This window comes from Syzygium oleosum, unplaced genomic scaffold, assembly GCF_021117445.2.
Source record: "Syzygium oleosum isolate NSW1041296 unplaced genomic scaffold, Sole_v2.1 Sole_v2.11, whole genome shotgun sequence".
NCBI lineage: Eukaryota > Viridiplantae > Streptophyta > Magnoliopsida > Myrtales > Myrtaceae > Syzygium > Syzygium oleosum.
In genome coordinates, this window is record NW_026607495.1 from 4,649,966 (window position 1) to 4,702,168 (window position 52,203).

The 52,203-nt window shown below is 42.5% G+C and overlaps 2 protein-coding genes and 1 pseudogene across 2 annotated transcripts in view; all 3 read left to right on the plus strand.

Annotated features, from left to right (window-relative positions):
- Nucleotides 1–23, plus strand: part of LOC115673791 ((3S,6E)-nerolidol synthase 1-like) — a 4,670-nt gene extending 4,647 nt beyond the window's left edge. Inside the window, exon 7 of the mRNA XM_030596034.2 lies at nt 1–23. This exon is cut by the window's left edge and continues 384 nt beyond it. The gene's annotated coding sequence lies outside the window, so the exon portion shown is untranslated.
- A 21,008-nt stretch (nt 24–21,031) lies between these two features.
- On the plus strand, nt 21,032–27,119 carry LOC130139359 ((3S,6E)-nerolidol synthase 1-like; annotated as a pseudogene).
- An 18,104-nt stretch (nt 27,120–45,223) lies between these two features.
- On the plus strand, nt 45,224–49,910 carry LOC115673797 ((3S,6E)-nerolidol synthase 1-like). The gene is made up of 7 exons (XM_030596037.2): nt 45,224–45,400; nt 46,244–46,508; nt 47,123–47,501; nt 47,895–48,113; nt 48,351–48,489; nt 49,104–49,361; nt 49,475–49,910. The coding sequence occupies exons 1-7, from the start codon at nt 45,344–45,346 to the stop codon at nt 49,763–49,765; spliced, it is 1,608 nt and encodes a 535-aa protein (XP_030451897.1). The 5' UTR covers nt 45,224–45,343; the 3' UTR covers nt 49,766–49,910.
- Nucleotides 49,911–52,203: the final 2,293 nt, after the last annotated feature.

The following is a 52,203-nucleotide window of genomic DNA, read 5'->3' on the forward strand; positions in this document are numbered from 1 at the left end:
TTTTTGTAAGTTGTTTTTTTATTTTATTTTAAATAAATATATTTGCAAGTGTTTTCCCATGATAAGTTGGAACGTGTAGAAAAGTTTAATATTATTTCAGACATATTACATCGGCAAATGATTTTACTTTTACACGTGCAGAACATCATAAATGTATGAAGATATTAAAATTTAAAGTGAAGTATAGCACGTGTTCATGTAAACTATATAAAGTAAGAACATAAAAAGCGTATATGTTACCTTGTGAACAGAACACTAGAAAAATTAACTTTTTTTAGCTAAACACTAAAAGATCAACTTGAAACTATCTTATGTACACCTATGAATTTTAAGAAGTTAAAATACTAAACTTTTTATGAAGTTTAAGTATCCAACTTTGTTGGGTCAAAATGTTGGAAGGCTTTAATATAGAAAATATAGCATGTACTATCGGTGTAAAGAAAATTTTCACGTTCACCCCATTCACCCTCGATTTGAGGATTACGACGATGCTCTATCTCTCTCTCTCAAATGATTGGTGTGTGAGACTATTTGCGTAAAACAGTTTTTTTACACTAACGGTGTATGCTATACTTATCATTTAAGTATTTATGAAATTTTCTATTGTTTTACGACAAATTGTTGCAAGTATTGTAAAAATTTGTTAGATATTACATTTATGTATATTTATGGTTTTTTGAACTTCAGAAGCCTTCGAAGAACATAATTTTTTTAGAAATTAGAATAATTAAATATCCACTACGTTTTTTCGTTGAGTTATGATGATTAACATTGTAAACCATAGAGATTTAAGATACTTAAATAATTACGACCTTTATGATAAACATTACGATGAAAACTAGTATGGCTATGTAAAACATCGTGAAATATTGAAATTAGAATATCTAAATACTTGCGACATTTTGAACGGCGTGCATCGCGAGGAAAGCCGTAACCTTATGGAAAACATGGTAAATTATTAGAATTTCGTACGTTATGATGTTTCCTTTGAGTTTGACAACCGTTTGGCTTGTAGTTAAATAATTCAACACAAATAGTAATGCAAAGCGTGTAAAATGCACTTAGGTCAAATCGATTGTCACATTTTGTACACGAGGAATCTTTGTTGTGCCCTTGATATAATTTGTTATATAGTGTTTTTTACCATGAGTGGACAAAATGAAGTTTCTATAGTATAATTCTACTGTGCAAAATACCTTCAAAGTGCATATTAACATTGTAAAATTCCTTTTAATCATCATAGACGTATTCTTTTTAAAAGTCAGGTTAAAAAATATTGAGCCCCACTCTTAAATTCGGCTGTCGAAAAGGTCAAATCTTTAAAACATAGAAGAAAATGCACTTCCAAGTATAGGAATATAGTAAAATTTGAAGTGCACAGCCTACCCATTCTATTTCTACACAATCTACATCCGAATCAATGGAGATTAAAGGGGGTTGTGAACGATAGAGAAAAATACCGTGTCCCATATCAAATAAATATCTCGATAAATTAGTGGCAAGTAAACGTTAACGTTCACAAGATATCTGCTTTGAATTTGGCAATATTTATTGTAATAACTTAGGGTCCCTTTCAAGAAATTAGAAGTTCAGTGTAATTCATATAATTGCCGCTCATAAGATGTTGTAAAGTAAAGTAAGGTATCGAATTACTTTCTCTTCTAATAATATGCACAAATATTTACATAGCTGGCCATATTTTCGTTCATATGTGATGCGAGGATAGTATTTTCAAGTAATATTTTGATTAGTTGATCACAACCATGGATGGACATTGCTCGTGCCACATCCTAAATCCACTTCCAGATTGGATATGATTAAACCCTGAAAATCACATTGGTCATGATTAAGCCTCGAAACGGAACTAATCCATGCACATGTATCTCGTGTCTCGTGAACATCATGGCCCAATCTTGCAGCAGGAGTGATGGAGAAAGACTTTGGCATAGCTGTTTTACTTTGTGCAACAAGACTGAATAGCACATATGAAACAAACACGTCAAAGGTCAAGCAGGGTCGCTTTCTGTTTATAGTACTTTCTCATGTTCGTTGACTCTGCTCTTCCTGTCATTTAATCAGCATTCACATCACGTGATGACAGTGTGAGTGGATCGGCCCAAGAAATTTGCGGCAGGACTTGAACGAGGTCCACATAATTTTCAGTTGGTACTAGAAATTTAGGGACGCCAAAAGGTGGGTCCAGCTTGGAATCATGTGAGGATAAAAGAGCCTCCTCTTGTTTAGACTCCTTAAAAGTTGAGGATATTATCATAAAAAATTCTAAACTAGTACACTTATAACAATTTAGTCAAAAATTAATTTTGTGATTATAAAAAACTTTCAACTGGTATACTTGTGATAAATTTACCATTCGTTAGTTTCCGTTAAATTTTACCGTCAAATTGCTAAGTTGGATGACACGTGACAGTTGACGGGTGTACCAGTATGGGGTTTTACCCCTCTGTTTGTCACAAGTTTACCTGTTTGTGGCTTTTCGTGGTATTAATCCAATATAGGTGGTAAATTTGTCATAAGTGTATCAGTTTGAGGTTTTTGATGGTTAAAAAATTAGTTTGGGGCAAATTGGTCCCATATGCACTGATTTGAGGTTTTTCGTGATATTAACCCTAAAAGTAGTTATAGCTTTTCACGACAGAGATTAAATAGTTTCATTTTCAAATCACGACTTCTTAGATTGTATTTATTTAGAGATACTTCAAGATCCATCAAATCTTTTATTGATTACGTTTATCTTTGATTTATTGTAATCGATACTATTTTCTATAATTAAAAGAGGTGGGAAGGAGCGACCAGTGTCGGCGACCCTTTGGTTAGAGGGTTACCATAAGAGTTTTACTTTCGCGATTGAAATATTTTGTTTGAACCATAACTATTGTTTAATTTTGAGCTAACCCATCAACAATGCATGATCCGATGCAAATTGGAATACAACTGGAATTATATTATATGCCCGGTGCACGTGCCAAACCTAGGCCACATACGAACCTGAATTTCCTTACAACGATGACTGATCAGGGGATACGAACTCGTGACCAAGGCACCTTCAAATCACGTGGGAGTTAATCTTATCCAATTGAGACAAATACCTCAATGATAATTGTGATTGGTACTGTAAATAAGGATAGGATAGAAGTAAGCTAGCTAGTTCAGTTTGAAGAAGAGTCTTTTCCTCCAAAGGAGTGGCAGCAATTGCAACCAAGTCGATGTCAAGTTACTATACCAAATCCATCGCCTTTTGGCAATGTATCACCACTTTCTATTGCTCGTTTTGAAAAGCCACCATTGATTTTCCGACATCTTTGGCCCATCAATCGGCACACTGATCGACGGAAAACACGGCCGGCCAAACATTTGCGTGATTATCATGCTTAAAGTTTAGCTCGAGAACAATGTTTAGCTCACGCCACTAGTTTAGGAAGATATTATGATCCACACAATCCGAATATTTTCTAGGTGATGTGGGTTTCATGAGGCTCTCCTACGTCGCTGTTCTAAGTGCATGCTGACACTCAATCAGCTGAATATGTTCCCCATTTGGAAGCTTCTAAGAAATTCTGGCACAAAGTGTGGTCCAGCTTATTTGACTCTCGTTAAGCTCGTAATAATATGTGGGCGGCGAAATAATATGAGAAGAGGTATTCTTACCTCATATCACTATGGATTGAATAATGCTAGGTGTCACGCCCCGAACCCCATCGAGCTCGCGACATCCCCTGCTCCGGTCGAAATGATGCGACGTCCCAGGAACGTCGCCGACCCAACCCAAACATCAGAGCCACATGCGGAAGCGAATAATAAAACCCCGGATAAATAATGACGACAACGGGGTAGAACAACAGAACAATCCAGCAACCACATATTCATACAACACCAAATATACATACATCATATTACAGGCATAATTAACAAACTAGCATCCGAAATCACCGTCAACAAAATATCAGGGTCTGGTTAACTTAACTTCCCTATGGGTCAACCCGATTTACACAACCCCCAAAAATCTTAAGGAAAAACCTAAGGTTCGCCCTCCTCCAGTCTGCTTTTGAATCTCTGGCTCGAATTTCTGGAACTCACCTGCGCAGCTCCACCGGGCACCAACAAAGTAGCTCCCGGACTTCCAAAAAGAAAAGGCGCACTTCCCGGGTTTAGGGCCGGGGTTCAAAGTGGCGGTTATACAACCGTGAGACGAATCTCAATAAGTGTACAACCCCAAACCCCACGTAGGCACTCACGTACCGCTGCACGAAAACACCCATAACACACAACGATCGGCCAAACTAACAATCACATGCGACCCTACCGGAATACATCACGCACGTTCCCGCACGTTAGGCAATAACACAGCCAACACATCACAAAGAAGGAATCACAGACGCGCGTGCCTCAATTATAAGACACAAACCACTTGGGCACGTCCCATACCGTGCCTAGCAGTTTCTACCCCGTAATTAAGCATCACATCACGCGATACAAACACACTCGCACGCTACTCACACCATGCGTCACTTTCCACAATCCTCTCGCTTGTCTTGCCAAATCCCACTCATTTTCAACCTTTCCACCACTACCGCGCCCGCGTAAAACGCATCAGGCCAACGGTCTTCTGACCTCGTCAGGCATCGTCACCCCATCGGGCCGGGCATCGTCACCTCGTCAAGGACGACATCGTCCCGCGTAAACGTACACGCCTCAGGACGGAATCCTACACACACTTTCCTTCTACCGCACCCGCGTAAAACGCATCAGGCCAACGGTCTTCTGACCACATCAGGCATCGACACCTCGTCAGGCCGGGCATCGTCACCTCGTCCCGCGTAAACGTACACGCCTCAGGACGGATCCTTTCCAACCAATCTCACATTTCCATATCCTCGTTCCACTCAAACCACACTTACACACAACCAGCACACGCACGGCCAAACATACACGCCTCACACATACATAGCCACGCACCAAATTCACATCTCATGTACACTTCACAAACACGCATTCTCATCACTCGAACACCACATGATCACCCACACTCGGCACACGAACTCAATGCACATTCACATGTCCACGCCACCACACCTCACGGCCACGCACACGGCATAGCACCACATCACATTCGGTCCAAGCACAAACTAGAACAAGCCAATGACAGCAAACTACACAATTAATCCGATAAACCCAATCAAGCCAATACATTTCCAATTAATCACCAATTTAATTCCCGATCGATCCTCGACATCACAGCCCTAACTCAGCATTCCTAAACCTCGAATTTCGTCGCCCAATCAGCCCACAACCTCCAAACATTCAACCCCTAACTTAGTCCCGAAGACAGCCACGAAACAGCCACGAAACAGCCACAAACAGTCCCTAAAATCACTTAAACCGAACTTCAAACGAGTCTAGAAATACCCGAGGTCCTAAATGACATTTGGGGAAAACACTTACCCAAAAAGGCGAGACAGAACGGGGCTGGAACGGGCCGGGACAGCAGCAGCAGCGGGAGCAGCGTCGCCGGCGATGTACGACGGCGTGAACAGTGATTCCGTACGGCGCGGTGACAGTACTTTCGTATGGACACCGTATGGACAGGGCTGGGACGGTGGCCGGTGACAGCCGCGGCGCCCGTACGGTCCGGCGTGAACAGTGATTCGTGCGGACGGTGAAACAAGACTGCACGGGACACCGTACGGACGGTGGCCGGGTGGCGACGCACGGCGAGGCTGGGGACGGGCCGGGTGTCGACGGACCAAGGACGGAGCTCCAAATAAGCTCCGGCTGCATCTGCTTTGCAGACCGGGAAAGAGAAAAAGAGAGAAACAAGGCTGTTTTGGACAAAAACCGGGGTTGTGGTGGCTGCACAGAGGTGGAAACGGTTGTTGGTGATGTTGGCTCGGCGGGGGCAGCACCGGCTGGTACTGTTCCGGCGTGAACAGTACCGGTTTGAGCAGAAACGTGCTCACGGCAGAAATGGAAACGGGAAAAGAGAGAAAATTTTGGGGGAAATGGCTGAATGGTCTTCACGAGAGAGAGATGGTCTGGTCAAATGGGTCAAAGATGGTGTGAGTGGAATCCATGTGTCTCAATCTAAGCCCATTGGACAATTTTGCCCTTGATCCAAGGGCCCACATTTGATCTAATCCAATAATTTAGGGGTGAAATGGTCTTTTGTCCCTAACCAAGGGCTGACCAGACCTGAATTAAGTTAACTCACCTTGGTTAGAACCCCAAAAATTTTCTAAATTCGGAATTGTCCAAAAATGGCCTAGGGGCATTTTCGTAATTTTCCGATCCAGAACCGAAATTCCAATTTTCGCACATACATGTTCCATATGCGCGTGGCCAACATGATATGGCGTCGGAATCGCGAAATTCATCGCGCAAGCCCTCGAAAATCCACGTCAAAGTTTCGGGAATAAAATAATATTATTTTTCCAATTTTTGTCGAAATTCCAATTTTTGGCCAAAACCACTCTGAATGTGCGTGGCCACCCCAAAATGACCTTGGCCGCGAAAAATAACCTCAAACGGCCTCAAAATCCAACATCGGTGTCCACAGGGGCAAAATCGTAATTTTCCCGGTCCCGAACCGAAATCCATTTTTTTGCAGAAATGGTTGGCCCCAAGGTTGGCCAAGACAAAAACGTCATCGGCCGCCCAAAATTGTCACTTTCAAAATTCTCGATTCCCGGGCCCTAATTCCAAGAAATGACTAAAATCGAGCAATCGCAACTTTAGCTTATCTCTGGCTAACGGGTGGCTCTCTGGAATTACGCGCTCTCGACCCGTGACCGATACTAAGTCAAATCACGTTTAAGTTTACTCCACCCAGGACGACCTCGGTTGTCATATAATTGCGAGGGTCTGTCACTAGTGCCCTTTGGACACGATCAATCAAATAGATCGGTCTCGGTTGGCTCAAAACATTCCCTCGTCAATCGATATGGTCGAAGATCGAACCCAGGTCGAGTTCTTTGGTCGTGCGAACTCAATCCCGTAACGGCCCTACCCCTAAGGTTAGCATCCCGTGAATGCGCATTTCCGGGTGAGACCTCACTATAGTGCATTGGTCAAATTCATTTCTTAAATCCCGGGAAAAGGATCGAAAATTCAGACTGTTACAATTCTTCCTCCCTAATAAAATTTCGTCCTCGAAATTTACAACTATACCTACTATCCAAACAGATGGGGGTGATGACGTCTCATTATTCCTTTCTCCCAAATGGTACCTTATGTCCCGTAACAATCTCAAACGTCTTTGATCAATGGGACCGTCTTATTCCTTAAAACTTGTTCCTTCCCATTTGCCCCAAAAATCCAATGTACATATTCCCAACATATCCTCTACAATCCGTATAGTCCTTCCAAACTGGTCATCCAATAAGATCTCTTACTTAAGTCCTGTCAACAGCGCAACTATCGAGGTTCCTTCTCGACTCCTTACAATCTCAAATCTAAGGTGTCCAGCCAAACTAAACTGAATCACCCTATTGCTGCATTCCATTACAGCATTCTGTTTGACTAACCAATTCAAGCCCACGATCAAACCGAAATCACACATAACTAACTAAGCCAAATCTATCCCGCTTTCTACACCACCAAACACCATTTCACAGCCTGAACATCCCAACAGCATGCACATCTTATTCATCAATGGCATAATTACACACGCTTGTACTTCTAGAAACAATTTCAATCCAGCCATATAACAAATCAAACAGACGCAAACGAGTGCAACGCCCCGAATCTATAAAACAAATGCCACCTAATTATACCAAGAACCATACCTGGGGTTACGCCTGGCGCATCCTCAACTCCCTCTCGCGTCAAGGCGTACACAAGTCCTTGTGCCGGCGGTCTGCTCGAATTAGCCGGCGGGGCTGCACTAGTCGGATTCCCAATCCGAGGTGCCTGCACTGACGGGGGTGGTCGAACTTGAAGATTCGGGCAATCCCTTATGTGATGTCCCATTCCACCGCACCCAAAACATGCCCCAGTCACACTTGGGCAGGGACCATTCCCATGGTATCTCCCACACCGTCTACAGGCGGAACTATACGAATATGCCGACTTTCCAATATTCCTTCTTGCCGGAGGGACAAAACGTCGGTTTTCCATCATCGGCCTTTTCCCCAGCTGACGATCGTCCCCGGCTGAGATATGTGGTGATCCAGACGCGACGGTTCTTTCCATCATATCCTGCTCAATAATTTGAGCCCGCCTATACATTTCTCCATAATCCTTAATGTCATGCGATAATATCAGACTCCGGAGATCCGGCTTCAGTCCATCCCGGAATCTCCGCGCTCTATCTCTCGGGTTCTCCACCATGGTCGGTGCGAACTTAGCCAATCTCGCGAACTCGGCCTCATACTGATCCACAGTCATTTGTCCCTGGCGCAAGCGCATAAATTCCATCAACTTCTTCTCTTGCGCATTTTCCGAGAAATATTTTTCATAAAAATTCTTTACAAACACAGCCCAAGTCGAGGCCGTTCCTACAGGAAACACTCTACCTTCCACAGCATTCCACCAATCATTTGCACCCTCTTGTAACTGATAAACCGCCAATGTCACTTTCTCCTCCTCGGTGCACCCCAAAACCTTAAAAGTTTTCTCCAGTTCTTCTACCCACCTTGGCGCAGCCTCGGGGTCACCACGACCATGAAATTTAGGCGGCTTCAATTTCATAAATTGCTCTACTAACCGGGGCATTTGCCTAACCCCACTGGTTGAACCCGCCCTTGCCGGGCTTGATTCCTCCAATACCAAAGCATTTTCATTAACTCGGCAAATGTGCGCAGCTCTCTAGTTTGGGCGGTCGCATTATCTCGCTCTTGGGCTTGCCGATCCAACATATTTCCAATCCTTTCTAATACCCTGAGAACTCCTTCCATTCGCGGATCTTCCGCAGGCCTAGCATCAGCTCTGGGGTCCCTTGCAGCTCTAACACCCACTCCAGGATTTCCTACTACCCTAGCATCCATACCCAGATCCTCTACGGCTCTAGCTCTAGCACGACCTCGACCCCGTACTCCTCTTCCTGCACCTCTTCTTGTACCTCTTCCTACTCCTCTTCCTTCGCTGCTCATTATATCAGCTTCCTACTACTCTCTTACCTGCTATAAATCCACACGGGTATCAAAGGTCTAGGCCAACTACACTAGTCCAAACCCTAGGCACCAATATTGACAACCAGCATTCGACAACCAACAACCCACCATCAAACCGATCACCCAACATCAAATCAACACTACCAAGCACTCAACAGGGTTCTCGTACTCACCTCAAGTCCTGCCGCACCTTCGTCTCAACCATCAATATAACTACAACAAACCACTCAGCAATCACAGGCGCGTACTCACAAAACACGCACAATTAACGTAAACACGCATCTACAAAGGGCTCCCCTAACTGGCTACCCTGAAGTCGTCGCTCTTTATCACTCCAGGTCTCGACCTTACTGATATTGAGCTAACCTTGCTCTGATACCAATTCAAACGGGGATGTCACGCCCCGAACCCCATCGAGCTCGCGACATCCCCTGCTCCGGTCGAAATGATGCGACGTCCCAGGAACGTCGCCGACCCAACCCAAACATCAGAGCCACATGCGGAAGCGAATAATAAAACCCCGGATAAATAATGACGACAACGGGGTAGAACAACAGAACAATCCAGCAACCACATATTCATACAACATCAAATATACATACATCATATTACAGGCATAATTAACAAACTAGCATCCGAAATCACCGTCAACAAAATATCAGGGTCTGGTTAACTTAACTTCCCTATGGGTCAACCCGATTTACACAACCCCCAAAAATCTTAAGGAAAAACCTAAGGTTCGCCCTCCTCCAACCGCTTCAATCTCGGCTCGAATTTCGGAACTCACCTGCAGCCTCCACCTGGGCACCAACAAGTAGCTCCCCGGACTTCCAAAAAGAAAAGGCGCACTTCCGGGTTTAGGGCCGGGTCTCGAAAGTGGCGGTTATACAACCATGAGACGAATCTCAATAAGTGTACAACCCCAAACCCCACGTAGGCACTCACGTACCGCCAGACGAAAACACCCATAACACACAACGATCGGCCAAACTAACAATCACATGCGACCCTACCGGAATACATCACGCACGTTCTCGCACGTTAGGCAATAACACAGCCCAACACATCACAAAGAAGGAATCACAGACGCGCGCGTGCCTCAATTATAAGACGAAACCACTTGGGCACGTCCCATACCGTGCCTAGCGCTTTCTACCCCATAATTAAGCATCACATCACGCGATACAAACACACTCGCACGCTACTCACACCATGCGTCACTTTCCACAATCCTCTCGCTTGTCTTGCCAAATCCCACTCATTTTCAACCTTTACACCACTACCGCGCCCGCGTAAAACGCATCAGGCCAACGGTCTTCTGACCTCGTCAGGCATCGTCACCCCCGTCGGGCCGGGCATCGTCACCTCGTCGTGGACGGCATCGTCCCGCGTAAACGTACACGCCTCGGGACGGAATCCTACACACACTTTCCTTCTACCGCGCCCGCGTAAACGCATCGCCAACGGTCTTCGACCACGTCAGGCATCGACACCTCGTCGGCCGGCATCGTCACTCGTCGGGACGGCATCGTCCCCGCGTAAACGTACACGCCTCAGACGGATCCTTTCCAACCAATCTCACATTTCCATATCCTCGTTCCACTCAAACCACACTTACACACAACCAGCACACGCACGGCCAAACATACACGCCTCACACATACATAGCCACGCACCAAATTCACATCTCATGTACACTTCACAAACACGCATTCTCATCACACGAACACCACATGATCACCCACACTCGGCACACGAACTCAATGCACATTCACATGTCCACGCCACCACACCTCACGGCCACACACACGGCATAGCACCACATCACATTCGGTCCAAGCACAAACTAGAACAAGCCAATGACAGCAAACTACACAATTAATCCGATAAACCCAATCAAGCCAATACATTTCCAATTAATCACCCATTTAATTCCCGATCGATCGTCGACATCACAGCCCTAACTCAGCATTCCTAAACCTCGAATTTCGTCGCCCATTCAGCCCACAACCTCCAAACATTCAACCCCTAACTTAGTCTCGAAGACAGCCACGAAACAGCCACAAACAGTCCCTAAAATCACTTAAACCGAACTTCAAACGAGTCTAGAAATACCCGAGGTCCTAAAAGACATTTGGGGAAAACACTTACCCAAAAAGGCGAGACAGAACAGGGCTGGAACGGGCCGGGACAGCAGCAGCAGCGGTAGCAGCGTCGCCGGCGATGTACGACGGCGTGAACAGTGATTTTGTACGGCGCGGTGAACAGTACTTTCGTACGGACGCCGTACGGGGACAGGTCTGGGGACGGTGGCCGGTGACAGCCGCGGCGCCCGTACGGTCCGGCGTGAACAGTGATCCGTACGGACGGTGAAACAGTACCGTACGGGGACACTGTACGGACGGTGTGGGCGGCGACGCACGGCGAGGCCGGACGGCCGGGTGTCGATTGACCAGTGATCGGAGTCCTACAAGCTCCGCTGCACTGCTTTTGCAGACCGGAAAGAGAAAAAGAGAGAAACAAGGCTGTTTTGGACAAAAACCGGGCCGTGGTGGCCGCACGCAGGTGGAAACGCTGTCGGTGATGTTGGCTCTACGGGGCAAGACTGGCCGGTACTGTTCCGGCAAGTGAATGCACGGCTTTGGAGCGTTAAACGTGCTCACGGCAGAAATGGAAACGGGAAAAGAGAGAAAATTTTGGGGGAAATGGCTGAATGGTCTTCACGAGAGAGAGATGGTCTGGTCAAATGGGTCAAAGATGGTGTGAGTGGAATCCATGTGTCTCAATCTAAGCCCATTGGACAATTTTGCCCTTGATCCAAGGGCCCACATTTGATCTAATCCAATAATTTAGGGGTGAAATGGTCTTTTGTCCCTAACCAAGGGCTGACCAGACCTGAATTAAGTTAACTCACCCTGGTTAGAACCCCAAAAATTTTATAAATTCGGAATTGTCCAAAAATGGCCTAGGGGCATTTTCGTAATTTTTCGATCCAGAACCGAAATTCCAATTTTCGCACATACGTGTTCCATATGCGCGTGGCCAACATAATATGGCGTCAGAATCGCGAAATTCATCGCGCAAGCCCTCGAAAATCCACGTCAAAGTTTCGGGAATAAAATAATATTATTTTTCCAATTTTTGTCGAAATTCCAATTTTTGGCCAAAACCACTCTGAATGTGCGTGGCCACCCCAAAATGACCTTGGCCGCGAAAAATAACCTCAAACGGCCTCAAAATCCAACATCGGTGTCCACAGGGGCAAAATCGTAATTTTCCCGGTCCCGAACCGAAATCCATTTTTTTGCAGAAATGGTTGGCCCCAAGGTTGACCAAGCCAAAAACGTCATCGGCCGCCCAAAATTGTCACTTTCAAAATTCTCGATTCCCGGGCCCGAATTCCAAGAAATGACTAAAATCGAGCAATCGCAACTTTAGCTTATCTCTGGCTAACGGGTGGCTCTCTGGAATTACGCGCTCTCGACCCGTGACCGACACTAAGTCAAATCACGTTTAAGTTTACTCCACCCGGGACGACCTCGGTTGTCATATAATTGCGAGGGTCTGTCACTAGTGCCCTTTGGACACGATCAATCAAATAGATCGGTCTCGGTTGGCTCAAAACATTCCCTCGTCAATCGATATGGTCGAAGATCGAACCCAGGTCGAGTTCTTTGGTCGTGCGAACTCAATCCCGTAACGGCCCTACCCCTAAGGTTAGCATCCCGTGAATGCGCATTTCCGGGTGAGACCTCACTATAGTGCATTGGTCAAATTTATTTCTTAAATCCCGGGAAAAGGATCGAAAATTCAGACTGTTACACTAGGTGTTTGTGAAGAATCTATGTATACTACACAATAATGAGATCATGAATTCCTCTAAATTTCTAATATAATCATCAGCTATCCCTTTTGGGAAAATTACCAATTAGTCATAAACTTAATGTACAAATACCAATTCAGCCTGAAACTTCCCAATTTTGCAAATTTGGTCCTAAATCTTTGTGCAAAATTTGTGCAAATATTTTAATCTATTATTATTATTATTTTAATTTTTTATTTTTTCTTCCTTTCTCTTTTCCTTTTTTCTTTCCAACCCTGGGCCCGTAAGGTCACCGGTCGACCCTTGCTTGGTCTTGGCGAGGGTTGCAACCCTTGATAGATCTAGGTGAGAGCCGCCTAGCCTAGGCCCTCGCCAACCACGGGATGGCCTCGCTAGCCTAGGCTTAGTCCTTTATGATTTGTCTTGAGGCAATTGCCGAGGCTCGGCAACTAGTGGAGGAAAAAGGGAAAAATATATAAAAGAAAATAAAAATATTAAAAAATGTAAAAAATTTGTTAAAAAGTTGTAAAAATTGTCCAATTCAGCGCTAGCTGTGCCATGTAGGACGGCTAGTGTTCATGTCGACAATTTCAGATTAAAATTGACCGGAAGGACTAAATTGAAAAATTGTCAATAGGTTTAGGAATAAATTGATGAAATCGAAAGGTTTATGACTGAATTGATACAAATACAATAGATTTAAGAATTTTTTGGTAATTTTTTTAATTAAAAATGTACTTATTTAGAAATCACCAATGCACCGTTACTGTAGTTTTTCTTTACATAAGTAGTTTTTTTAATCCCGGTAGATTACTATTTCTTATGTTTAGTAACTACTCCTTTTTAATCTACAGGCTACTTTGTAAAACAGAAAAATAATTATTACTTTTCTAGAAGGAAAAATAAATTCTATTGCCCACTTAGGGTATAAGGATATAATTCGTTTTCGGGCATTAGATTGCCAGGCACTAGATTATTTTGGTACTAATATATTTTTGAGTTGGATATCTCTTTATTCCAAATATACAAACAATGTAAATTGTTTTAAAAGAATAGCATGTGATGAATCGATTTCATAAATTGCAGGTCATGTAATCATTTTTTTTAAAAGAATAGTTGGATTACAATGATGCTCTTTCTCTCTCGCAAATGAATGGCGTATGGGACTATTTGCGTAAACATTTTTTTTTACACTAACGGTGTATGCTATAATTATCTTTAAATATTTATGACATTTTCCATTGGTTTATGACAAATTGTTGTAAGAATTGTAAGAATTTGTTTTACATTATAAATATTTATGGTGTTTTGAACTTCGTAAGCCTTTGAAGAACATAATTTTTTTAGAAATTAGAATAATTAAATATCTACTGCGTTTTTTCATTTGTTAAGCAGTGTTTTTTAACTTGAGTGGAGAAAATGAAGTTTCTATTGTATAATTCTACTGTGCAAAATACCTTCAAAGCGCACATTCACATTGCAAAATTCCTTTAAATCGTCATATGCTTATTCTTTCTAAAAGTCAGGTTAAATTAAATGTTGAGCCCTAAGCTTAAATCCGACTGTCGAAATGGCCAAAGCCTATAAACATAGAAGCAAATGCACTTCCAAGTATAGGAATATAGAAAAATTTGATGTACACAGCTTGCCCTTTTTTTTTCTACACAATCTACATCCGAATCAATGGAGATGAAAGGGGGTTGTGAACGACAAAATTAAAAACTGTGTCCCATATGGAATTCAAATAAATATCTCGATAAATTAGTGGCAAGAAAACGTTAACGTTCACGAGATATCTCCTTTAAATTTGGCAATGTTTTTGGCTTGTAGTTGTTGTGGGATCAACGCAAAATAATTGCTTGAATTGATTTTCCGTTGCGCATGAACTTAGTGGATCCTTTCCAATGGGGTGAAGTCCATAGCATTACGTTCAAAAAGCTCTTATTGTAATAACTTAGGATCGCTTTGAAGAAAATATAAGTTCAGTGTAGTTCCAATATTTCTGTCCATCAGACGTTGTAAATCAAAGTAAGGTATCGAATTATTTTCTCTTCTAATGATATGCACAAATATTTACATAGCTGGCCAAACTTTCGCTCATATGATAGTTTTTTTGAGTAATATCCTAATTAGTGGATCACAACCATGGATGGACATCGCTTGTGTCACATCCTAAATCCGCATCTAGAATTTAGGGAATGATCGGTCATCTCTTATAACATAAAGGATGAAACCTTTAGCCAAAACCATTTTACTAAAACATATTGACTAAATAAAACCTTCCATTGAATCAAATTATAAAAAAATAATGTGTATCATGAATTAACCAAAACTATACCATCGTAAACCCTGATCTAATAAACTTGTTCAATTAGTCTAAAATAAAGTCCCATACCACCCACTAATCACTCTTCACGTCCATTCGATAAATCTTGTCACGCCCCGAACCCCGCGGGCGCGCCAACATCCCTCCGAGGTCGTCAAGTATGCGACATCCCAAGATTTGTCGCCGACCCAAACTGAACGCTAACAAATAGCGTAAGCGGAAGCAAAACGAACTCTCCATACAACATGTAATCCAACGGGATAATAGAGAAACAATCGAAACATATCAACAAATACGTTTTATAAACATAGCGTTAAACACAAATAAGCAATTACAAGCCTTACTAGAGGCCACCATCTAGACACCACTCATAATAAAAAAGGATTGGGTGGTGGATAAGCTTAACTCCTCTACAAAAGGGGTACTCCAAAAAGAGATGAGGAGAATAATTTCATCCTTAGATCATCACGGTACCCTGGTGGCATCTCCGAATCAGTCATGGCCGTGGGTCTGAAATGTTTATAATTCAACAATGAGAATAAATCTCAATAAACAACTACCTAAGCCTCGCTTAGGCTAACAAGTACCTCCGGACAATCCTAAACGTGCAATTCTAACAAACAACGTGCCATAGACAATCACAAGCGTCCTTACCTCGCCTTGGCACATGCACACACCCTGCATGTAATACAGCCATAACATGGCAATTCGCTCCTCGAGCACATAATACAACCACATGACGTAAACGTGCATAAAACGGTTATTAATCCAGACATGCTCAACAGCAACACAAGCACATTGCATTCCCCAATGCATAACACACGATTATAAATGTCCAAATTATTAACGGTCCCTTGGGCCACCGAACCCCCGCCGGTCTTCTGGCGTAACCAGGCATCGTCCCGCTACTTCGGCGACGGCAACGTCCGGAACCCCCGCCCAGACGGCATTCCATAAAGGAGCATCGATCCGGCTTCCACCGCGATCGGCAACGTCTAGAACCCCCGCCTAGACGGCATCCGAACCCCCGTCGGACATCGTCTAGAACCCCCGCCTAGACGGAACGTGTCGTGACCATGCACACACTCAACAACCATTACCGATTCTTATCTTTATGAATTAACCAAATGCCAACTAAGTCTGTACTCATCAATTAAAAAGCCTCGCCTTTCTTTTATAACAAAATCTCCGAAAAGTCCCTGAGAGAGAGAAAAACCGAGTATGCACAGAATCGAGGCCAAATTGGGCAGTTGTACAGTGACCGAAATCCATTTGAAATAAATAGTAAATCAACTCCAAAAATTCTGAAATTTGGATATGTTGTATAAAATATCTTGATAAACATTTTTCATGAAGTTCAAAAAATTCAGTTCTAATTGTAAACGCCTCGTTTTGACACTCAAATCCGGACAGAATCCGGTTCGCTCGGACAGCCCCTCAGACCATCAAAATACAACTCATTCAGTACCCAAATCACTTTGGAAAGCTCTGAAATTTTTATATGCCATAGAAACAAGTGGTTTTAACAATTTTTGTGAAGGAAGTTTGTTGAAATAGTGTCTGGAAAATTTTATAAAAATTCGGAAAGACAAGAAGGTCGGGTGAACAGTAACTCCGGCAGCCCTGAGACGGTCCGAAAACCGACTTCCGAATGACCCCAAAATACTTCTAAAAATTCTGAATTTAAAGTATGTTATACTTAAAGATTGTGGAAACAAATTCCATGAAGAACACTTCCTCAGATTCGGCCCACAATGATCACTAAAAAAATAACAAAGCGCAGAGGTACAGTAACAACCAGAAATCCGAGAATCATTACACTTGTACCATTAAGCAAATCAAGCTTATACAACCACTAAACCAACTATTCACAGTCTCTAATCCATCCCTAGACATGCCATTAGTAACCCACTAGCCTAACCAAGGATTAGGAAGTCACTTACCCAGGGTTTAAGTACGAAAACCGGTGAACAGGCAAACTGAGCTCCGGCGGTTAACAGGGCTGGACGAGAAGTTCCGGTGACTTTCCGGCGACCAGGCTGGGATGGTTGGAACGAGCACAAGATGGTAGTGGTCAGGGTACTAGGAATGAGGCCTAAAGAGAGAGAGAGAGAAAGAGGGAAAAATGGGTGTTTTCCAGTTGGTTTCTGGGCTAGTTCAGGCTTTTGTGAACAGTCGGCACTCAGGCGGCCGGACGGGTGGGTGGACGGCGATTCAGGCGACGAGTCCGGTGGCGTCTGAACCGGAGAAGCAAGGTGGAGGTTATGGTGCTTGGAGCTTCGGCCGATTCCAAGGAGGGGTAGAGAGAGAGAGAGAGAGTGACAAGAGTGAGGGTGAGAGTGATAGACAATGGTGATGTGAGATGACTTCTAAAAGCCTATCAATGGCCAAGATTGAACTACAATCAAATCAAGACATCCAAGGGCCACAATTGAGTCTTCTAATGCAAGATAGGGAAAATATCCTAGGGCAATTAAGGAATAAGCAAAAAGGAGAGAGGGCATTCTTGTTCAAATTTTCGCTTATGGAGGGAAATGCAATTGTCCGAATTGCCCTTCAATATTTCAAAAGTGCTCAATTAACCCAGGGGCAAAATGGTCTTTTTCCACTCCCGGTCCAAATTTCGATTTTTCGAAAATTCTAATCTATCTGATAGTTGGCCACGCTAAATGAGACGATGTCCGATAAATTAGTCGTTGAAATCTTGAAAATTCGACATCCCAATTCGGATTCTAATTAATGGCCAAAATCCAACAATCGCGACTTTAGTGTATCTCAAACTAACGGGCGGCTTTTAGGAGTTACGCGTATCGACACGTGGCCGATGACATCAAGCCACATCCAAGTTTACTTGAGCCATGGCGACCTCGGTTGTCATGTAATCGCGAGGGTCAATCACTAGTTCCGAAGGACACGATCTTTCGGATTAGGTTTAGGATCGTTCGAAACTCATACAATGGTTAAGCGGAATCACCTGCGTTCCGATCGTATAAGATTTGCGAATCGTTCCATCCATATAAATTCATGCATATTCACATGCTCAAATATCACCTCAACATGCCCAAATCCCACACAATTCGATTCAGCTCAATCCTTCCACACACCAATTTCGAATTTCACAAATTAATCCACAAACGGACACGTGCATTAGAACACCACAAGCCAATAATCACAGCCCACAACATACACATCCCACTATCATAATCATGCATAAATTCGGTCCCAAGGACCCTCAAAACTCAGCCACGGCATCACACAACAATCCAGCACTTATAGTCCATAAATTCATCAATTCCACTTGCACAAGCTCAATTTAACACAATTTTCATAATCTAGGCCAATTTTCACCAATCAAGGGCATCGCACTCATGCCACAAATCCCGATTCACCACATATAGTAATTCAAACATAATCATGCCATAATTCAGCCACGATATGCCCATTAACTCAGCCACCACAGAAAAATCTCTAAAACGCCACATTTAAGCCCGCTTTTCATGCAATAATTCCCGATAATAACCCGTAATCATCCCGATCACCAAGTTAATCAATTCTAACCTCAATTCCACCTCTAAAATTATCACAAATCCATCCAAACAACTCAGCCAACTCAGTCCACCAATTTCTCCACGAATAATCCCTAAAACTCGCTAAAACGGCCCCGAACTAATCTGAAATTACTCGTTATCCTAGACGAGGTTTAGGATATCTCTTACTTGAGGTCCTACGCGAGTTCAAGCACTCAAAGGTGGCTGAACAGCGGAGGAACAGCAGCAACGACGGTGTCAAGCGGTGAGGACCAAAGGCGGCTCACAGTGACCACGGGCAGACGACGGCGGACGGCGACGAGCTGCTGGTCTTCCTCGGCTGGGCTGAACCGAAATGAAGGCTGGTGATGGTGTTTCGGTGAAGGGAAAAACATGAGAGAGAGAGAGAGGGACGGTGGTGGCGGTGGTGTGGCGAGACGGAGGGGCGAACGGTGGCTCGACGGAACGGTGGCGACGGCGGCCAAGGGCGTGGCCGGCTGGCCACTTCACGTGAGGGAGAGAGGGAAAAAGGGATTCGGCCGAGAGAGAGGGGAGAGAGAGAGAGACACGTGAGAATGAGGGGGAGAGAGAGAAGAAAATAAATACCAAGAGACCAATAATCGGTGCCTACCCCCCCAAAGGAAATTACCATCTTGCCCTCCTCTCTACTTTCCATCCGACGGCCACGATTCGTTCTTATCCAAAAATCGACAGCCAATATCAATTCTTTCCAAAATATCCAAGGGTAAAATTGGAATTTCACAAAAAGTGCAGGGGCAAAATCGTCCAAAAATTTGTATCTCTAAAGTGGGGGTGAAATGACCAAAATGCCCTCCCACTTTTATACTTAGCCTTAACAAAGTCCTAGGGGCAAAACGGTCATTTTCCACTTCCTGTCAAAATTTTAGTTTTCTAACGAATCCGGACAAATCTGAGGCTAACCACGACAATAACGACGTCGTCCAATTACTTTGTCATGACTTTCAAAATTTTCGACACCCAAACTCAGTCTCCATTTAATGACCAAAATCAAATAAACGCGACTTGAGCTTATCTCAAACTAACGGGCGGCTTTCGGGAAAATTCGTATATTTGACCCGTGGTCGATACTAAATCGAGCCACATTTAGGTTCACTCGAGCCATGGTGACCTCGATTATTATATAATTGCGAGGATCAATCAATAGTTCTAGAGAACGCGATCGTTTGGAATAGGTTTGAGATCGTTTGCAAATTTCGTATTCTGGCGAGGCGGAATCACCCGCGATCCAATTATCCGGCGTTCGCAAATCGATCCATGACCATCCTTAGATCCATCTATATTAGTCCAAAATATCACATCGACAATCCTTATGATCGAAAGTCAGTCCATGGTCAGGTTCTATGGTCGAACGAATCTAGATCCCTAATTAGCATTTCCCTACTGGTTAGTATCCCAAGAATGATCAAGTCTGGGCGAGATTTACTACAAGTGCGTTATTGAAATTATGCATTTCATAAATACCAAGTGGGTCAAAATTTAGAATGTCACACCTTTTCCGTCGAACTTGGACGGCTTAAGCCTCAAAAACTGCTCTACTAGTTGATACATAAGGCGATTTCCATTTCCATTTTCATTATGAACATTATTCCCATTATTTCCATTAGCCCCGTTATCAGCGGCAACAGTGGCCTCAGCAGCAGCGGCAACAGTAGCAGCTTGTCCTTGAGTCTGCCTACCCATCAAGATTCCAACCTTCGTAAGTGCCCTCAATATCCCATCCACTCTGGGATCCTCCATAGCTCTAGCTCGTGAACCCCCTTGGCCTCTTGTCCCCTTGGTTCCTTTGCCTCGACTACTCATCCTTACCGGGTTCTCTCAACAACACCTAAACCTCCTATAATTCCGCCTAGGAATTAGAGACCTAAGCCATCTACTCAAGTCTAGCAGTTCTAGGCAGTAAATCACGACAGCATTCATAAGACAAGCAACCACAAAGCAAGCATGAGAGACACATAATTAACAGAGTTTCGGTCTCACCTTAATCCTCGCAGCGCCTGCAACCAAGAATATCACCAAGCAAGTATCTAGCAATCACAAGCACATAATCGCGAAGCATGTTTTAAGCATTCTAAACTTGTGATCAAACAGATCTTCCTAACTGAGTACCCCAAAGTCATCGTCCTTATCACTCCAGGTCTCGACAAAACTTGGATCGAGCTGACCTTGCTCTGATACCAATTAAACGGGGATGTCACGCCCCGAATCCCGCAAGCGTGCCAACATCCCTCCGAGGTCGTCAAGTATGCGACATCCCAGGATTTGTCGCCGACCCAAACCGAACGCTAACGAATAGCGTAAGCGGAAGCAAAACGAACTCTCCATACAACATGTAATCCAACGAGATAATAGAGAGACAATCGAAACACATCAACAAATACATTTTATAAACATATCGTCAAACACAAATAAGCAATTACAAGCCTTACTAGAGGCCACCATCTAGACACCACTCATAACAAAAAAAGGATTGGGTGGTAGATAAGCTTAACTTCTCTACAAAAGGGGTACTCCAAAAAGAGATGAGGAGAATAATCCCATCCTTAGATCATCACGGTACCCTGGTGGCATCTCCGGATCAGTCAGGATCGTGGGTCTAAAATATTTATAATTCAACAATGAGAATAAATCTCAATAAACAACTACCTAAGTCTCGCTTAGGCTAACACGTACCTCCGGACAATCCTAAACGTGCAATTCTAACAAACAACGTGCCATAGACAATCACATGCGTCCTTACCTCGCCTTGGCACATGCACATGCCCTGCACGTTAGAATACCGCCATAACATGGCAATTCGCTCCTCGAGCACATAATACAACCATATGACGTAAACGTGCATAAAACGGTTATTAATCCAGACATGCTCAACAGCAACACAAGCACATTGCATTCCCCAATGCATAACACACGATTATAAATGTCCAGATTATTTAACGGCCCCTCGGGCCACCGAACCCCTGCCGGTCTTCTTGCTTAACCAGGCATCGTCCCGCTACTTCGGCGACGGCAACGTCCGGAACCCCCGCCCAGACGGCATTCCATAAAGGACCATCGATCCGGCCTCCGCTGCGATCGGCAACGTCTAGAACCCCCGCCTAGACGGCATCCGAACCCCCGTCGGGCATCGTCTAGAACCCCTGCCTAGACGGAACGTGTCGTGACCATGCATACACTCAACAACCATTACCGATTCTTATCTTTATGAATTAACCAAATGCCAACTAAGTCTGTACTCATTAATTAAAAAGCCTCGCCTTTCTTTTATAACAAAATCTCCGAAAAGTCCCCGAGAGAGAGAAAAACCGAGTATGCACAAAATCGGGGCCAAATTGGGCAGTTGTGCAGTGATCGAAATCCGTTTGAAATAAATAGTAAATCAACTCCAAAAATTCTGAAATTTGAATATGTTGTATAAAACATCTTGGTAAACATTTTTCATGGAGGACACAAAATCCAGTTCTAATTGTAAACGCCTCGTTTTGACACTCAAATCCGGACAGAATCCGGTTCGCTCGGACAACCCCTCATACCATCAAAATACAACTCATTCAGTACCCAAATCATTTTGGAAAGCTCTGAAAGTTTTATATGTCATAGACACAAGTGTTTTTAACAATGGTTAAATGGAATCACCCGCATTCCGATCATATAAGATTTGCGAATAGTTCCATAGCCATCCTTAGATCGGTCTATAATGGCACAAAATATTTCCTCGTCAATCCTTATGGTCGAAGTGCCAATCCATGATCAAGTTTTTAGGTCCACGTACTTAATTTCTAGCTAGCCTTTTTCTAACGGTTTGTATCTCGAGAGTGATCAATTTCCTAGTAAGATTTTACTGAAAGTGCATCGAAGAAATATTCATTTCATAAATCTCGAAATGGGTCGAATTTCAGAATGTCTCAAATCTCCTCGTGTTTGGAATCTCAAATGGTAAATAAATGAGTGAGCAAAACCATGGCTCAGTAAGTAACAATCACCACTCCTGTTGAATTAAGCCATGAACAAAGGAACCAATATAAATTGTTATGCACAAGCTTTCAAATCCATGAGTCATACAACATGCATCATCACATCAATCATGCATCTTAGCCAGCCATATATTAAATTCAACCGCTCTTGTCGAATACTCTACAATCACACTTCGCCAGGTGACATGACCCAAAAATCATATTGGCTACGATTAACCATGAAAATAACATTGGCCGTGATTAAGCCTCGAAACAGTAATAATCAATGCAAATGTATCTTGTGTCTCATCAACATCACGGCCGAATCATGCAGCAGGAGTGATAGAGAAGGCTAACAATTTGGTACTTCGGTCCTTTCGAAAATTCCAAGAATCACTCGGCAGTTTTTGTTGAGTAATCTCAACATCGTAAGTGCATTGGGACCATGCCAGCTTGCAGGTTGCACAGCAGATTTTATACACACAGCAGAATGTCTGAAGTAGACTGGTACTCTATAACAGTAAAAAATATGCCTTTTGAGTCTTTTGTGGAAGAAAGACTTTGGCACAGCAGATTCCATACACACAGCTCGATTAGCATCCCTCAATTTTACTTTATGCAACGAGACTGAATAGCACGTATCAAACAAACATGTGAAAGGTCTAGCTGGGTCGCTTTCTGTTTTATAGAACTTTCATATTCATTGGGTCTGCTCTTCATGTCATTTGGTGAGCCTTCACATCACGTGATGACAGTGGGAGAGGATCGGCCCATATAATTTGCAGCAGAACTTGAACGGCAGCAGAACTTGAACGATGTCCCCATGCCGCAAGAACTTAACGACAAACAAAACGTTATTCACATTTGGCAAAAGTAAAAATTTTCAGTTAGTACTAGAAATTTAGGGACGCCAAAAGGTGGGTCCAGCTTGGAATCATGTGAACATAAAAAGTGCCTCCTCTTGTTTAGACTCTTTAAAAGTAGTTATGGCTTGTCATGGCTTCTTAAATTGTATTTATTTAGAAACACTTTGAGATCCATCAAATCTTTTATTGATTACTTTTACCGTTGATTTATTGTAATCGATTCGATTTTTTATAATTAAAAATGGTGGGAATGAGCGACCGGTGTCGGCAACCCTTTGGTGAGAAAGTTGCCATAAGAGTTTTATTTTTGCGATTGAAATATTCTGTTTGAACCATAACTATTGTTTAATTTTGAGCTAACCAATCAACTGTTGTGGAGCCATGCGATCAAACAATAAAATAGACAGAACAAGAAAATAAATCGAACATCAGATTTACATGGTTCGGTCATAGTGATTTACGTCCACGGGGAGAGCAGCAACGAATTTCATTATAGATCAAGCGATATAATGGATATTACAATCACACTTGAGTCACTCAAACACTCTCAGTATTTTTCAAGCCCCAATTACATTCAATAACACAAGCACTGTTTAGCCCCATAATTCCTCACGAAATAATCTCTCAATCTTATAAATGAATTATATACAAATTCTTACCACAAAAATTAAATTGGCTTCAAAAACAAAAAGCTCTCAAAGTGTAATTTACAAGCAGAAACTCCTCTTTAATGATCTTCACAAATAACATCCCCTTATTATTTATAGGCAATAAATGGATCCAAATTAGGAAACCCCCTTTTAGGAAACCTTCTTTAATTAGGAAACCTTTTCCAACTAAAAAATCATTTAATTAGAAAACCTATTAAAAATATGAAATATATTTGAATTAGGAAACTTTCCTTAGATAAAATTTTCCTTTTCGGGCTCAAAATCTAGACATAATTTAACAATCTCCACCTTAGCTCGATGTTTGAGACAAGTCATAATCGCTTTGCAAAAATTTGAACTTCACTGCTTCTCTCCCTCAGCCTTTAATGGGCTCAATCACCACAGACGTCTTTCAAGTCCAAGCCTTGCTTGAACTTCACTAGAGCGTGGACCTCATCATAACATCAGCTTCACATGCACCTTTAACTACTCTACATAGATTTTCCAACACAATCTTCTTAATCGTAAATAAAGCAAAACTATTGTTGAATCAATATCTGTCAGGAGATCGAATATGCACCTTATCAATATTAACAGTTACAACAACTGTTGGCTCAATAGACTCCACCTCGCTACAAGCACTATCTGTGTCGATTACTTCGCTAGTACCCACTACCTCATGAGTTTCTGGTTGCAACTTCATCTCAAGCTAAACACCGTTCAGATCCTTATAAACACTGCCAATAACACTCCTAACCAGATCTGTGCTGGAAGTGGCAAACTGAGAGCGAAGAATTGTTCAATCTGTGCACCAGAAGGAGATTCACCAAATTAATAAGTGAGTAACTAATTAATTACTTACCCACAAGTATGCTCAATTGAAGGACAATAGATGACCAACATCCAATAAAGGATGGACTTTTAGCCGTTGTCCCTAATTCAAGTCAATCAATGCAAAAATCACAGATTGAGTTATGACTTAAACAAGTTTCACAAAAAAATTTAGAAAAATGGACTCTAGATTTCCATTTTCTCTAACTGAATAATTTGTTTCATATATATGAGTATATTATCATGTACTCATGATATAGATTTTCCTCATGCGTTTCCTATATTTCAGGTGGTGGAAAGAGTTGGGATTGGGAGAGGAGATGAAGTTTATTAGAGACCAGCCACTAAAATGGTACATGTGGTCCATGGCAATTCTCACGGATCCAAGCTTGCCTGAACTTAGGGTTGAGTTCATTATGCCCATCTCTCTCATGTACATTATCGATAACATATTTGATGTCCATGGCACGGTCCATGAGCTGATTCTCTTAACTGAATTCATTAGAAGGTATACAGTTGTAGACACCCCATCTTATCTATTATGTTGCAACTATTACATTAACAAAAAAAATCTGCATTAGACATTTATGTTATGCTGCCAATTTAAATCTTGTAATTTTTGTTTCTTCAGACGGGACAATGCGTGTGCTGAGCAGCTCTCACAGTACATGAAAATATGTTTCAAGGTTCTCAGTGATATTACAAATGATTTTGGCAACATCATCTTTAAGAAGCATGGATGGAACCCCATGAGACATATTGTATTGATATAAAATTATTATTGATAAGAAGCTCTGTCTGCAACCATCTTGCTGACTCCTATCTCAACTCTAAATGAGTGTCACTTAATTTGAGATTCACAACACTTAACCAAAAGCCAACCTTGAACATATCCTCATCCCTTTGTCCACTCTTTGGCTCACCACCCTCCAACACTGTGGTCATCATTTTGAAGTTCGTGTTCACTTCTTCAAATTAAAGCCACAAAAACCAATTGACGTCTTCATCATCGTTGAGCTTCAGTCGATCTTTTCTAGAATTCCTTATAATGCCATGCACGGAGATCTTACCACCCACAGGGTTAAGCTGCAAACACGCGCCCCCAACCTCCCGTACACACACACACACACACACACACACACAAATCTTGGCGAGATCTAGGTGCTTCTGTCAAGATTCCCCAGTGATTCAATAAGCACACGATTTTGATTTATGATTACATTTTAGATATATCCTTGATCAGTCGCACAACATTTGATGTTGCAGTGGGCGAATTTTTGCAATGCATTCCTGGTGGAACGCTTCTGGGAAATTGCCAAACGCAGATGATTACTTGAAGAATGGGGCTATCACTTCAGGTGTGCCCTTGGTGCTAGCTCACTTGTTCTTTCTAATGCGCCAAAACATTGCCAACTAAAGTACAGAGTCAAAGAAAGAAGAGGTCCACTGCCAAATACAAACTTCTTAGTCGCTAAAATTCTTCGCCTTTGGGATGACCTCGGATGTGCCCAGGTAAACTAGTTAATGGTTTTGAGCCTGGCAATATTCGGGTTTTCTTCTTTTTATATTCGTGTTTTGTCGTTATTTTATTAATTTAATTGTTTTATTTGGGGGATTCAATTTCCTTGAAGGATGAGAATCAAAATGGCTATGGCGGGTCATACGTGGAGTGCTATTTGAGGGAAATTCAGGGCTCTTCGAATCAAAATGCGAGAGAGCATGTGATGGAATTGATATCGAAATTGTGGAAGCTGCTCAACAAAGAATGCCTCTCTCCATGTCCGTTCTCTGCGCCTTTTAGCGAAGCTTGCGTGAATGCTGCTAAAATGGTTTCATTGATGTACAACTACGAAGACGATCATGGTCTTGGACTCCTACAAGACCATATGAAGTCGTTGACCTGTGATCACGGGACACTTCAGCATCATTTTTCATGCTTGTTGGATTACTTCGGTATAATGTACTACAGGTCACCTTAACTTGGAATAAAGTTGCCTTCTTTTTCTAAGTAGTTTTGTTTTCTAGATATATATTGTTTTAAGTGTTTTTCCATGATAAGTGGCAACGATATTTGTTTTCATATCCAATTGAAAAAAATTGTGGATTTAACATGCGTAGAAAAAATAAATACTATTTCAGACATACTGCATCGGCAAATGGTTGTTTTATGCGTGCAAGACATCATAAATGTAAGAAGATACTTAAAATTAGATTCAAGTATAGCATGTGTTCATGTATACTATTTAAAGTAAGAACATCAGTAAATTTTTTTTTTATGATGCCTTGTGAACAGAACACTAAAAAATCAATTTTTTTTTAACTAAACAGTAAAAGATCAACTTAAAACTATCTTATGTGCATCTATGAATTTTAAGAAGCTAGAATACTAAACTATTTATGAAGTTTAAGTTTCCAACTACTTTGGGTCAAAATGTTGGAAGGCTTTAATATAGGAAAGCTTTAATAGAGAAAAAATAGAGCATATACCGCCGGTATAAAGGAAATTTTCCACAAGCGCCCCGTTCACCCTCGGTTTGAGGATTACAACTATGCTCTCTCTCAAATGAATGGTGTATAAGACTACTTGCGTAAAAACTTATTTTATACTAACGCTTGTATGCTATAATTATTCTTTAAGTGTTTATGACATTTTCCAGTGGTTTATGACAAATTTCCGTAAGCATTGTAAAAATTGGTTGGATATTACATTATATATATTTATGATGTTTTGAACTGGGAAAATTGTCCAAAAAGTTCTAAACCTATTATATTTTTGCTAATTCAGTCCTAAATCTTTCAATTTTGTCAATTCAATTATAAGCCTTTTGTATTTGTGCCAATTCAATCAATCCGACAAATTTTAGCCAGTTAACACTGATGTGGATGCCAGTCGGCACCAGCCATCCGGTCAACGCTATTGCAATTTTTTAAATTTTTAATATTTTTTCCTTTTTTTTTGTCCTTCATCCCTTTGACCAAGTGAGGGCAGAGGTCGACCTCGCCAGCCTCTGGCAAAACTTGACCCCGCCAGCCACCGGTGAGGGCAATCCTCGCCTAGCCAATGCGAGGCCAACCTTGTCGTCTCTGGGTCTCCCTCGCCCAGTGATGGCGGGCTCGACCTTGCCATGGTTGGGCGCCCAGTGATGGTGGGGTCGACGTTGCCTTGGCTGGATATGGCAAGGTCGAGTCTTGCCCAGCCATGGCGAGGCAGAGCTCGCTGCCGTTGGGTAAGGCTCGTCCTCGCTAGTGGCTAGCAGGGGTGAGCTTCGCCAGAGGTCGCCGAGGTCAATCTCGCCGGCCCTCACCTCTGGCCGGTTGCCGGACCAGCCAAAGAAAAAAAAAGAAATAAAAAATGGGAAAAAATTAATAAAAAATTAGAAAAAATTAAAATATTAAAAAAATTGCCACGTCAGCGTTTGCCGGACGGTTGGCGCTAGATGGTGTTCACATCAGCGCCAGCTAGCCAAAATTGACTAGATGGATTGAATTAGCATAAATGCAAAATGTTCAGGTTTTAATTGGCAAAATTGAAAGGTTTAGGACTGAATTTGCAAAAATGCCATAGGTTTAGGGTTTTTTGGAAAATTTTCCTATTTTGAACTTTGTAAGTATTTGAAGAACATAATTTTTTTAGAAATTAGAATAATTAAATGTCTACTACGTTTTTTCATTGAGTTATGATGATAAACATTGTAAACCATAGAGATTTAAGATACTTAAATATTTACGACGTCTATGAAATACATTACGACGAAAACTAGCGAGGCTTTGTAAAAAATTGATAAATATTGGAATTAAATATCAAAACATTTGCGACATTTTGTAACGCATGCGTCGCTTTATGAAAAACATTGCTTGAGTTGATGTTAAACGTGTCGTGCGTGCGGACTTAAAGCAAGCTCTTAATTTCAGATGTACAATACTTGCCGCCCATAAGATGATGTTCATGATAGCGAGGTAGTAAACTTTGATTTCTCTTTTAATAAGCACAACATCTATGTACAGAAATAATTCAACACAAATAGTAAATACAAAGCGTGCAAAATGCACTTAGGTCTAATCAATTGTCACATTCTGTATACAAGAAATCTTTGTTGCACACTTGATATCATTTGTTAAACAGTGTTTTCACTGGGAGTGGACAAATTGAAGTTTCTTTTGTTTAAATCTACAGTGCAAAATACCTTCAAAGCGCACATTCACATTGCAAAATTCCTTTAAATCATCATAGAAGTAATCTTTCTAAAAGTCATGGCTCCTACGGAACTAAGCCATGAATAAAGCAACTAATAAAAAAAATGTATGCGATAGCATGCACCATGGAAGTGACTCCAACACATATTCTCAAATCCACGAGTCATGCAACATGCATCATCATGTAAATCACGTATTATAGCCAGCCATATATCAGATTCAACCGCTCATGTTGAATACTCTACGGCGACACTTCGCCAGGCGACATGACCTGAAAACCATATTTGCTATGATTAAACCCTGAAAATCACATCAGCCGTGATTAATCCCCAAATTAGAACTAATTTATGCACATGTATCATGTGTTTGTGTCTCATGAACATCACGGCCGAATCATGCAGCAGGAGTGATAGAGAAGGCAAACACTTTGGTACTTCGGCCCTGCGACAATTCCAACAATCACTCAGCAGTTTTTGTGGAATAACCTCAACGTCGCAAGTGCAATGGGACTATTCCAGCTTGCAGTTGGACGTGCAAACTAGGTTGCCTAAAGGGAATCTTTCACTTTTTCAAGCCTTCTACGTCCTTCATGGAAGAAAAACTTTGGCACAGCGGATTCCGTACACGCAGTTTTACTTTACGCGACAAGACTGAAGAGCACGTATCAATCAAACATGTGAAATGTCTGGCAGGGCCGCTTTTTGTTCTTAGAACTTCGCTTATTCATTGAGTATGCTCTTCATGTCATTTAGTCAGCATACACATCACGTGATGACAGCGGGAGAGGATCGGCCCAAGAAATTTGCGGCAAAACTTATGGACAAACAAAACGTACATCACATTTAGCAAAAGAACAAATAGTGAGTTAGTACTAGAAATTTAGGGCCACCAAAAGGTGGGTCCAGCTTGGAATCATGTGAACATAAAAGAGCCTCCTCTTGTTATGAGTCGTTAAATGTAGAACCTGCTCAATTCTAGTTTGGCATAGTTCATCTCGGTAGCAAAGCCAGTTTTGTTTGAAGAAGTCTTTTCCTCCACAGTAGTGGCAGCAATGTCAACCAAGTCGATAAGTTTACCAAATCCACCGCCATTTGGTGATGCATCACCACGCTTTCGATTGCTCATTTTGAAAAGCGGCCATCGATTTTCCTACATCTTTGGCCGGTCGAAACTTATTCCAATCATGCATGTCATTGGTGAGTCATATGTCAGAGACATCACCTTTCGTGCAAGCTTAATTAAATATCAATGTAGATCATGTCTACATCTTTAAACCGCTAGTCAACATACTGATTGACGGAAAACATGGCCGGTCGAAACAATGTTTAGCTCACACCACAACTTTAGGAAGATATTATGATCCACACAATCTGAATATTTTCTAAGTGATGTGGGTTTCATGGGACTCTCCTAGGTCGCTGTTCCGAGTGCCCGTCAACATTCAATCGCACGAATATGTTCGCCGTTTGGAAGCTTGTAAGAGACTCCGCCAAAAAGTGTAGTCCAGCTAATTTGGCTGTCATTACGACTTGGGGACCGTCCGATTTGTTGATTTTTGTTTCCTTTTTTTCCCATATTAAACTTCGTAATAAGGGTTAATACCATAAAAACAATTTCAAATTGTACACCTATGATAAATTTACCATAAACTAATTGAGGAATAAGAACAACAGGAGTGTCATAACTTTTATACGAAACTGTGCCATAACTTTTTTTTTTCACTCACTTAAGTACCACATTTGAGTAAAATCGATCATTTGAGTATCATTTTTGGCAAATCGTCCTACATTGATTTTTTTTATTTTTTATTAATTGTCCACGTCAGCACTGACAATACCACATAAGACAACCGGTGTCCACATCTAATTTTCTGGCGAGCAAATTGCAATGGCACTTAAGTGACAGATTTTTCAAATTTGTGGCACTCAAGTAAGTGTTGTGACATCCCGAATTTCGGCCCATTTTTGGGATTTATAAAACGCGTAATTTGTCAGTGTGCTTATAGTAAAATCTCGCCCGGGAACTAATCACTCCCGGTTATCATTTTAAATTAGAGATTTCGCTAGAATCGCACTCGATCGAATTTGGCCGTTATTTAGACCCTGAACTTGGCAGTCGATTTTCGGGAGTTTCGGGACGAAATAAATTGGACGGTGTCGATATTATTGTGGCAGCATCAGTATTGCCAGGAATATGTGAAAATTGGAATTTTGACCGGGTGCGAATTTGGACTAGTAGACCTCCCTCGTAGTGTATTTTGAGTTATTTTATTTTGGCCAATTGTCCTATAATATTAATTAGGATTTTTGAGAGCCGTTAGATCGTTTTTGGGTTTGAAATCGGACCGTTGGATCGCGCTCGAGTGCGCGTTGACTTTTCTTTCCCCTCTCTCTCTCTCTCTCTCTCTCTCTCTCTCTCTCTCTCTCTCTTCTGCCGCGCCTGTCCTCTCTGCGCACGTCCACTCCTCCCCTTCCCCATGCAAACTTTCTCTCTCCCCTCTTCTCTCTCCTCCTTTTTCCTTCTCTTCTCTTCCTTCTCTTCTCTTTCTTCTTCTCTTCCTTCCCTTCCCCGACGCTGCTGCTTCTGCTCCTTCCTCCGCTCGATCGCCCTCCGCCTCCGCCCGACGCCGCTCCACCAGCCACCGCCGCTAGCAAGCTCGGCCGCCGTCGCGCCGTCCGCCAGCCGCCGCCCCAACCGTCCTTTTCTCCTCCTCGCGCGCAGCTAGCAGGAACTCCGCCGCCGCTGCCCAGGCCCGGCGCCCGGCCAGCGCTGGGTTGCCGTCGCTGTCCCCGCCGCACCTGACGCCGTCGCCGTCGCCGCCGCGAGCGAGCGACCCAGCCCTTGCTCGAGCTCGCCACGTCCGGCCGTCGCGGTTCGCCGATTCGCTGCCACGGTTCGGCCCGGCGTGCCCGTCTGCGCCGTGAGGACGCCGCGCCGCCCGTCGCCGACGGTTCGCACCCTCTCCCTCGGCCCCGATCTCTCTCTCTCTCTCTCTCTCTCTCTCTCTCTCTCTCTCTCTCCGCCTCTCTCTCTCTCCCTCACCCTCACCCCTTGACCTCTCCTTCGCTCGCCGCCGCCGCTGCCCATCACGCGCGTCGCTGCCGATCACCGCTGTCAGCTGCCGCCGTCGGACGCCGTCTCGGCTAGCCAACCAGCCCGGCCGGCCGCCCAGCCTGGCCGTGCCGGGCTTGCCCAAGCCGTGGCCGGCTCATCGCCCACGCGACCAAGCCGAGCGCCCGTCGCCGTGCCCGCGCCAGTGCCCGCTGCCCGCGCCCGTGCCCGTCGCCTGTGCCCGTTGTCTGCTCAGGCCGCCCGCCGCCGGCGCTGTCGCCCATCCGCTCGCTCGTGCGCCCGGCACGCGCACGTCCGCCCGCCGCCGCGCCAGGCACGCCGATTGGCCATTGTGCCGCGTTGGCCGGCCACCGCGCTGTTGGCCCCGCTCCCGCGCCTGGGCCCCAGCATCGTTCACCCGGGCTATTTTGGGCCTGAGCCGACTTTTCCCGGGCCAAACTTAGGTAAGTGACTTCCTAAACCCTACCTAGTACTTTGGGTATTTTTAGACTTGTTTAGGATATGATTAATATCGGGTTAGGAATTTATTTAGGCGTGGGCTAATTAGAATGAGTGTGCCCAATTTTTGAATTATTGTGGTGATAATTGTGTGGCTAATTTAGTGATTGACTGAGGTAAATAGCATGACTGAATTGTCGTGGCGCTCGTGGGTGAATTGGAATCAATTGAATGTGTTGACTTGAATGTCGGGTCGGTGGGCCGATGTGGGGAGCATGAATTGAGTTGACTGATGTGGCGTGCTAGATTGACATTGGTGAAAGGGTGGTGATTAAAATTGATTTATATGACTAAGAGCATGGTGAATTTTGTATTGTGGTTGTCTGGAAACACTTGGGTGATATTTGAACGTGTGAATGCCATGAAATTGATTGAATTATGTGGCGTGTATGCTTGACAAGCCCTGTTTGATCGGAGGGCTGACCTGTGGGGTGTTGACCCGGGTCGTGTGAAAGTTTGTTTTTGAAGGGTCCTGTGGGGTGTTGACCCGGGACAGAGCCCGGATTGATCGGAGGGCGACTGCGTGGGGTGTTGACTCGGGTCGTGTGAAAGTTTGTTTTTGAAAGGTCTGGTGTTGACCGGGACAGAGCCGGATTGATCGGAGGGCGGACTGTGGGGTGTTGACCGGGTCGTGTGAAAGTTTGTTTTTGAAAGGTCTGTGGGGTGTTGACCCGGGACAGAGCTCGGATTGATCGGAGGGCTGACCTGTGGGTTGTTGACCCGGGTCGTGTGAAAGTTTGTTTTTGAAAGGTCCTGTGGGTGTTGACCGGGACGAGCCGGATTGATCGGAGGGGCCGACAGTGGGTGTTGACCGGGTCGTGTGAAAGTTTATTTTTGAAAGGTCCTCGTGGTGTGTTGACCGGGACGAGCCCGGATTGATCGGAGGGCTGACCTGTGGGGTGTTGACCCGGGTCGTGTGAAAGTTTATTTTTGAAAGGTCCTGTGGGGTGTTGACCCGGGACAGAGCCCGAATTGATCGGAGGGCTGACCTGTGGGGTGTTGACCCGGGTCGTGTGAAAGTAAGAAAGGTCCTGTGGGGTGTTGACCCGGGACAGAGCCCGGATTGATCAGAGGGCTGACCTGTGGGGTGTTGACCCGGGTCGTGTGAAAGTTGGATGGATGCGCACGTGAAATGTGTTGGGTTGAATTGGATGAACGTACGTGTCTATGGCGCTCGAATGATTTTGATGTGTTCATTGACTATTATTGCATTATTATGATTTGACTAATGTGCAGTGTGGGCATGTGATTGGATGACGAGGTAAGTCCATTGATGTGAATTATATATAAGTTATCGGTTAGATTGCATGTTACAACTTGTCTGGGTACGCATTGGTCTATGTGGGGTATAGGGGGTTGCTTATTGAGACTCGTTCTCATGGTTATTATATAACCATTTTCAGATTTGCGATCGTGATTGATTGGAGACGCCACCATGGTATCTCGGGGATGGAGGACGGGTCAAGTTACCCCATATTTTGTGTGCCCTTCTTTTGTATAGCGAAGTAGGATACCCCACCACTATTCCCTTTTGATGTTGTGTATTTGGAATTATTATTTTGTGCTATCCCTTTGTCATATTTTATTGTTTGGGTTGTTTTAAATTTGCTTCCGCTTGCCTTTATCGTTGGGTGTTTCGTTTGGATCGGCGACGCGTCCTGGGACATCGCGTTCAATACGACCGTTGAAGGGGTGTCGCGAGCCCGTTGGGGTCCGAGGCGTGACATCCCTGTTGATTTGGTATCAAAGCAAGGTCAGCTCGATCCAAGTTGGTCGAAGCCTGGAGTGATAAGGAGCGATGACTTTGGGGTAGTCAGTTAAGGAGTCTTGTGTGCCATGCGTACCCCAGACCGTGTGATTGTGATTGCTGAGTGATTATATGCAATGACATGTTAAATGCAGGTTCGTCGGGACTTGAGGTAAGTGCGTGAAACCTGTTGGTTGTGATTGAGTGATGTTGGTGATTTGCTGCCTGCTTTGTGAATTGTGGTTGTGGTTTGGTGTCATGGATGATTGGCTGCCTGCTAAGTGAATTATTGTTGTGATTCATTGCCTAGGGCTTTAGACTGGTATAGTTGGCCTAGGTCTTTAATTCCCGAGGGGAATTATAGCAGGTAAGTGAGTGGTGTGACCCTGTGAGTTTGAGCAGTCGAGGTCGAGGTCGAGGTCGAGGTTGAGGTCAAGGTCAAGGTCGAGGTCAAGGTCAAGGTCATGTAGGTCCGCAAGCTAGAGTTGCAGAGGATCCCAGAGTGGATGGAATTCTGAGGGTACTCAAATAAGTTGGAATTTTAAGGGGAATGATGGGAATCAAGGTCAAGGGCAAGTTAATGCAGTCGGACAGATGCAATAACTGGTTGAGCAATTTTTGAAATTGAAACCTCCGAAGTTTGATGGGAAAAGTGACCTCGAGGCTACATCACTTTGGATATAAAAGTTGGAAAAAGGCTTTGAAGTATTGGGGTGCTTTGGTCGAGGCTTTCAATGGGAAGTACTTTTCGGAGAATGCGCGAGAACAGAAAAAGACAGAGTTTCCTCGGCTTCGCTAAAATCGGATGTCAGTCGATCAGGTCGAGTTTGTAAGGTTGTTTAAGTACGCACCAAGGACGGTCAAGGACCATGTGAATGGGACAAGGAGGTTTCGGGATGGATTGGAACAGGAATTCCGCATTCAGTTAGTACTTTTGGGTCTTAAGGAATTACAATGAGTTGTAAGAGAGAGCTCGATGGTTGACGCGGATATGAGTGAAAGGACTGCCGCTTCTGGATCGTGGTATGCGCCGGTTAGGGACAATTGGAACTTGGGAAGAAGTCTATGACAGAGAATTGGAGATTTGTCCCTCTAGTAAGAAAGAACTTTGGGGAGCCGAATTACTACTCCAACGCCGCATGTCGGTCTTATGGAAAGAGGCATAGGAATGACCATTGCCAAGGTAGAAGTGGAGCATGTTGTGGATGTGGACCAATAAGGTCACCAAGTGAGAAATTATTGAACCGACAGGTTAGGTCACTAATGCAATCGCAGCGACCGCAGGTAGGACATTAAGCGAGAGCTGCCTCGCAGATTAATCAGAATCGGCTAAGGACGTAAGGAAAAGTGTATGTTGTGGCTAAGAAAGAAGTGAATGATGTGCCTTGAAAGTCTAGATGAGTTATGAGATGATATTGGGTGCAATAGGAGATGATTTTGAAGTTATCGCTTGAGTAGTCATGAAAGACTTATAATCAATTTTATGGTGAATAGGCGCAATCGATTTAAGGAATTATGGATTATTGATGATATTCTTGGACGGGTTGGGAATGATAAGTGTGGTTTGGAAATTTCGGATTTTGTAAAGAACCGGGGTGATTTAATTTGGGAGACTGTTGGATTGAAATTGGAGGGATTAAGCCTCGTCTTTGAGGTGTGGAAAGATAACTATCTTGTGATTAACTCGTTGGTTAAGGAGTCAAGGCTAGAGGACATAGCCGAAGTGTGTAATCTTCCTGATGTCTTTCATCAGGAATTGCCGGAATTGCCACCTGATAGAGAAGTGGAGTTTGTGGGTGAATTAGCCCCAGGGATAGAACCGATCTTGAAAGTGCCCTATAGGATGTCACTGTCGGAATCGAAGGAATTGAAGGTCCAAACGCAGGAGTTATTGGATAAAGGTTTTATTCGCCGAGTGCGTCTCCATGGGGAGCGCCAGTGTTGTTCGTGAGGAAAAAGGATGGATCCTTGAGGTTATGCATTGACTACAGACAATTGAACAAGGTGACCATTAAGAATAAGTATCCGTTGCCAAGGATAGATGAACTGTTTGATCAGTTGCAAGGTGCATCGATATTTTCAAAGATCGACTTGAGGACGGATTACCACCAATTGAGGATTAAGAAGGAGGATATACGGAAAACAGCATTTAGGACGAGATATGGGTACTATGAGTTTACAGTAATGCCATTTGGACTAACTAATGCCCCCGCTGCTTTCATGGATTTAATGAATCGGGTATTCAAGGAATTTTTAGATCAGTTTGTGATCGTGTTCATAGATGATATTCTGGTGTATTCAAAGAGTTCCGAGGAACATGAGGTACATTTGGAAAGAGTTCTACGGACGTTAAGGGAGCATGCACTGTATGCTAAGTTTAGCAAGTGCGAGTTTTGGCTGAACCGTGTAGCGTTTCTTGGGCACATAATTTCCGGAGAAGGAATCTCCGTGGATCCGGCAAAGATTGAGGCAGTGATGGATTGGCCGAGACCGACGACAGTTACTGAGGTTCGAAGCTTCTTAGGACTGGCAGGTTACTATAGACGATTTGTGGAAAGATTCTCGGCAATAGCCACTTCATTGACAAGGTTGCTTAAGAAGGAGACTAAGTTTGAATGGACGGAAAAGCGCAAAGAGAGTTTTCAGGAATTGAATATGAGCCAAAGGCGTTGGATGGAATTGCTAAAGGACTATGATTGTGATATATTGTATCATTCCGGTAAAGCCAACCGGGTAGCGGATGCCTTGAGTCGGAAATCGAGCATCGCGCATTTGTTGGTCAAAGAGTGAATTTTATTGGAGGGAGCGCGGAACTCAGAATTCAAGTTCGAGATAGGACACCTCTCCAGTCTGATGGCGACATTAAGGATTGAGCCGGAAGTGCAAGCCAAGATCAAGACGTTGCAGTCTACGGACCTTGAGATTCAGAAAATCGTGAGTATGGATAACACTAAGAGGAAACCGGACTTTCGAGTGTCTGAAGATGGAATTCTTAAATTTCGAGGACGTTTGTGTGTGCCCGATGATTGGGGACTTAAGGAAGAGATTTTGTCGAAGGCTCATAGGAGCAATTACAGTATCTACCCGGGCAGCACTAAGATGTACCAGAACCTCCGACAACACTATTGGTGGAATGGAATGAAAGTAGACGTAGCCAAGTATGTGGCCAAGTGTTTGACGTGCCAACAAGTGAAGGCACAACATTGTAAGCCTGATGGAATGTTGCAACCGTTGGAAATCCCAGAATGGAAATGGGAACATATCACAATGGATTTTGTAACGGGACTGCCGAGAAGCCAGAGGGGACATGATTCTATTTGGGTGATAGTAGATAGATTGACCAAGTCAGTGCACTTCCTGGCAGTGCGAAAGGACTTCGAGCTAGAAAGGCTGGCATAGTTATATGTGCGACAGGGTGTTCGTCTTCATGGAGTACCGGTATCAATCACTTCGGATCGTGATCCCCGGTTTACTGCGAATTTTTGGAAAAGTCTTCATATGGCGTTAGGAACGAGATTACAGTTTAGCACGGCCTATCATTCGCAGTCGGATGGCAAGTCTGAGAAGACGAATCAGACTTTGGAAGATATGGTGCGAGCATGTGTATTGGATTTTAGGGAAAGTTGGAAAGAATAATTGCCCTTGATTGAGCTTGCCTATAACAATAGCTATCAGCAGAATATTAGAATGGCACCGTTTGGGGCATTGTATGGTAGGGTTTGCAAAACACCGGTTTGTTGGGATGAAGTGGGCGAGAGGAGCATCACGGGTCCCGAGTTGGTTCAGCAGTCAATCGAAACAGTTAAGGTGATTCAGGACAGGCTTAAGATTGCTCAGAGCCGTCAAAAGAATTATGCGGACCGGAGACGTAGGCCCTTGGAGTTTCGAGTAGGGGACAACGTATTCCTTAAGGTGTCGCCGATGAGAGGAATGTCACGGTTTGGTAAGAAAGGAAAATTGAGCCCGAGGTACGTGGGCCCATTCGAGGTCTTAGAGAGAATAGGCACCTTGGCTTATCGTCTCGCGCTACTGCCAAATTTATCTCATGTTCATAACGTCTTCCACGTGTCGATGTTGAGGAAGTACGAACCGGATCCGACCCACGTGCTAAATCATGTGGTAATAGACGTGGACGACAGGGTGTCGTACGTGGAGAAGCCAGTTCGGATCGAGGACAGGAAGGAACAGGTTTTGAGGAGCAAGACGATTCCGTTGTTTAAAGTTATCTGGGAACATCACGGGACGGAAGGTGCCACATGGGAAAGCGAGGAGGCGATGCGACAACAGTACCCCCAATTGTTTGAGTAGTCGGGTTTGGATTGTAAATTTCGAGGACGAAATTTTTGTAAGGGGGGAAGAGTTGTGACATCCCGAATTTCGGCCCATTTTTGGGATTTATAAAATGCCTAATTTATCAGTGTGCTTATAGTAAAATCTCGCCCGGGAACAGATCACTCCCGGTTATCATTTTAAATTAGAGATTTCGCTAGAATCGCACTCGATCGAATTTGACCGTTATTTAGACCCTGAACTTGGCAGTCGATTTTCGGGAGTTTCGGGACGAAATAAATTGGACGGTGTCGATATTATTGTGGCCAGCATCAGTATTGCCAGGAATATGTGAAAATTGGAATTTTGACCGGGTGCGAATTTGGACTAGTAGACCTCCCTCGTAGTGTATTTTGAGTTATTTTATTTTGGCCAATTGTCCTATAATATTAATTAGGATTTTTGAGAGCCGTTAGATCGTTTTTGGGTTTGAAATCGGACCGTTGGATCGCGCTCGAGTGCGCGTTGACTTTTCTTTCCCCTCTCTCTCTCTCTCTCCTCTGCCGCGCCTGTCCTCTCTGCGCACGTCCACTCCTCCCCTTCCCCATGCAAACTTTCTCTCTCCCTCTCTTCTCTCTCCTCCTTTTTCCTTCTCTTCTCTTCCTTCTCTTCTCTTTCTTCTTCTCTTCCTTCCCTTCCCCGACGCTGCTGCTTCTACTCCTTCCTCCGCTCGATCACCCTCCGCCTCCGCCCGACGCCGTTCCACCAGCCACCGCCGCTAGCAAGCTCGGCCGCCGTCGCGCCGTCCGCCAGCCGCCGCCCCAACCGTCCTTTTCTCCTCCCTCGCGCGCGCAGCAGGCACTGCCGCCGCCGCCGCCGCGCATGCGCGGCTGCCCGGCCAGCGCTGGCTGTCGCCGCCGTCGTCCACTGCCGCACCGACCCGTCGCTGTCGCCGCCGCGCAGCGACCCGCCCTTGCTCGAGCTCGCCACGTCCGGCCGTCGCGGTTCGCCATTCGCTACTGCCGCCCGGTTTGGCCAGCGTGCCCGTCGCTGCCGCGAGGCCGCCGCGCCGCCCGTCGCCGACGGTTCGCACCCTCTCCCTCGGCCCGATCTCTCTCTCTCTCTCTCTCTCTCTCTCTCGCCTCTCTCTCTCTCCCTCATCCTCACCCCCGGTTGACCTCTCCCCCTCGGCTCGCCGCCGCCGCAGCAGCTCGTCACCGCCGCGTCGCTGCCGCCGCCGCGGGACGCCGTCTCGGCTAGCCAACCAGCCCCGGCCGGGCCAGCCCAGCCCGGCCGTGCCGGGCTTGCCCAAGCCGTGGCCGGCTCATCGCCCACGCGACCAAGCCGCGCGCCCGTCGCCGTGCCCGCGCCCGTGCACATTGCCGCGCCGTGCCCGTCGCCCAGGCGCGTTGCTCGTTCAGCCGGCCCGTCGCCGGGCACGTCGCCCATCCGCTCGCTCGTGCGCCTAGGGCACGCCGCACGTCCGCCGCGCCCGCGTGCCAGGCACGCCGATTGGCCATTGTGCCCGCGTTGGCCGGCCACCGCGCCTGTTGGCCCGCTCCCGTGCCCAGTCCGGTACTGTTCACCCGGGCTATTTTGGGCCCGAGCCGACTTTTCCCGGGCCAAACTTAGGTAAGTGACTTCCTAAATCCTACCTAGTACTTTGGGTATTTTTAGACTTGTTTAGGATATGATTAATATCGGGTTAAGAATTTATTTAGGCGTGGGCTAATTAGATTGAGTGTGCCCAATTTTTGAATTATTGTGGTGATAATTGTGTGGCTAATTTAGTGATTGACTGAGGTAAATAGCATGACTGAATTGTAGTGGCGCTCGTGGGTGAATTGGAATCAATTGAATGTGTTGACTTGAATGTCGGGTCGGTGGGCCGATGTGGGGAGCATGAATTGAGTTGACTGATGTGGCGTGCTAGATTGACATTGGTGAAAGGGTGGTGATTGAAATTGATTTATATGACTAAGAGCATGGTGAATTTTGTATTGTGGTTGTCTGGACACACTTGGGTGATATTTGAACGTGTGAATGCCATGAAATTGATTGAATTATGTGGCGTGTATGCTTGACAAGCCCGGATTGATCGGAGGGCTGACCTGTGGGGTGTTGACCCGGGTCGTGTGAAAGTTTGTTTTTGAAGGGTCCTGTGGGGTGTTGACCCGGGACAGAGTCCGGATTGATCGGAGGGCTGACCTGTGGGGTGTTGACCCGGGTCGTGTGAAAGTTTGTTTTTGAAAGGTCCTGTGGGGTGTTGACCCGGGACAGAGCTCGGATTGATCGGAGGGCTGACCTGTGGGGTGTTGACCCAGGTCGTGTGAAAGTTTGTTTTTGAAAGGTCATGTAGGGTGTTGACCCGGGACAGAGCCCGGATTGATCGGAGGGCTGACCTGTGGGGTGTTGACCCGGGTCGTGTGAAAGTTTATTTTTGAAAGGTCCTGTGGGGTGTTGACCCGGGACAGAGCCCGAATTGATCGGAGGGCTGACCTGTGGGGTGTTGACCCGGGTCGTGTGAAAGTAAGAAAGGTCCTGTGGGGTGTTGACCCGGGACAGAGCCCGGATTGATCAGAGGGCTGACCTGTGGGGTGTTGACCCGGGTCGTGTGAAAGTTGGATGGATGCGCATGTGAAATGTGTTGGGTTGAATTGGATGAACGTACGTGTGTATGGCGCTCGAATGATTTTGACGTGTTCATTGACTATTATTGCATTATTATGATTTGACTAATGTGCAGTGTGGGCATGTGATTGGATAACGAGGTAAGTCCATTGATGTGAATTATATATAAGTTATCGGTTAGATTGCATGTTACAACTTGTCTGGGTACGCATTGGCCTATGTGGGGTATAGGGGGTTGCTTATTGAGACTCGTTCTCACGGTTATTATATAACCATTTTCAGATTTGCGATCGTGATTGATTGGAGACGCCACCAGGGTATCTCGGGGATGGAGGACGGGTCAAGTTACCCCATATTTTGTGTGCCCTTCTTTTGTATAGCGAAGTAGGATACCCCACCACTATTCCCTTTTGATGTTGTGTATTTGGAATTATTGTTTTGTGCTATCCCTTTGTCATATTTTATTGTCTGGGTTGTTTTAAATTCGCTTCCACTTGCCTTTATCGTTAGGTGTTTCGTTTGGGTCGGCGACGCGTCCTGGGACGTCGCGTTCAATACGACCGTTGAAGGGGTGTCGCGAGCCCGTTGGGGTCCGAGGCGTGACAAGCGTCGTACGAAAGTTATGACATTCTTAAAATATTTATCTAAAAAATGCTTATACATATGTCTGTTGAAGGAGTGATAATTTAAATATTTAGAAAAATTATTAATTTAGTTATAAACCTATTATAAGGATGTCAATTTAGTTTTCATTTTTCAATTTTGTTAATATAGTCCTACACATTTGCTTGATATTTAAATGTAGTCTTTCCTGCCAATTGCCGTCGTAAATTGCGACATTGAAATCAACAAATTGCCTATGTCAGCATGCCACTTAGGGCGGCTGGCGATGACTAGACGCCACGTGAGTGATTTTTTGTGACAATTGGTGAGAAAGACTACATTGAAATATCGCCCAAAAGTATATGAGTACATTGACAAAACTGAAAAGTAAGGTTGATTAAGTGGAATAATTAGTTATTGACAAGAAAATTATGGCAATTGTAATTGCATTATAAGACAATCCAATCAAACCATTGGCAAATATATATTTTTTGCCAATTCTAAATGCATCAGAATTTCCAAAGAAAAAAAAGAAAAAAAAAAGGTAATAAATAATCTTAAATACGGGACCCGTAAGAGATATTGAGGTCAATTTAAGGTAATAGGGGTATCGAAAGTCAAAAAATGGATGAAAAAAGCACGAGCTTTTATGCATTTATCCTTTTCACATAATTTCTCTTTTAAATATTAAACCTAACCTACTTATTTATATTTGAGTTGATGTGAGTAAATAAGGAGATAGTATGATAGGTTTCTAGAGTCAAGGGTCGTGTGGTGGTTGGGGAAAAGGAGAGGCGAAGGAGCTAATTTATAATTAATATGTATAAGTACATAATAATTGTTTTGATGCTATTAAAATTTCAATCTTTGTTGAAAATTAAATTTAAAATATTTTGGATTTTATATGCAATGGGCCTTATTCATGAGAAGTACCTAGTTTTATATATATGGTACTCGCTTCTATTAATATGTCTTATAAAGAATTAATTTATGCAAGGCATTTGTCTACGTGAGACTCTTATATATGGTAAAGTTTAGAGGGATAGCCACATTGATTGGTCCTCCCCAACCTTTCCACTTATAAATAAAAATGATTGGGATAAAGACAGCATAAGTGTCATAACTTACGTACAGAGCTCACTTGAGGCCATAACTTTTTTTTTTTTCGCTCACTTAAGTATCATATTAAAGTAAAATCGATCAGTTGAGTGACATTCCAAGCAAATTGTCCTACGTGAATTTTTTTATTATTAATTTTCCATTTCGACATGGATTTTTTAATATTTTATATTTTTTATTAATTGTTCACACTCTCACATACATTCGAGAAATTATTCAGTAAACTTTATAAGTGTACTAAATCAAATTCGAACCGTCAAACTTGACGAGATTCACTATTTTAAATGGTCCAAATTTAATTTAGCGAATATATTAAGCTCACGGATAATTCCTCCACACATTAACATCCAAAAGAATAACCTTATTGTTGGAAATATAACGCAGAAACGACAGGATCTTACAAATTAAGTCAATGCAAAAAATACTAGAGAAATAAACGAGGAACGATAAAGGACTCCAGAGATTTACGTGGTTCGGTCCGAATATCGATACCTACATCCACAGGGAGAGCCGGCAACAAATAATCCACTATAATCGGAGAATCAGAATTACAATTCGCTCATACGCTCGAGTGTTTTTCACATCTAGATTTAAGCCCAAACTCAAAATGTTTATTAATAAATAACTCAATTTGACAATATAAATTTACTGTATAAATCACCGCGTGGTCAAGCCCAAGACAAAATGCTCTCGTACGATCAAAATCAAGAACGCCGTACGTACTTTACTTTTGTTCTTGCGCGGCGTCCTTCCCTGGGAGCTTCGTGGGCGTTCTCGGCTTGTGCGGCTCGCTCAAATACCCTATTCTGTTCGGCAACATATTCATATATATATATATATATATATATATATATATATATATGTGGCAGAGTCCTCCTTTTCTACGTCTCTATTAGAAGGAGTCCATGTATGGTTATGCAGGAGACAAAAGCAAAAGACCCTTGCTTTCTTTCTTGCTCAGACAATGACTGTTTTACCCTCACAAGAGAAATAGATAGAATAAAATAAAGTGTGCGCCTATTTTTTGTCTTTTAGTGGCCTTCTTTATTTCTCTATTTGTGCTGCCGAGAGCCCCTCATCCAAAATCAGCTAAATAGGAACATGGATTCAAATTCGAGACATAAATTCAATACTTATATATATAACTACTCACATGCTCATTTCTTATTAGTACAAGAGACGAGTCCACTTAGATGACTGACACAGTTTTTCACCCTCACTGGCCGGTACACTCTTCTGCTTGATGTTGCGCGCACGTATGCACATTTCACAAAGAGAATTCGAGTTCAAGTTTGTGTTATTACCTCGTGTATCACGTAAGATGTGAACTAAATCTGAAATGGTGGAACTAAATCCGAGTTCTGTGCTGACATCTTAAGACAATGTGATCTACGCGCTTCTAATTTATTGAAGGCCATTCACGGGCGAAACCTCGTCGAAATATATGCATTGATGTATACTTTCATGGACGGTGCTTTCCTCCAATCAGGATTCGAAAGCGACAATCGTGTGAACCAATTTTCTCATTGACAACAGACATTCCAAATTCATGAACTTACAAAAGAGGTGCGCCAACCTCCCATCAATATACTTGAGGCACTTGCTTTGTTTCTATAAACTTTTAATTTATTCAATGTGGTTTTTGAACTTTTGGTACACGTTTAATTTTGTCTCTGGACTATATGAAATTGTTCTTCCATTAACTTAAGTTTAGGGACAACATTAAACTTTTTCATATAGTTTAGAGACTAAATTGAACATTATTAAAAGTTCAAGGACCATATTGAAGAAATTAAAAGTTTAAGGACAACATTGCATATTAGGTTAAAGTTCAGAAACGACATTACATATTTAGTCAAAGTTCAGGGATCATTTGTGTAATTATCCGTTTTGTTTTTCACTATAAATAGGCCATCTAAAGCACATCAACCGCCCATCACGACACATTTTGTTTCCCTCTTGTGCTTTGGCTAAATCACCTTGTCCTTCTATTCTTCATAATCTTCAGTCATCTCTTCTCTCACTGTGACTAGTCCTGCGAAAGATTCGACCGCCGATTCCAGATTCATAATGCCTCAGCCTAACCAGATGCAAACATCGAGCATCGACGAAGACCAAACTCGTCTGGTAAATCCACTGATCTTAGCCTTTTATTTTCAACTTTTCGTTTCCTTAGCTCGTGAGCAAAAAAGAAAAGAAAATCACAGACATTGTGTTTGCCTCCAAGCATTATTTTGTAAGGCAAGTATGACACCTCTAATGAAAATTGGGATGTCTCCTGGGTCAGCGGACACAACTTTAGATTATAGAGAAGAAATATAATTTTTTACAAAATCTTTGAACATAAAATTACACATATTATGGAAAATAATTACCCAAGTTTGCTATGATCACCTACTCCTGCTTGTGGGCGCAGTGGCCCCCTCTAGAGCTGGAAATTCGTGTCTTGCCGTGCTAATTCTGTTGTGTCGGGATAGGGTTTTATACCATTATGGCTAATCCGAATATGATACGTTTATTAAAGGTGTCGATCTACTGAGATGCGAATACGATACGCTTAATAAACGGGTCACAGGACACAACTAACACGATTATCATATGCTCAGCGTGTTCTTGCATCGACAAAACACAATACTATAACCTTAATCATATAATATGTACCTAGTGCATATGAGCATACTAAGATTTACTAGTAAAAAAATAATATCAACAGAAAACCTTAATCATCTCATACTGAATCACCATATATGAGTTTATAAAAAAATTATCAGTTAATTATTTCATTATTTGTGCTTTTGTCTTTGCTCTGTTGAACTTTTGCTGATTTGTTTTTTTTTTTTGCTTCATTACAATAATTTTCTAAATTTACATCAGAAAAATTATCGCCAATTTAGATCATTCCTGCTTAAGTTTCTTTCTTTGGCTTTATAACATCGACCTCACTTGTAACTCTGGATATCCATGATGCAGGATGATTCCCGGATCAAACATGAAGAAAATGTAAAGAGCCTTATAGAGTTTCTGAATAAAGTGGTGAATGAGCCTGTGGAAAGTTTGATCATTGTCGACACAATTCAGCGGCTAGGAATCAAATCCCTATTCCGAGAACAGATTAAAGCCATTCTACAGTGGCAATACACACATTTTAGCTCTCTGAATCATGGCAAAGATGATGTCTATGAGATCGCTCTCCGGTTTCGACTTCTTCGGCAAGAAGGTTATTATGTGCCTGCAGGTATGTTCCCATGAGATTGAAGTTGATTGCAATAGTGAAATAAAAAGTTGCTGTTGATGCATAACAACAGAAGACAATTCCTTTTGTTTTGACTACTTAAGTGGAAGCCCCATATTTTACAATTTTTTTTTTGTTAAGGAGTGAAAATGGAAAAGAATATAAGCCGATTTTTTTGAATTTTTTATTGACTTAAGAATTGGAAATGTTTAATTGAGATGACCTTTCCAATGGGTATCTATCAATGCATGTTACATGCGTGGACTTATGCCAGATATTAAGAATTGCATTAATGTTCTGGAGTTATTTTTAAAGTGAAAAGTAAAATCTTGGAGGAAGTCTTGTCTAATCTAACCATTCATATTACAAAAACCAATTCGAAAAAACCTAGATTTTTCACTTGATTTTCCCATTTCCTCCAATTTCTTTTTCTCATTTTTAGTTTCGTTGCATTTAAATTAAAACTTTTCATAAGATGAAATATTTTTAACCAATTTAGGATTTTTTTCAAAACCGCAATATGCACATCATAAATTTTGAATGAGTGAAGCAATTGATATATTAGATACCAGACTACACTTTTTTGATGTATTAGACTCCTTGTGCTTTTTATGCAGATGTGTTCGAATACTTCAATGATAAGAAAAAGTGTTTTGTTATGAAACTGAAGGGAAACATTAAGGGTATGATGGAATTATACGAAGCGTCACAAATGAGCATAGAAGGAGAGGATATACTGGACGAAGCTGAATACTTTAGCAGCAAGTGTCTGAATGCATTGTTGACGTGTGATCTTGATCACGAACAAGCGAGAATGATAGAAAGTACATTGCGATATCCATATCGCAAGAGCTTTGCAAGATCGCTAGCTCCTCAAAGTTTTGTAAACGATATGCCTGGCGTGTACTCATGGATGGAAGACTTGCTAGAAGTGGCAAAGAGAGAGCGAAGAATTGTTCAATCTGTGCACCAGAAGGAGATTCACCAAATTAATACGTGAGTAACTAATTAATTGCTTACCCAAATTTATGCTCAATTGAAGGACAATAGATGACTAACGTACAATAAAAGATTTTTTTTTATTTTTTTTGCTAAAACAACGTAAAATAAAAATATGGGCTTTTAACTACTGGCCCTCATTCAAGTGAATAAAAGCAGAAATAAGATGCTAAATTTAAACTTATATATTTAAGAAATTGGCATTTTAGTTCAGACTCATATCAAAGTTACAAAAACTATTCAGATGATGGACTCTAGATCTCCGTTTTCTCTAATCTCTATGTTTGTAATATCGATATAATCTTTAAATGAGTAATTTGTTTCAAGTATATGAGAATATTATTATGTTCTCTTGATACAATTTTTCCTCATGCGTTTCCTATATGTCAGGTGGTGGAAAGAGTTGAGATTGGGAGCGGAGATGAAGTTTGCTAGAGACCAGCCACTAAAATGGTACATGTGGTCCATGGCAATTCTCCCAGATCCAAGCTTGTCCGAGCTTAGGATTGAGCTCATTAAGCCCATCTCTCTCGTGTACATTATTGATGACATATTTGATGTCCATGGCACGATCGATGAGCTAATTCTCTTCACAGAGGTCATTAGAAGGTATACAGTTGCAGACACCCCATTTTAACTATTATGTTGTGACTATTGCATCAACAAAAAAAATCTGCATTATATATTTATATTATCAGAAAGTTCAATCCGAAAGCTTAAACTGTTAGGGAAGGGACTGCATGAATATAAATAGCATTCATAATTCATTATCAAATGATGTTGGACAATATTTTAACATATATTATGCTGCCAATTTAAATCTTTCTTGTAATTTCATTTTTTCAGATGGGACAATGCGTGTGCTGAGCAGCTTCCAGAGTACATGAAAATATGCTTCAAGGTTCTCAGTGATATTACAAATGATTTTGGCAACATCATCTTTATGAAGCATGGATGGAATCCCACGAGATTCTTGAAACAGATGGTATTGATATAAAATTGTTATTGATAAGAACTTTTATTTGCAACCATGATGTTGACTCCTATCTCAACTCTAAACGAGCATCACCTAATTTGAGATTCACAACACTCAATAAAAACTCAACCTTGATCATATCCTCATCCCTTTGTCCACTCTGTCTCACCAGACTCCAATACTGTGGTCATCATTTTGAAGTCTGTGTTCACTTCTCCAAATTAAAGCCACAAAAACCAATGCCGTCTTCATCATCGTCGAGTTTCGGTCTATCTTTTCTAGAATTCCTTACACTGCCGGGCACGGAGATCTTACCACTCATAGGGTTAAGCTGCAACTCTCTCTCTCTCTCTCTCTCTCTCTCTCTCTCATACGCAATCACAGACAAATCTTGGCCAGATCTAGGTGCTCATGTCAAGATCTTTTAGCCGTGGACTGGCTTCTTAGCAATAAAATGGAGCACAGAGCAGCATTAAGCTGCCTTACTGGCAGAGAGACACACACAGATTTCCTAGTGATGCGTCATTTATGAATACTAGGAAAGCTCAATAAGCACACGATTTTGATTTATGATTACATTTTAGATATATCCTTCATCAGTGGCACAACATTTGATGTTGCAGTGGGCGAATTTATGCAATGCATTTCTGGTGGAATTTCAGTGGAACGCTTCTGGGAAATTGCCAAAGGCAGATGATTACTTGAAGAAGGGGACTATCACTTCAGGTGCGCCCTTGGTGCTAGCTCACTTGTTCTTTCTAATGGGCCAAAACATTGCCAACCAAAGTACGGATTCAAAGAAAGAAGAGGAGTCACTGCCAAATGCAATCTTCTTAGTTGCCAAAATTCTTCGCCTTTGGGATGACCTTGGATGTGCCCAGGTAAACTAGTTGACGGTGGGGCAATATTCAGGTTTTATTCTTTTTTATATTCGTGTTTTGTCATTATTTTATTGATTTAATTATTTTACTTGTGTGATTCGATTTCCTTGAAGGATGAGAATCAAAATGGCTACGACGGGTCATATGTGGAGTGCTATTTGAGGGAAATTCAAGGCTCTTCGAATCAAAGTGTGAGAGAGCATGTGATGGAGTTGATATCGAAATCGTGGAAGCTGCTCAACAAAGAATGCCTCTCTCCATGTCCGTCCTCTGCGCCTTTCCGCGAAGCTTGCGTGAATGCTGCTAAAATGGTTTCATTGATGTACAACTATGAAGACAAACATGGTCTTGAACTTCTCCAATACCATATGAAGTCGTTCACCTGTGATCACGAGACACTTTAGCATCATTTTTCACGTTTTTTTTTAATGCTTGTTGAATTACTTCCATGTACTGAACTCCAGGCGACCTTCACTTACCGCAAAGTTGCCTGTTTTTTGTAAGTTGTTTTTTATTTTAGTTTAAATAAATATATTTGCAATTGTTTTCCCATGATAAGTTGCAACATGTGTAGAAAAGTTTAATATTATTTCAGACATATTACATCGGCAAATGATTTTACTTTTACACGTGCAGAACATCATAAATGTATGAAGATATTAAAATTTAAAGTGAAGTATAGCACGTGTTCATGTAAACTATATAAAGTGAGAACATGACAAGCGTATATGTTGCCTTGTGAACAGAACACTAGAAAATTAACCTTTTTTTAGCTAAACACTAAAAGATCAACTTGAAACTATCTTATGTACACCTATGAATTTTAAGAAGTTAAAACACTAAACTTTTTATGAAGTTTAAGTATCCAACTTTGTTGGGTCAAAATGTTGGAAGGCTTTAATATAGAAAAATATAGCATATACTATCGGTGTAAAGAAAATTTCCACATTCACCCCATTCACCCTCGATTTGAGGATTACAATGATGCTCTCTCTCTCAAATGAATGGCGTATGGGACTATTTGCGTAAAACATTTTTTTTTACACTAACGGTGTATGCTATAATTATGTTTAAGTATTTATGACATTTTCCATTGGTTTATGACAAATTGTTGTAAGAATTGTAAAAATTTGTTTTACATTATAAATATTTACGGTGTTTTGAACTTCGTAAGCCTTTGAAGAACATAATTTTTTTAGAAATTAGAATAATTAAATATCTACTGCGTTTCTTCATTTGTTAAGCAGTGTTTATTTAACTTGAGTGGACAAAATGAAGTTTCTATAGTATAATTCTACTGTGCAAAATACCTTCAAAGCGCACGTTCACATTGCAAAATTCCTTTAAATCGTCATATGCTTATTCTTTCTAAAAGTCAGGTTAAATTAAATGTTGAGCCCTAAGCTTAAATCCGACTGTCGAAATGGCCAAAGCTTATAAACATAGAAGCAAATGCACTTCCAAGTATAGGAATATAGAAAAATTTTAAGTAAACATCTTGCCCTTTTTTTTTTCTACACAATCTACATCCGAATCAATGGAGATGAAAGGGGGTTGCGAACGACAAAATTAAAAACTGTGTCCCATATGGAATTCAAATAAATTTCTCGATAAATTAGTGGTAAGAAAACGTTAACGTTCACGAGATATCTCCTTTAAATTTGGCAATGTTTTTGGCTTGTAGTTGTTGCGGGATCAACGCAAATAATTGCTTGAATTGATTTTCCGTTCCGCGTGAACTTAATGGATGCTTCCCTATGGGGTGAAGTCCATATCATTACGTTCCAAAAGCTCTTATTGTAATAACTTAGGGTCCCTTTCAAGAAAATATAAGTTCAGCGTAGTTCCGATATTTCCGTCCATCAGATGTTGTAAATCAAAGTAAGGTATCGAATTATTTTCTCTTCTAATGATATGCACAAATATTTACATAGCTGGCCATACTTTCGTTCATATGATAGTTTTTTTTAGTAGTATCTTGATTAGTGGATCACAACCATGGATGGACATCGCTTGTGTCACATCCTAAATCCGCATCTAGAATTTAGGGAATGATCGGTCATCTCTTATAACATAAAGGATGAAACCTTTAGCCAAAACCATTTTACTAAAACATATTGACTAAATAAAACCTTCCATTGAATCAAATTATAAAAAAAATACTGTGTATCATGAATTAACCAAAACTATACAATCATAAACCCTGATCTAATAAACTTGTTCAATTAGTCTAAAATAAAGTCCCATACCACCCAATAATCACTTTTCACGTCCATTCGATAAATCTCCTCGTGTTTAGAATCTTGAATGGTAAATAAATGAGTGAGCAAAACCATGGCTCAGTAAGTAACAATCACCACTCCTATTGAATTAAGCCATGAACAAAGCTACCAATAAAAATTGTTATGCACCATGAAAGTGACTCCAACACAAACTTTCAAATCCATGAGTCATACAACATGCATCATCACGTCAATCATGTATCTTAGCCAGCCATATATTAAACTCTACAATCACACTTGGCCAGGTGACATGACCCAAAAATCATATTGGCTATGATTAACCTTGAAAATCACATTGGCCGTGATTAAGCCTCGAAACAGTAATAATCTATGCAAATGTATCTTGTGTCTCATCAACATCACGGCCGAATCATGCAGCAGGGGTGACAGAGAAGGCTAACAATTTGGTACTTCGGTCCTTTCGAAAATTCCAAGAATCACTCGGCAGTTTTTGTTGAGTAATCTCAACATCGTAAGTGCATTGGGACCATGCCAGCTTGCAGGTTGCACAGCAGATTTTATACACACAGCAGAATGTCTGAAGTAGACTGGTACTCTAT

Excerpts from the sequence above, each read along its gene's own strand:
- LOC115673797 (XM_030596037.2), top strand. The coding sequence starts at position 45,344 with ATGCCTCAGCCTAACCAGATGCAAACATCGAGCATCGACGAAGACCAA. Across the intron at positions 45,401-46,243 it reads ACGAAGACCAAACTCGTCTG|GATGATTCCCGGATCAAACA; the intron begins GTAAATCCACTG and ends TCCATGATGCAG. Across the intron at positions 48,114-48,350 it reads TTCACAGAGGTCATTAGAAG|ATGGGACAATGCGTGTGCTG; the intron begins GTATACAGTTGC and ends TCATTTTTTCAG.